The sequence below is a fragment of the Salmo trutta genome, chromosome 7, assembly GCF_901001165.1.
Source record: "Salmo trutta chromosome 7, fSalTru1.1, whole genome shotgun sequence".
Classification (NCBI taxonomy): domain Eukaryota; kingdom Metazoa; phylum Chordata; class Actinopteri; order Salmoniformes; family Salmonidae; genus Salmo; species Salmo trutta.
The window spans coordinates 9,129,958-9,189,063 of NC_042963.1; the positions used below are offsets into that span (position 1 = coordinate 9,129,958).

General features: G+C 43.5%; 1 protein-coding gene across 1 annotated transcript; it reads left to right on the forward strand.

Annotated features, from left to right (window-relative positions):
* Positions 1 to 8,122: 8,122 nt before the first annotated feature.
* On the forward strand, positions 8,123 to 27,224 carry LOC115196670 (thyrotropin-releasing hormone receptor-like). Its single transcript, XM_029757512.1, has 3 exons — positions 8,123 to 8,653; positions 14,739 to 15,162; positions 26,557 to 27,224. The coding sequence occupies exons 1-3, from the start codon at positions 8,268 to 8,270 to the stop codon at positions 27,202 to 27,204; spliced, it is 1,458 nt and encodes a 485-aa protein (XP_029613372.1). The 5' UTR covers positions 8,123 to 8,267; the 3' UTR covers positions 27,205 to 27,224.
* The last annotated feature ends 31,882 nt before the right edge of the window (positions 27,225 to 59,106 follow it).

Genomic DNA, 59,106 nt, shown 5'->3' on the forward strand with positions numbered 1-59,106 from the left:
CCAACATCGCCTCACGTACCTCCCCTCTATTACCATCCCCCGGGGTAGACCTCCTGGGATACCCCCCCCACCCCCTTAGCCCTGACTGGGAGGGAGGCATGCTCAGGGCTAGGTTTGCATCCCTCCTGGATAGGGCGTCCGCATTGCCGTGCTTGGCCCCCGACCTGTTGATGACAGAGAAAGAGAATCGCTGTAAGGACAGGAACCAGCGGGTGACACGGTCATTCGTGTCCTTACGTCTTGCCATCCACGCAAAGGGGGCATGGTCAGTGATTAGGGTGAACTTCCTCCTGAGGAGGTAATACTTGAGGGTGTCCAGTGCCCACTTAACGGCGAGGCACTCCTTCTCGACAATCAAGTATTTAATTTTCCTCGGGAGGAGCTTCCTGCTGACATACATGATGGGGTGTTCCTCACCTTCCTGATCCTGGGACAAAACGGCCCCTACCCCTATGTCAAACGCGTCTGTCTGGACCAGGAGGTTTTTTGAGAAGTCCGGGGTGACGAGTACCGGGTGCGAACATAGCGCATCCTTCAGGGCCTGGAACGCCGCCTCTGTGTCCTCCGTCCATCGCACCGTCTGGGGTAGTCGTGCCTTTGTTAAGTCTGTGAGGGGAGAAGCTATTGCGGCAAAGTGAGGTACACATCTACTGTAGTACCCTGCTAACCCCAGGAATGACTTCACCTGCCTCTTGGTTCGGGGGACCGGCCATCCCCTAATGGCAGCGATTTTTTTCTTGGGGTTTCACATTTCCCCTCCCAATCTGATATCCCAGGTATTCCACCTCAGCGTAGCCCAGCTTGCACTTGTGTGGGTTCGCGGTCAGGCCTGCATCTCTTAGCGCATCAACCACAGCCTGTAACCTACAAAGATGTGACTCCCAACTGTCACTGTGCACAATGATGTCATCCAGATAAGCAGCTGCATACTCACTGTGCGGCTGAAGGACGCGGTCCATGAGTCGCTGAAAGGTCGCTGGTGCCCCGTGGAGCCCAAAAGGCAGAACCCGGTAGTGGTATAGCCCCCTGGGGTGGAGAAGGCAGTCTTTTCATGGGAGGCCGCTGCCAGTGGCACCTGCCAGTACCCCTTCGTCAGGTCCAAGGTGCTGACGTACCTCGCCATCCCCAAGCGGTCGATCAGTTCATCCACCCGGGGCATGGAGTAGGCATCAAACTAACTGACCTCGTTCAGGCCCTGGAAGTCATTACAGAAGCGGACGGTTCCGTCCGGTTTCAAGGACAAGGACTATGGGGCTAGACCACTCACTGTGGGACTCCTCCAGTACCCCCATTTCTAGCATTGTCGTCACTTCCCGCTGGACATCCACCCTCCGGGCTTCTGGTATCCGGAATGGCAGTTTACACACTTTTTCTCCCGGACGGGTGTGGATCTGATGTTCCACGAAATCTGTGCGCCCCAGCACCTCGGAGAACACGGCCGTATTCCGCTGGACCAACTCTCTGAGCTCTTGTCGTTGGGTCGAGATCTTCCCCCATTGCAACTTCAACCGAGGGCGGTCCCTGCTGTGGCCGGGTCCACGTTACACACAGCGCCTCGCGTGTGTGCCATTTCTTCAGTAAGTTCACATGGTAAAGCTGAGGGGTTTTCTCCGCCCCGGTTGGTGGGCCTTATAGTTGACGTCGACTACCCGCTCAACGATGTCGTAGGGCCCATGCCACATAGCCAGGAATTTACTCTCCGTTGTAGGGATCAGCACCAAGACCTTCTCACCGGGTAGGAACTCTCGTGGTTGGGCCCCCCGGTTGTAGACACGCTCCTGGGCACGTTGCGCCTGGGCCATGTGCTCTCTCACCACTGGCCAAATCGCTGTCATCCTCTCCCTCATCTCCTCCACATGTTCTTCTACACTGCGAAGGGGGGGGGGTCGGCTGCTCTTCCCAGACCTCCTTGGCTAGGTCCAGCAGCCTGTGGGGACGACGGCCACACAGGAGCTCAAAGAACCCCGTGGATGCTTGGGGTACCTCGCGCACTAAAAACATCAGGTGGGGCAGCAGCTGGTCCCAGTTCCTCCAGTCTCTCTCGATGACCTTCTTCAGCATCTGTTTTAGGGTCTTATTGAAGCATTCCACCAGCCCATCCGTTTGTGGATGGTACACACTGGTCCTCACCTGTTTGATTCGTAACAGATTGCAGACATCTTTCATCACACGAGACATGAACGCAGTGCCCTGTTCCATCAGGATTTCCCGCGGAATACCCACCTGGCTAAATAAATGGAAGAGATCCTGTGCGATACCTTTTGCTGCCACCATGCGTAGCGGGATTGCCTCAGGATACCGGGTGGCGTAATCCACGATTACCAGGATGTATCTTCACCAACGAACCCACCAGATCCATTGCCACCCGCTCGAATGGCACTCCTATAATGGGCAAGGGAACCAAAGAGTTTCGATAATGCAACCTCAGAGCTGTGATCTGGCACTCCGGGCAACTACGACGCGCTTGATTCCGAGCCAGTGGAACCGGTTCCCGATCCGCTTCCTCATTTTCTCCATCTCCAGGTGTGCCCCAAGCAGGTGGGTGTGGGTAAGCTGCAACACAGTCCTAACATACTGGCTGGGTATGAGTAACAAGTCTTTTGTCTCCCCATAATGCTTTACTACCTGATACAATAAATAATGCTTGATTGCGAAGTGGGGGTAGCGCCAATCACTTACCCCAGGTAACAGTACGCCATCCACCGCAATCACCTGGCCCCTAGCGTTCTAGAGATTGGGGTCTTCTAACTGGGCCGTCTCAAACTGATCTGTGAGGATTCCCATGTCGGGAGGTCTGTCTAGGGCCTCCACCTCCATAAAGGGGAGCCTGAGGTCTTCCTCGCCCGGCGGCTCGCTTGCCGGAGCAGGGTCATCTCCCTCCTCCGGATCCGACTCGGGCCCAGTAGACACCTCTCGTGGTGGGGGTTGGGTTGCACAGGCCACCGTCCATTTTCCTTTTCTTCCTACCTCCCGTGATCGCCTCCCCAGGTCCCTCCTCCACAGTGCCTGGAAGAGAGGGCAGTCTCGACCGAGAAGAATGGACACGGATAGGTTAGGAACAGCTCCCATGCGCATCTGGCACTCCCCCCTTGGGGTGGTTATCCTCACTGGCATCGTTGGGTACCTCTTTGTGTCCCCGTGTACACAGGACACTGTCACCTCCTCGTTCCCCGGTTCCTCCTTCCCCTCTCGGGTGAGCCACTGCGGGTGGGCCAGGGTCACCATGCTGCCGGAGTTCAGCAGAGCGCTGGTGTCGATGCCATCGATTCGCACAGGAACCATCGGAGGGGCCGTCTTGGTGTGCGCCCAACAGGAGGTGATGTAACTCGCCATCAGGGTTACCCCAGAGCTGGGGGATGCGAAGGGCATGGCCTCCTCCCGGCCAGGACAGCTCCACGCAGGGTGCCTCTGGCTCACCGCACTCATAACAGCGTCTCTGATCTGGGTCCAGCAGCCGCCGACATCGGTTTGGGTCCCCCTCCCGCTTCACAGCCTCGGCTGGTTCCGTCCGGGCCCCCTTCAGCTCCTCGCCTCTCTTTGTGTTGTTCGTCCCCCTCGCCACGTCTCCTCTCTCCACTCGGGCCCCTCTCAGCAGGTCCTTGGTGTTCTGGTGAATTGCCACCGCGGTCAGCAATTCCTCCAGGCTCTGCATGCTCACCGTCTTCTTCATCTCGTATGGCAGGGCCCGAAGGTATTTATCCAGAACGAGCTTGTCGAGCATCAGGAGGGACGGTACTTCCGTCAGTAGCCAGCCCTTGGTCAGGCGCACCAGGTCACTCACCTGAGCCCGGGGGGTAATGTTGGGGTCAAAGGCCCAGTTGTGGACCAGTTTTGCACGGCGTGCGAGATTGAACCCATAACGGCTCAGTATCTCCCGTTTGAGTCCCTCAGAATTCGCAGCCTGGTCAGTGTTCAAATCAAAGTAGGCCTTCTGGGCCTTCCCAGAGAGGTAGGATGCCAACAGGCTGGCCCATTTGGGCTTGGGCCATCCTTCCCGCTGTGCCGTCCTCTCGAAGGTGCACAAATACAACTCCACGTCATCTTCCTCCCTTAACTGAACCAGGAACTGATTCGGGCCAGACTCCTGAGCCCTCCCAAACTTCAACTGGGCTACCTCCGCTACCATTTTGCGGTTTTGTTGGTGCTGCTCCTCCAGTGCTTGCTCCTGGAGAGCCTGTTGCTTCTGTGGCTGAGGATGAACTGAGCCACCAGCTCCTCCATGGTAATCTCCGTACGCTTGACCCCACGGCACCCAAAGCTACTGGGATGCCAGCATTCTCCACCATATATGGTAAACCACGGGGTGTTGGGTTGAGCGTGCAGAGATTGACACAGAGACAGGGAGGCTTTAGTCCGCAAAAACAACTTTACTAAGACAGAAAATAAATATAACAAACAAAATCACTTTGGTTTCGCTCTGTCTTTCTTCTCTACCTTTGCTTGGTGTCGGTCTCTCCCCCTTCTCTCCCGCGGTGTGCCACCGTGCTCCTTTTATTTGGCCTCCACGGCTGGTTGGCACTTTCCTCTAATTACCTCCACTTAGAGCTGTCCGTGTCGGGGTGCCCAGCTCCCGTATTCCCAGCAGAGGGAGCCAACTTCGCCTCACGTACCTCCCCTCTATTACCATCTCCCGGGGTCGACCTCCTGGGATACCACAATACCTTAATAGAAAATGATTCAAGTAAAAGTGAAAGTCACCCAGTAAAATACTACTTGAGTAAAAGTCTAAAAGTATTTGGTTTTAAATATACTTAAGTATCAAAGTAAATAAAAAAATATATGCTTAAGTATCAAAAGTAAAAGTATAAATCATTTAAAATTGCTTATATTCAGCAAACCAGACAGCACAATTCTCTTGCTTTATTTATTTATTTACGGATAGCCAGGGGCTTACTACAACATGCAGACATAATCTACAAACTAAGCATTTGTGTTTAGTCAGTCCACCAGATCAGAGGCAGTAGGGATGACCATGGATGATCTCTTGATAGGTGAGTGAATTGGAACATTTCCCTTTCCTGCTAAGCATTCAAAATATAAGGACTATTTTTGGTTGCCAGGGAAAAAGTATGGAGTAAAAGGTACACAATTTTCTTTAGGAATGTAGTGAAGTAAAAGTAAAAGTTGTCAAATATAAATAGTACAGTACATACACACCAAAAAAACGACTTAAGTAGTACTTTAAAGTATTTTTTAATAAGTATTTTACACCACTGGGAAAAAATGAATGGGTTGGAGGGATGAAAGAAAGAGTGATAACACAGAGAAAGCTGCCATTGCTTTACTGCTATGACACATGTTCCAACTCTAGGGACATAGACCTTCAAGAAAATCACTATGAGACATCGTCGGCCCAAACTTGGGGTTCTGGCTCATGGACTACACTCTGCATAGTGATGATATGAAATTGCTTCAGCCAAACAGCCCAACATAATTAAAGGTAACCAAGGTAACCTGCCTAAATGACTATCGCCCTGTAGCACTCATATCTGTAATTATTAAGTGCTTTGAAAGGCTGGTCGTGACATACCTCAACACCATCATCTCATCTACCTGGACCCACTCCAATTCACATACAGCCCCAACAGATCCACAGATGACGCTGTCCCAATTGCACTTCACACTGCCCACTCCCACCTGGACAAGAGGGGAAATAATTATGTGAGAATGCTGTTCATAGATTACAGCTCAGCGTTCAATACCATAGTCCCCTCCAAGCTCATCACCAAGCTGGGGACCCTGGGACTGAACACCTCCCTCTGCAACTGGATCCAGGACTTCCTGACAGGCCGGGCCCAGGTGGTGAGGGTAAACAACACCACCTCCGCCATGCTGACCCTCAACATAAAGGACCCTCAATGGTGTGTGCTTAGTCCTCTCCTGTACTCCGTGTTAACCCACGACTGCGTGGCCATGCAAGACTCAAACACCATCCTTAGGTTTACTGACGACACAACGGTGGTAGGCCTGATAACCGATGGCGTTAAGACAGCCTATAGAAAGGTCAGAGACTTAGCAGTGTGGTGCCAGGCCAACAACCTCTCCCTCAATGTCAGTAAGACCATGGAGCTGATCGTGGTCTACAGGAGAAACAGGGGAGAGCACACCCCCATCCACGTCAACAGGGCTGTAGTGGAGCGGGTCGAGAGCTTCAAGTTCCTTGGCATCCACATCACTAAGGACTTAACATGATCCACACACAACTGCACAGTCATGAAGAGGGCACGACAGCGCCTCTTCCCCCTCAGGAGGCTGAAAAGATTTGGCATGGGCCCTCGGATCCTTAAAAAGTTCTACAGCTGTACAATCGAGAGCATCTTGAATGGCTGCATCACCGCTTGGTATGGCAAATGCACCACCCTCGACCGCAAATCGCTACAGACGGTGATGTGGACAACCCAGTACATCATTGGGACAAAGCTCGCTGCCATCCAGAACCTCTATAGCAGGCTGTGTCAGAGGAAGGCCCCTAGTCTTGCTAAAGACTTAACTCACCCAAGCCATAGTCTGTCCACTCTGCTACCCTCTGGCAAACGATCCTGGAGGACAGGCTTCGCACTATCTGTACTGACCCTATCTTGCACTAACTCTAAGCACACTCACAAAACTATATATACACACAATATACACATACACTCACCCCCCCCCCCACACACACACACATCACACACACTCTTAGAAAAAAAATACCTGAAAGGGTTCTTTAGCTGTCCCCATAGGAGAACCCTTTGATGAAACATTTTTGGTTCCAGGTAGAACCCTTTTGGGTTCAATATAGAACCCATTCCACAGAGAGTTCTACACGGAACCCAAATGGGATCTACCTGTAACCAAAAATGTTTATCCTATTGGGACAGCCTAATATCTCTTTTGGAACCTCTTTTCTAAGAGTGCACAAGCATACCGACACAACACAAACACACACACTTTTACACTCATCATATGCTGCTGCTACTCTGTTCATTATTTTACTTGTATTATTATCTATCCTGATGCCTAGTCAATTTACCCTGCTTTAATGTACATATCTGCCTTTTAACTCTGCATCGTTTTGAAGGGCTCGTAAGAAGGCATTTCACAGTAAAGTCTACACCCATTGTATCCAGCGCATGTGACAAATAACATTTTATTTGACTTTATTTGAAAATGTAGAACTGTGAGACGTGGGGGGGAAGAGATGGTGTCTGATTGATGGTGGGCTTCAGTTAAATTACTTAATTTCCACCTCCATTTATTAGAGAGAGTACTCCGGAGAGAAAGACAGATTTCAATTACAAGTGAAGGAGACTGAAAAGAGCAACAGATGTCTGGATGGCTTTCACTCACTAAATGTGCACTCTGACTAAGCCTAAAGCAGATTTGAAACACTCATTCTCTGGAATGAGAGATGAGGTTTTTGGATTGATATTTGTGTAAATTATATTGATGTTTTTGTTGAATTGGATTGATATTGTGTTGAATATATGAGAATATGATCTATTGTACTTCACCCACTCATTAAGCTTTTAACCTGTTTTTGCTTAAGGTTGTTCATATTCTATTGAATATTGATATGCTTTATGTGGTCTTCAAGTAAACATACTGTATGTTGTTTAGACATGAATCATTTTGGAAATGTGTCTGGAAAGCGCTGGCATGCTTTTTAGGAATTTATTATGCTTAGCTAATACTGGGCAAAACTAAAATGTCTCATTTTAATAATTCTCTGTGGTAGCTTATCATGTTTCCCTGTTAGTAATGTTCAGTGCAGAGAATATACACCTAGCAGGTGTTCTATAAAGATGGTTTATAATGTGTTGTTTAACCACCATATGTTGAGCCGATTGTTTGACTCCTAATGTCGACATTCAAACAAACAGCAAACTACAATGTCCAGCAATGCATGTCTTTCCAAAGGTAGATACCTTAGTAGGAGTATTCTTCCAATTAACTACAATTATTTTTCTATTTTCAGGCGAATCGACGGAATGCTCATTTGTTTAAAAGGACTAAAGGCAGAGGAAAATTAGCTTCAACATGTTAATTTGACTATTGAAGTCGAAGTAGATCCCTACAAGACTTCGAGGCTTTGAAGAGGAAGAACAAACAAAATATATCAACAGGCTGAAAGACAGACGGAACATAGTAAACCATTAAAAGGGATTACTATCATTAGAAACAAGTACACATACAGGGACACTTATTCCTACATTCCCACGCGTATCAGTTCATATGTCCTTCACTCTCTCGGTCTTACTCAAATAGAAACAAACTCCCTATCTGCAATCATGACAGAAAATGTAAGCTCAAGGATGGACACCCCAACCAACATTTCCTTGGTGGGCCCAGGGGACCCCATATCCCAGTCTCTGGAGTACAAGACTGTGGCAGTGTTCCTAGTTCTGCTGGTCTGTGGACTTGGCATTGTGGGTAATATCATGGTGGTTCTGGTGGTCCTCACCACGCGACACATGCGCACGCCCACCAACTGCTACCTGGTCAGCCTGGCCATAGCGGACCTGACCGTGCTGGTGGCCGCTGGTCTGCCTAATGTGTCAGACAGCCTGATGGGTACCTGGGTGTTTGGGCACGCTGGCTGCCTTGGTATCACCTACCTCCAGTATCTTGGCATCAATGTGTCCTCCTGCTCCATCACAGCCTTCACTGTGGAGAGGTAAGTGACACCTCAACTACCGTACCCCATTTGCACATCATTAAGTACCAGCCATATACAGTGCATTCGGAAAGTATTCAGACCCCTTGACTTTTTCCAATTGTTGATACATTACAGCCCTATTCTACAATAGATTAAATAGTTATTTTCCCCTCATCAGTCTACATACAATAACCCATAATGAAAAAAATACGTTTTTAGAAATGTATGCTAATTTATAAAAAAAAAGTCAAAACTGAAATATCACATTTACATAAGAATTCAAACCCTTTACTCAGTACTTTATTGAAGCACCTTTGGCAGCGATTACAGCCTCAAGTCTTCTTGAGTATGACGCTACAAGCTTGGAACACCTGTATTTGTGGAGTTTCTCCCATTCTTCTCTGCAGATCCTTTCAAGCGCTGTCAGGTTGGATGGGGAGTGTCGCTACACCGCTATTTTCAGGTCAATCCAGAGATGTTCAATCGGGTTCAAGCCCGGTCTCTGGCTGGGTCACTCAAGGACATTCAAAGACTTGTCCCGAAGCCACTCCTGCATTGTCTTGGCTCTGTGTTTATGGTTGTTGCCTTGTTGGAAGGTGAACCTTCACCCCAGTCTGAGGTCCTGAGTGCTCTGAAGCAGGTTTTCATCAAGGTTCTCTTTGTACTTTGCTCCGTTCATCTTTCCCACAATCCTGACTAGTCTCTCAGTCCCTGCCACTGAAAAACATCCCCACAGCATGATGCTGCCACCACCATGCTTCACCGTACGGAAGGTGCCAGGTTTCCTCTAGACGTGACGCTTGGCATTCAGGCTAAATACTTCAATCTTGGTTTCATCAGAACAGATAATCTTGTTTCTCATGGTCTGAGAGTCTTTTAGGTGCCTTTTGACAAAGCAGGGTGTCGTGCCTTTTACTGAAGAGTGGCTTCCGTCTGGCCACTCTACGATAAAGGCCTGATTGGTGGAGTGCTGCAGAGATGGTTGTCCTTCTGGAAGGTACTCCCATCTCCACAGAGGAACTCTGGAGCTTTGTCAGAGTGACCATCAGGTTCTTGGTCACCTCCCTGACCAAGGCCCTTGTCCCCTGGTTGCTCAATTTAGCCAGGCGGCCAGCTCTAGGAATAGTCTTGGTGGTTCCAAACTTCTTCCATTTAACAATGATGGAGGCCACTGTCTTCTTGGGGACCTTCAATGATACATACATTTTTTGTTACCCTTCCCTAGACCTGTACCTCAACACAATCCTGTCTTGGAGCTCTACAGAAAATTATTTTGACCTCATGGCTTGGTGTTTGCTCTGACATGCACTGTCAATTGGAGGACCTTATATAGACAGGTGTGTGCCTTTCCAAATCATGTCCAATCAACTGAATTTATCACATGTGGACTCCAATCAAATTGTAGAAACATCTCAAGGATGATCAATGGAAACAGGATACACCTGAGCTCAATTTCGAATGTCATAGTAAAAGGGTCTGTAGCAGTACTAGTCAAACGTTTGGACACACCTACTCATTCAAGGGTTCTTCTTTATTTTTACTATTTTCTACATTGTATGGAATAACACACATGGAATCATGTAGTAACCAAAAAGTGTTATAAACAAATTAAAATCTATTTTAGATTTTTGATTATTCCAAGTAGCCACTCTCTGCCTTGATGACAGCTTTTGCACACTCTCAGCATTCTCTCCACCAGCTTTACCTGGAATGCTTTTCCAACAGTCTTTAAGGAGTACCCACATACAGTGGGGGGGGAAAAGTATTTGATCCCCTGCTGATTTTGTATGTTTGCCCACTTACAAAGACATGATCAGTCTATAATTTTAATGGTAGGTTTATTTGAACAGTGAGAGACAGAATAACAACAAAAAAATCCAGAAAAACGCATGTCAAAAATGTTATAAAAGGATTTGCATTTTAATGAGGGAAATAAGTATTTGACCCCTCTGCAAAACATGACTTGGTACTTGGTGGCAAAACCCTTGTTGGCAATCACAGAGGTCAGACGTTTCTTGTAGTTGGCCACCAGGTTTGCACACATCTCAGGAGGGATTTTGTCCGACTCCTCTTTGCAGATCTTCTCCAAGTCATTAAGGTTTCGAGGCTGACGTTTGGCAACTCGAACCTTCAGCTCCCTCCACAGAATTTCTATGGGATTAAGGTCTGGAGACTGGCTAGGCCACTCCAGGACCTTAATGTCCTTCTTCTTAAGCCACACCTTTGTTGCCTTGGCCGTGTGTTTGGGTCATTGTCATGCTTGAATGCCCATCCACAACCCATTTTCAATGCCCTGGCTGAGGGAAGGAGGTTCTCACCCAAGATTTGACAGTACATGGCCCCGTCAAATGATGCAGTGAAGTTTTCCTGTACCCTTAGCAGAAAAACACCCCCAAAGCATAATGTTTCCACCTCCATGTTTGATGGTGGAGATGGTGTTGTTGGGGTCATAGGCAGCATTCCTTCTCCTCCAAACACGGCGAGTTGAGTTGATGCCAAAGAGCTCCGTTTTGGTCTCATCTGACCACAACACTTTCACCAGTTGTCCTCTGAGTCATTCAGATGTTCATTGGCAAACTTCAGACGGGCATCTCTCTCTGCGGATGACTTCGTCAACCATTTTGAAAAGAAGGCTGATGACATCCGATCCTCGTTTGCTAAGCCAAACGACACCGCTGGTCCTGCTCACACTGCCCTACCCTGTGCTTTGACCTCTTTCTCCCCTCTCTCTCCAGATGAAATCTCGCGTCTCGTGATGGCCGGCCGCCCAACAACCTGCCCACTTGACCCTATCCCCTCCTCTCTTCTCCAGACCATTTCCGGAGACCTTCTCCCCTACCTCACCTCGCTCATCAACTCATCCTTGACCGCTGGCTACGTCCCTTCCGTCTTTAAAAGAGCGAGAGTTGCACCCCTTCTGAAAAAACCTACACTCGATCCCTCCGATATCAACAACTACAGACCAGTATCCCTTCTTTCTTTTCTCTCCAAAACTCTTGAACGTGCCGTCCTTGGCCAGCTCTCCTGCTGACCCTGGACAACACCCTGTCGTTCTCCACTAACATCAAGGCGGTGACCCGATCCTGTAGGTTCATGCTCTACAACATTCGCAGAGTACGACCCTGCCTCACACAGGAAGAGGCGCAGGTCCTAGTCCAGGCACTTGTCATCTCCCGTCTGGATTACTGCAACTCGCTGTTGGCTGGGCTCCCTGCCTGTGCCATTAAACCCCTGCAACTCATCCAGAACGCCACAGCCCGTCTGGTGTTCAACCTTCCCAAGTTCTCTCACGTCACCCCGCTCCTCCGCTCTCTCCACTGGCTTCCAGTTGAAGCTCGCATCCGCTACAAGTCCATGCTGCTTGCCTACGGAGCTGTGAGGGGAACGGCACCTCCGTACCTTCAGGCTCTGATCAGGCCCTACACCCAAACAAGGGCACTGCGTTCATCCACCTCTGGCCTGCTCACCTCCCTACCTCTGAGGAAGCACAGCTCCCGCTCAGCCCAGTCAAAACTGTTCGCTGCTCTGGCACCCCAATGGTTGAACAAGCTCCCTCACAACGCCAGGACAGCGGAGTCAATCACCACCTTCCGGAGACACCTGAAACCCCACCTCTTTAAGGAATACCTGGGATAGGATAAAGTAATCCTTCTACCCCCCCCCCCCCCCGAAAGATTTAGATGCACTATTGTAAAGTGGTTGTTCCACTGGATATCTTAAGGTGAATGCACCAATTTGTAAGTCGCTCTGGATAAGAGCGTCTGCTAAATGACTTAAATGTAAATGTAAATGTAAATATGTGCTTTCTTGAGCAGGGGGACCTTGCGGGCGCTGCAGGATTTAAGTCCTTCACGGCGTAGTGTGTTACCAAATGTTTTCTTGGTGACTATGGTCCCAGCTGCCTTGAGATCATTGACAAGATCCTCCCGTGTAGTTCTGGGCTGATTCCTCACTGTTCCCATGATCATTGCAACTCCACGAGGTGAGATCTTGCATGGAGCCACAGGCCGAGGGATATTGACAGTTCTTTTGTGTTTCTTCCATTTGCGAATAATCGCACCAAATTTTGTCACCTTCTCACCAAGCTGCTTGGCGATGGTCTTGTTGCCCATTCCAGCCTTGTGTAGGTCTACAATCTAGTCCCTGATATCCTTGGAGAACTCTTTGGTCTTGGCCATGGTGGAGAGTTTGGAATCTGATTGATTGATTGCTTTTGTGGACATGTGTCTTTTTTACAGGTAACAAGCTGCGGTTAGGAGCACTCCCTTTAAGAGTGTGCTCCTAATCTCAGCTCGTTACCTGTATAAAAGACACCTGGGAGCCAGAAATCTTTCTGATTGAGAGGGGGTCAAATACTTATTTCCCTCATTAAAATGCAAATCAATTTATAACATTTTTGACATGCGTTTTTCTGGATTTTTGTTGTTATTATTCTGTCTCTCACTGTTCAAATAAACCTACCATTAAAATTACAGACTGATCCTTTCTTTATCAGTGGGCAAACGTACAAAATCAGCAGGGGATCAAATACTTTTTTCCCCCACTGTATGCTGAGCACTTGTTGGCATTTTCCTGTTTCCTGTTGAAAAACAAATGATAGTCCCATTAAGTGCAAACCAGATGGGATGCCGTATTGCTGCAGAATGCTGTGGTAGCCATGCTGCTTAAGTGTGCCTTGAATTCTAAATAAATCACAGACAATGTCACCAGCAAAGCAGCCCCCCACCATCACACCACCTCCTCCATGCTTCATGGTGGGAAACACACATGCGGAGATCATCCGTTCACCTACTCTGCGTCTCACAAAGAGAAGGCGGGTGGAACCAAAAATCTCATATTCGGACTCATCAGACCAAAGGACAGATTTTCAGTGGTCTAATGTCTATTGCTCGTGTTTCTTAGCCCAAGCAACTCTCTTCTTCTTATTGGTGTCTTATTGGCTCAGTTGGTAGAGCATGGTGTTTGCAATGCCAGGGTTGTGGGTTTGATTCCCACGGGGGACCAGGATGGAAAAAAATATATATGTATGAAATGTATGCATTCACTACTGTAAGTCGCTCTGGATAAGAGCATCTGCTAAATGACTAAAATGTAAATAAAGGCCTGATTCTCCTCTGAACAGTTGATGTTGAGATGTGTCTGTTAATTGAACTCTGTGAAGCATTTATTTCGGATGCAATTTCTGAGGCTGGTAACTCCAATGACCTTATCCTCTGCAGGAGAGGTAACTCTGGGTCTTTCTTTCCTGTGGTGGTCCTCACGAGAGCCAGTTTCATCATAGTGCTTGGTGGTTTTTGCAACTGCACTTGAAGAAACTTTCAAAGGTCTTGAAATGTTCCCGATTGACTGATCTTCATGTCTTAAAGTAATGACGAACTGTCATTTCTCTTTGCTTATTTTAGCTGTTCTTGCCATAATATAGACTTGGTCTTTTAACAAATAGTCCTATCTTCTGTATACCACCCCTAACGTGTCACAACACAACTGACTGGCTCAAATGCATTAAGAAGGAATGAAATTCCACAAATTAACTTTTAACAAGGCACACCTGTTAATTTAAATTCATTCCAGGTGTCTGTCTCAACCAGCTTCATGAGTTAATGTCAACAGTGTGTAAAGCTGTCATTAAGGCAAAGAGTGGCTACTTCGATGAATCTCAAATATAAAATATATTTTGATTTGTTTAACACCTTTTTTTGTTACTACATGTTTCCATATGTGTTATTTCATAGTGTTGATGTCTTCACTATTATTCTACAATGGAGAAAATAGTACAAATAAAGAAAAGCCCTTGAATGAGTAGGTGTGTCCAGACTGTATGTAAATAAGGTATTTCTCTTTTCTTATACATTTGCAAACATTTCTAAAAACCTATTGTGGCTTTGTCATTATCGGGTATTGTGTGTAGATTGATGAGGAAACATTTTTATTTAATCAATTTTAGAATAAGACTGTAACATAACAAAATTTGGAAAAAGGGCCAAGGGGTCTGAATGCTTTCCCAATGCACTGTATACAAAAAATATCTGAATAATTTACTGTATAAACGTCTCTGTAGAACAACATGCCAAAGAGTCTATTGTTTGTTCTTCTCCATTTCCAGGTACATTGCTATCTGCCACCCAATGAGGGCCCAGACAGTGTGTACGTTGTCCCGGGCCAAGCGGATCATAGCAGGGGTGTGGGTGTTAACCTGTGTCTACTGCATGCTGTGGTTCTTCCTGGTGGACATCCAGGTAATGAAGGACAGCACCATACAGTGTGGCTACAAGGTGTCCCGTGACCTCTACCTCCCCATTTACCTCCTTGACTTTGCCATCTTCTACGTGATCCCTCTGCTCCTGGCCATAGTCCTGTATGGTCTCATTGCCCGCGTCCTGTACCTCAACCAACTCCCCAACCGGCCCGACGCGGGTACAGTCTCTGCTGGCGCCACCACGCTCCGCAGGAGCTGCAAAGAACCAGCAGACGAAGGAAAAGGGGGTCGTCAGGGCCGCCCGAAGAGTGTGCTCTTCTCCAGGAAACAGGTGTGTGTGTCAACGAATATGGAGCACCCTTTATTTTATGTAACCTTTATTTTGACAGTGAGTCATAGCTTACTGAGACCAAATTATCTTCCACAGAGGAGCCTTGTAATTACAACGAATATACAAATCACACTAAGAAAAGCAAAACAGAGACACAATTCAATCATAGAAAAACACAATCTTCAGTAAAAGGGTCCTCAATCAGCTGTCTGAATGGCCAGCAGTTTCTATTATGTCAGTCACTGACAGTCACTCAATTTGCCATGTCAGCCAACAATTTTTGGATTTGTAGTGTGCCAGTGTCCTCTACTGTCTCCTTTCTCATTATTTTGTTCAAAATAGTAGATCATAAACACTTTGTGTTTCAATTATTCAAAAACAAAGGATTCTTCACCCGGTAGTAGTTCTGAAAAGTTGTCTATAGTCATTTCCATATTGATTACCAGAGTTTTTGCCAATGACCTAGAACAAGAATTCGATCAATTGATTTAAAAGGAAAATGGTGTTGCTAAATTAGTCTAGCCAGCTATCTAAACTTGTAGTAATTATGGCACATGCCCAGGGGCCCTGACCTCCAGGGGGCCCCCATTTATTTTGTCACTCTCACTCAGATATCATATTAACATGGCATAAGTTATGACAAAATGTGTAGAATTGCTGGAATTTAGCATTAAAACGTGTTATGTTCCCCAGCAAGAAAACAAAATACTGTCACTCTAACAGAAGTGGGAACTAACAAAGAGTCACTGACAACAGGCAAAACGAAACAGGTGGGGTTTTAGGAAGGGTTCTAAAAGACACTCATGGAGGTGTCCACTGAAAGTTAACTAGCAACAACAACTGGAATCTAAAAGACACCCACCATGTGCGGCCACACAAAAGAGAAACGCACACCAAACTTGAAGACAGGAAGCAAACCAAAAAGTTGAGCAAAACAAAAACAGGGAGGATCAGATAAAAGGATTGTTTGTCTAGAAATTAAAATAGGGAGCGCCAACTAAAGGTGTTAACCCTCCACATCTCTCAAGACCACTGGAGCACTAGGTCAGCCACTCTTGAATACCATTAGGGCCAGCAAAGGTGAAACACCTTCCCACTAATGAGATGGCAACCAGCACAGGTGTAACACATACTGACTAACAATGTGATGCCAAACGGTGCGCCTAACTCATCAATATGCTTTTTGAAAGATAGCTTTCATCAATCCAGATGCCCAGATATTTATAATTTGGCATAATCAATGTGGGCACCATCCAATGCAAAAATCATCAGATGCATTTTTTTGTGTTTTGGAATATAATATACTTGATTCAGACAGAATACACCACGCATTCATTCAACCATAAGAAAAAGATTACAATACATACAATATGTTAGTCTTGGCATTAGGCTCTGCTCCTTCAGGGTATCTCACTGCCTCATGTTGAAGGCCCAGTGCGGTCAAAAACGTGTATTTATATATACAAAAGTATGTGGACACTCCTTCAAAATTGTATGGATTTGGCTATTTCAGCCAGACCCGTTGCTGACAGGTGTACAAAATTGAGCCCACAGCCATGCAATCTCCATAGACAAACATTGACAGTAGAATGGCCTTACTGAAGAGCTCAGTGACTTTCAACGTGACACCATCATAGGATGCCACCTTTCCAACAAGTCAGTTTGTCACATTTATGCCCTGCTAGATTTCTCTCCACCCCATGACAAAATGCGTAGAATTGCTGGAAATGTGTGTTTTTTTATGTATTATTTCTTATATTGATAGGCCAGAAAGTGTTAAGTGTTATTACATACAGCCGGAAATAACTATTGGATATCAGCGCGACGTCAATTTACCAGCACTATGACCAGGAATACGACTTTCCCGAAGTGGATCCTTTGTCCGCAACACCCAGGGCATTTCAACTGATTCCAGAGGCCGACCCAAAACAACGCCGCCGGAGAAGAGGGAGACAGAGCGGCCTTCTGGTCAGACTTCGGAGTTGTGCACACCAACCCCCGCTTCCGAGTATATTACTCGCTAATGTCCAGTCCTTGGATAACAAGTTTGATGAAATCGGGGCAAGAGTTGCTTTCCAGAGAGACATCAGAGATTGTAACATACTCTGTTTCACAGAAACATGGCTCTCTCGGGATATGCTGTCAGAGTCAATACAGCCACGGGATTCTCAGTGCGTCACGCCGACAGGAATAAACATCTCTCCGGGAAGCAGAATGGCGGGGGGTGTATGTTTCATGATTAACGACTCATGGTGTAATTGTAACAACATACAGGACTCAAGTTATTTTGTCCACCTGACCTAGAATTCCTCACAATCAAATGCAGACCATATTATCACCCACGAGAATTCTCTTAGATTATTGTCACAGCCGTGTATATCCCCCTTCAAGCCGATACCACAACGGCCCTCAAGGAACTTCACTGGACTTTATGCAAACTGGAAACCATATATCCTGAGGCTCCATTTATTGTAGCTGGGGATTTTAACAAAGCAATTTTGAAAACAAGGCTACCTAAATTCTATCAGCATATCGACTGTAGCACTCGTGCTGGAAAAACACTGGACCACTGTTACTCTAACTTCCGCGATGCATACAAGGGCCTCTCTCGCCCTCCTTTCGGCAAATCTGACCACGACTCCATTTTGCTCCTCCCTTCCTACAGACAGATGCTCAAAAAGGAAGCACCCGTGCCAAGGACTATTCAACGCTGGTCTTACCAATTGAAATCCACGCTTAAAGATTGTTTTGATCACGCGGACTGAGATATGTTCCGGGTAGCCTCAGAGAATAATATCAATGTATACGCTGATTCGCTGAGTGAGTTTTTATAAGGAAGTGTATAGGAGATGTTGTACCCACTGTGACTACTAAAACCTGCCCAAACCAGAAACCATTGATAGATGGCGGCATTCGCGCAAAACCACCACATTTAACCAGGGAAAGGTGACTGGGAATATGGCAAATACAAAGAGTGTAGTTATTCCCTCCGCAAGGCAATTAAACAAGCAAAATGTGAGCATAGAGACAAAGTGGAGTCGCAATTCAACAGCTCAGACACGAGATGTAAGTGGCAGGGTCTAGAGACAATCACAAGCTACAAAAGGAAGCCAGCCACGTCACGGACACCGACGTCTTGCTTCCAGACAAACTAAACACCTTCTTTGCCCCCTTTGAGGATAATATAGTGCCACCGACATGGCCCGCTACCAAGGACTGTGAGCTCTCCTTCTCCGTGTTAACACTCGCATGGCTGCAGGCCCAGACGGAATCCCTAGCCGCGTCCTCAGCGCATGGGTAGACCAGCTGGCTGGTATGTTCACGGACATTTTCAATCTCTCCCTATCCCAGTCTGCTGTCCCCACTTGCTTCAAGATGTCCACCATTGTTCCTGTACCCAAGAAAGCAAAGGTAACTGAACTAAATGACTTTCGCCCCGTTGCATTCACTTCTGTTATTATTTATTTTTTATTTAACCTTTATTTAACCAGGTAGGCCAGTTGAGAACAAGTTCTCATTTACAACTGCAACCTGGCCAAGATAAAGCAAAGCAGTGCGACACAAACAGCACAGAGTTACACATGGGATAAACAAACGTACAGTCAATAACACAATAGAAAAATCTATATACAGTGTGTTCAAATGTAGTGAGATTAGGGAGGTAAGGCAATAAATAGGCCATAGTGTCGAAATAATTACAATTTAGTAATTAAACACTGGAGTGATAGTTGTATAGAAGATGAATGTGCAAGTAGAGATACTGGGTGCAAAGGAGCAAAAAATAAATAACAATATGGGGATGAGGTAGTTGGGTGGACTATTTACAGATGGGCTGTGTACAGGTGTAATGATCAGTAAGCTGCTCTGACAGCTGATGCTTAAAGTTAGTGAGGGAGATATAAGGCTCCAGCTTCAGGGATTTTTGCAATTCGTTCCAGTCATTGGCAGCAGAGAACTGTAAGGAAAGGCGGCCAAAGGAGGAGTTGGCTTTGGGGATAACCAGTGAAATATACCTGCTGGAGTGCGTGCTACGGATGGGTGCTGCTATGGTGACCAGTGAGCTAAGATAAGGCGGGGCTTTAACTAGCAAAGACTTATACATGACCTGTTGCCTGTTGATCTCGTCGCTGTACTTCCCTCGCTGCTTCCACCTGTTCCCATGGGAGGCGATCCATTCCGGCCTGGATTTCCTCCCACGTCCAGGATCCTTTTCCCTCCAGTATGTCCTCCCAAGTCCATTTCTCCTGCTGCTCCATTCCACGCTGCTTGGTCCTTTTATGGTGGGTTATTCTGTCATGGCTGTTCGAAGGAGCGGACGTGTTCGTAGTTCCACATATTTATTAAACGTGAAACTGAATGCAATACACTTAAATACTTCAATATACAAAAACAACAAACCGTGACGCAGAGAGGAAAACGCACTACTCAAAACATAATAACCCACAAACAACAATGAGAAAAACCCCTACTTAAATATGATCTCTAATCAGAGGCAATGAGGATCAGCTGTCTCCAATTTTTTTTTTTTTTTTTCACCTTTATTTAACCAGGTAGGCAAGTTGAGAACAAGTTCTCATTTATAATTGCGACCTGGCCAAGATAAAGCAAAGCAGTTCGACAACATACAACAACACAGAGTTACACATGGAGTAAACAACATACAGTCAATAATACAGTAGAAAAAAAAAAATGAGCAATGATGTGAGATAAGGGAGGTAAAAGCAAAAAAATGCCATGGTGGCAAAGTAAATAAAGTATAGCAAGAAAAACACTGGAATGGTAGATTTGTAGTTTGAAGAAAGTTCAAAGTTCAAATATAAATAATATGGTGCAAAGGAGCAAAATAAATAAAATAAATAAATACAGTAGGGGAAGAGGTAGTAGTTTGGGCTAAATTATAGATGGGCTATGTACAGGTGCAGTGATCTGTGAGCTGCTCTGACAGCTGGTGCTTAAAGCTAGTGAGGGAGATAAGTGTTTCCAATTTCAGAGATTTTTGTAGTTCGTTCCAGTCGTTGGCAGCAGAGAACTGGAAGGAGAGACAACCAAAGGAGGAGTTGGCTTTAGGGGTGACCAGAGAGATATACCTGCTGAAGCGCGTGCTACAGGTGGGTGCTGCTATGGTGACCAGTGAGCGGAGATAAGGGGGGACTTTACCTAGCAGGGTCTTGTAGATGACCTGGAGCCAATGTGTTTGGCGACGATTATGAAGTGAAGGCCAGCCAACGAGAGCATACAGATCGCAGTGGTGGGTTGTATATGGGGCTTTGGTGACAAAACGGATGGCACTGTGATAGACTGCATCCAGCTTGTTGAGTAGGGTATTGGAGGCTATTTTGTAAATGACATCGCCGAAGTCGAGGATTGGTAGGATGGTCAGTTTTACGAGGGTATGTTTGGCAGCATGAGTGAAGGATGCTTTGTTGCGAAATAGGAAGCCAATTCTAGATTTCACTTTGGATTGGAGATGATTGATGTGAGTCTGGAAGGAGAGTTTACAGTCTAACCAGACACCTAGGTATTTGTAGTTGTCCACAAATTCTAAGTTAGAACCGTCCAGAGAAGTTATGCTGGATGGGCGGGCAGGTGCAGGCAGCGATCGGTTGAAGAGCATGCATTTAGTTTTACTTGTGTTTAGGAGCAGTTGGAGGCCACGGAAGGAGAGTTGAATGGCATTGAAGCTCGTCTGGAGGGTTGTTAACACAGTGTCCAAAGAAGGGCCAGAAGTATACAGAATGGTGTCGTCTGCGTAGAGGTGGATCAGAGATTCACCAGCAGCAAGAGCGACATCATTTATGTATACAGAGAAAAGAGTTGGCCCAAGAATTGAACCCTGTGGTACCCCCATAGAGACTGCCAGAGGTCCAGACAGTAGGCCCTCCGATTTGACACACTGAACTCTGTCAGAGAAGTAGTTGGTGAACCAGGCGACGCAATCGTTTGAGAAACCAAGGCTACTAAGTCTGCCGATGAGGATGTGGTGATTAACAGAGTCAAAAGCTTTGACCAGGTCAATGAATACGGCAGCACAGTATTGTTTCTTATCGATGGTGGTTACGATGTCGTTTAGGACCTTGAGCGTGGCTGAGGTGCACCCATGACCAGCTCTGAAACCAGATTGCATAGCGGAGAGGGTGCGGTGGGATTCGAAATAGTCGGTAATCTGTTTGTTGACTTGGCTTTCGAAGACCTTAGAAAGGCAAGGTAGGATGGATATAGGTCTGTAGCAATTTGGGTCAAGAGTGTCACCTCCTTTGAAGAGGGGGATGACAGCAGCTGCTTTCCAATCTATGGGAATCTCAGACGACACGAAAGAGAGGTTGAACAGGCTAGTAATAGGGGTTGCAATAATTTCGGCAGATAATTTTAGAAAGAAAGGGTCCAGATTGTCAAGCCCAGCTGATTTGTAGGGGTCCAGATTTTGCAGCTCTTTCAGAACATCAGCTGAATGGATTTGGGAGAAGGAGAAATGGGGGAGGTTTGGGCGAGTAGCTGTGGGGGGTGCAGTGCTGTTGAATGCAGTAGGGGTAGTTAGGTGGAAAGCATGGCCAGCCGTAGAAAAATGCTTATTGAAATTCTCAATTATAGTGGGCTTATCGGTGGTGACAGAGTTTCCTATCCTCAGTGCAGTGGGCAGTTGGGAGGAGGTGTTCTTATTCTCCATGGACTTTACAATGTCCCAGAATTCTTTAGAGTTGGAGTTGCAGGAAGCAAATTTTTTGTTTGAAAAAGCTAGCCTTGGCGTTTCTAACTGCCTGTGTGTATTGGTTTCTAACTTCCCTAAAAAGTTGCATATCGTGGGGGCAGTTCGATGCTAATGCAGAACGCCACAGGATATTTTTGTGTTGGTTAAGGGCAGTCAGGTCTGGGGAGAACCAAGGGCTATATCTGTTCCTGGTTCTAAATTTCTTGAAAGGGGCATGCTTATTTAAGATGGAGAGGAAGGCATTTTTAAAATATAACCAGGCATCCTCTACTGACGGGATGAGGTCAATATCCTTCCAGGATACCAGGGCCAGGTCGATTAGAAAGGCTTGCTCGTTGAAATGTTTCAGGGAGCGTTTGACAGTGATGAGTGGAGGTCGTTTGACCGCTGACCCATTACGGGTGCAGGCAATGAGGCAGTGATCGCTGAGATCTTGGTTGAAAACAGCAGAGGTGTAATTAGAGGGCACATTGGTTAGGATGATATCTATGAGGGTGCCAGAGTTTGCGGCTTTGGGGTTGTACCTGGTGGGTTCATTAATAATTTGTGTGAGATTGAGGGCATCAAGCTTGGATTGTAGAATGGCTGGGGTGTTAAGCATGTCCCAGTTTAGGTCGCCTAGTAGCACGAGCTCTGAAGATAGATGGGGGGCAATCAGTTCACATATGGTGTCCAGAGCACAGCTAGGGGCCGAGGGGGGTCTATAGCAGGCGGCAACGGTGAGAGACTTGTTTTTGGAGAGATGGATTTTTAGAAGTAGAAGTTCAAATTGTTTGGGTACAGACCTGGATAGCAGGACAGAACTCTGCAGGCTATCTCTGCAGTAGATTGCAACACCGCCCCCTTTGGTCGTTCTATCTTGTCTGAAAACGTTGTAGTTAGGGATGATGATTTCACAGTTTTTGGTGGACTTCCTAAGCCAAGATTCAGACACAGCTAGGACATCCGGGTTGGCAGAGTGTGCTAAAGCAGTGAATAGAACAAACTTAGGGAGGAGGCTTCTAATGTTAACATGCATGAAACCAAGGCTATTACGGTTACAGAAGTCATCAAAAGAGAGCGCCTGGGGAGTAGGAGTGGAGCCAGGCACTGCAGGGCCTGGATTCACCTCTACATCCCCAGAGGAGCAGAGAAGAATAAGTATGAGGGTACGGCTAAAAGCTATAAGAATTGGTCGTCTGTGACGTCCAGAATAGAGAGAAAAAGGAGCAGGTTTCTGGGGGCGATAAAATAGCTTCAAGGTATAATGTACAGACAAAGGTATGGTGGGATGTGAGTACAGAGGAGGTAAACCTAGGCATTTAGTGATTATGAGAGAGATATTGTCTCTAGAAACATCATTGAAACCAGAAGATGTCATAGCATGTGTGGGTGGAGGAACTGAGAGGTTGGATAAGGTATAATGAGCAGGGCTAGAGGCTCTACAGTGAAATAAGCCAATAAACACTAACAAGAACAGCAATGGACAAGGGATATTGACATTAAGGAGAGGCATGCTTAGCCGAGTGATCAGAGGGTCCAGTGAGATTCAGACAGCTAGCCGGGCCATAGGTAGCAAGCTGGTGGAAGATGGGAGGGAGGTCTGTTTTTAGCCACCTCGTGCGTTTCCGTCTGTGGGTTAGTGGGGTTCCGTGTGGAAGGGGGGACCTGTCCAAGTTGGCAAAATAGTTAGTTATAGTGGCCCAAGAAAAGTGTCCGATAGACCTATTCAGATCGCAGCCGAAAAGACAACTAACGATTAGCCGGCCGCAGATGGGCGATCAGGTTACGTCGCGACGGAGGGGCCAGTTGGATAACTCCCTCGGGCAGATAACGTCGGTGGTCCAGTCGTGAAGACCCGATGGGGCTCCGCATCGGCAGTAAAACGGGTCAGGATAGGTGAGTTGTAGCCGAGGAGACACTTCAGCTGGCTAGCTCAGGAACAGCCCACGAGTGGCTGACGGAACTCCTCAGCTGGCTAGCTGGCCAGCTCCGCAATAATGTGTGTTAATTCCGTGACCGACGTTGCCAATTGTCACTCAGGTAGCAGCTAGTTAGCTGCAAGATCCAGGTGTAAATGTCCAGAGCCTGCGGTAGAAATCGGGGAAAGGAGAGAGAATAGGTCCGATATGCTCTGGTCTGAGTCGCGCTGTACAAAAACTGGCGATAGCTTTTCGAGCTAATGGACAGCTGAGGACGGCTAACCGTGGCTAGCTGAACTTCAACGTTAGCCAGTGAAAATGGCTAACCTCTGGCTAGCTTCTGTTGTGGAATTCAGATGAGGTAAATAATACTTTTTTTTTGTTTGTTTTTTTAAAATTGGTGAGGCGGGTTGCAGGAGAGTGCTTTGAGGTTGAGTATTTGAATAAAAAAATGTAAAAAGATAAGTGAAGAAAAAAATATGTAAATATATATATACACGAGACACGACAGGACGTCTGAACTGCTACGCCATCTCAAACAATCCCAACATAGAAATAGAAAACTAGAACATAAACATAGAGTTAGGAAAAATAGAACTACCCAAAACACCCCGTCACGCCCTGCCCTACTCTACTATAGAAAATGACATCTTACTAGGGTCAGGACGAGACAGATTTATTTCAGCTTTTATTTATTTCATCACATTCCCAGTGGGGCAGAAGTTTACATACACTCAATTAGTATTTGGTAACATTACCTTTAAATGGTTTAACTTCGGTCAAACGTTTTGGGTAGCCTTCCACAAGCTTCCCACAATAAGTTGGGTGAATTTTGGCCCATTCCTCCTGACAGAGCTGGTGTAACTGAGTCAGGTTTGTAGGCCTCCTTGCTCGCACACGCTTTTTCAGTTCTGCCCACAAATTGCCTATGGGATTGAGGTCAGGGCTTTGTGATGGCCACTCCAATACCTTGACTTTGTTGTCCTTAAGCCATTTTGCCACAACTTCGGAAGTATGCTAGGGGTCATTGTCCACTTGGAAGACCCATTTGCGACCAAGCTTTAACTTCCTGACTGATGTCTTGAGATGTTGCTTCAATATATCCACATCATTTCCCTTCCTCATGCTGCCATCTATTTTGTGAAGTGCACGAGTCCCTCCTGCAGCAAAGCACCCCCACAACATGATGCTGCCACCCCCGTGCTTCACTGTTGGGATGGTGTTCTTCGGCTTGCAAGCGTCCCCCTTTTTCCTCCAAACATAATGATCGTGATTATGGCCAAACAGTTCTATTTTTGTTTCATCAGACCAGAGGACATTTCTCCAAAAAGTACGAACTTTGTCCTCATGTGAGGTTGCAAACCGTAGTCTGGCATTTTTATGGCGGTTTTGGAGCAGTGGCTTCTTCCTTGCTGAGCAGCCTTTCAGGTTATGTCGATATAGGACTCGTTTTACTGTGAATATAGATACTTTTGTACCTGTTTCCTCCAGCATCTTCACAAGGTCCTTTGCTGTTGTTCTGGGATCGATTAGCACTTTTCGCACCAAAGTACGTTCATCTCTAGGAGACAGAACGCGTCTCCTTCCTGAACGGTATGAAGGCTGCGGGGTCCCATGGTGTTTATACTTGCGTACTATTGTTTGTACAGATGAACGTGGTACCTTCAGGCATTTGGAAATTGCTCCCTAGGATAAACCAGACTTGTGGAGGTCTACAATTTCTTTGGCTGATTTCTTCTGATTTTCCCATGATGTCAAGCAAAGAGGCACTGAGTTTGAAGGTAGGCCTTGAAATACATCCACAGGTACACCTCCAATTGACTCAAATGATGTCAATTAGCCAATCAGAAGCTTCTAAAGCCATGACATCATTTTCTGGAATTTTCCAAGCTCTTTAAAGGCACAGTCAACTTAGTGTATGTACATTTCTGACCCACTGGAATTGTGATACAGTGAATTATAAGTGAAGTCTGTAAGCAATTGTTGGAAAGATTACTTGTGTCATGCACAAAGTAGATATCCTAACCGACTTGCCAAAACTATAGTTTGTTAACAAGAAATCTGTGGAGTGGTTGAAAAACAAGTTTTAATGACTCCAACAAAGTCATAAAATCTGATTTTAAACCTATCCCTAACCTTAACCACACTGCTAACCCTAATGCATAACCCTAACCTTAAATTAAGACCAAAAAGCTCATTTTTATTGCCATACATTTTTACAATAATATTCAATTATACTTTGGAGCTGGCCCATCTAGCGGAAATTGCTCAGTTATGACTCAAGGACACGACTCATCCCAATAAATGTCAACCTGCCTCTTTTGTGTTGCCATGATCAAACGTAGGAAGACTAAAAAAGGTGGCCATGCTTCAACGACACAGTTATGTTTAAAATTCATACAGATAGAAAGGTGAGCAGGGGATAAAAGAAAGCCTGTGCCATTGTTTGGGAGTGATAAGGCTAATGAGTGGTGGTTACGGTGGTTCTTTCTATCTGTCTCACCGGGGTTCTGGAATGTCTGCCTGTGTGCTGTCACCATGGTCACAAAGCCAGGGGCTGAGTGATCCTACTGTACTCCCTCTCTGATTTCTTTGAGGATATGCCTAGCTCTCAGATGGGGGCCTGTTCTCCCTAAGTCACTCAGGGCCCCTGGGGCCTCTTAGACCCAATCCACTCTGGCTGAGAGTGGCCAAAGTGTGTCTGTTTGCTTAAACCAAGCCTCACACAGATAAACACCAATTGTGTTAATGATACTGCTGGTCTCACCTCTCCTGTCTCTCCCACAGGTCACTAAGATGCTGTCAGTGGTGGTGATCCTGTTCGCCTTACTGTGGATGCCCTACCGGACCTTGGTCCTTATTAACTCCTTCGTTGACACACCTTACCTGGACGCCTGGTTTGTACTGTTCTGTCGAATTTGTATGTATGCCAACAGTGCCATCAACCCTGTAGTGTACAACCTGATGTCTCAGAAGTTCCGTTCAGCATTCCGCGGTCTCTCCCAGTGCCAGAGGCAGGAGGCCCACTGTACACTCTCCATGAACCAGACCGGCTACAGCGTGGCCAGGGACCCACGCACCTCCCAACAGACTAGCAACGGGACCAAACAGGGGGCAAGGAGAGTGACCTGCACTGACACTGTGACAGAGTGGCAGAGCAAAGACACCTTCTCAGCCCAAGAGAGGAAGGATCTGGATCACCTGAAGGAAGCGAGGAAAGACACAAGCTTTGGTGAGACCAACTCCACACGTGGGCAATCTGAGACCAACTCCACACCTGGGCAATCTGAGACCAACTCCACACCTGGGCAATCTGAGACCAACTCCACATATGGGCAAACTGAGATCAACTCCACATCTGGGCAAACTGAGATCAAAGCCACACCTGGGCAACCTGAGATGAGTGAGGCAGGAATTAATCACACAGTGCTGTAGATAAAACAAGCTTGCTTTAACATGAGGAAGTGAGTATTCTTCATTCGCCAATCCAAACAAATTTTGGTAACATATCAAGCCCTTTAGGGCAAGGTTTCTTAAACTATGGGTCGGGACCCAAAGTGGGTCCTGGGCATTGTACATCTACGTATATACAGTAATTCTTCTTTTAATTTGAGTTGTTGAAGGATGATTTGAATAACATGAAGACGGTCAATTTCTCATTTGGGTTTCAAGCTGAAAAAGTTTAAGAACCCCTGCTTTATGGTATTGCAGGATGTATTAGAATGGAAAAGTAATCCATATCATTACCCTTGAATAAGCACTAACACCTATTGCAGAATGAAAAGATTCAGCCAATTAACAGTATTATAATTTAGGATTCTGGGTTTTTGGCTGATCGTAAAAACCATCATCAACACCTAACTCCTCTGCAGAGTGTTATGGGTCACTCCCAAGGATCACTGCCGTGCTACTCTGCTCTTGTTAGTACATTTCATTAGGTACACTTCTCATTAGGTTGTTACACTCAAAGGGAAAGAGGAATAACATGACTAACTGACTGCCTTTAAAGGGCAATTTCACCACTTTTCAACCTAATTTTCATTATCCCAAGCACAATACCAGTGTCTACATATGTGAAAACAACACATTTCTAAGTTTGATATAAAAAAAAATATAAAGCTAGAAAGTTCTACCCCTTGACCCAGGGACAACACTGTACAGCACCGCCATTTGTTCTGCATAAAAGCCCCAGCTCAGAGCATAGGACATTTTGCTATCATTTTATCTCCACTTTGCCAAGAGATGAATTTGAATGTTTTGGGCCACGTGAGAAAGTTGGAATGGGTGGGGTAACCGGAGTTAGTGATCCATTCATTTGTGGCTGAATGGTATTCAACAAAAGCAACCAGAGTATACAAATGCCCATAGATGTTTAACGTTTGTGTTAATATCTGGATTAACGGATAAAAATGATCCATTAACAATGTTTGGAGAAGTGGGGATATTAGGATGCTGGCCTTTGATTCAAAGTGGTTCACCACGCAGCAAAAATTAGTTCAAGTCGTTGCATTATTGAAAGAGTGGATCATCTTCTACACATTCACACCTCATGATGAGTCATGGTCCCAGCCCAGGCTGAGTCTCTTTCAAATTGCTCCTTAACATTACAGATCCTGAATAAAAGGGGAATGTGTGCAATTAACTAATACTGTAATGAGAATCCCACTTTAGTTTCAATCATTTCTAGCTAGTAGCAATCAAGATATGAGTAAGCTCTGTCAATATGAGTAAGCTTTGCAGCTTTTTACTACGGATAGTTATAGCGCCAGAGAGTTATGGATGATCTGTGCCATTGTATTTTTCCTGACAGAAGTCTACAGGTGGCTGACTGTGGCTCCCTCAATGCCTGAGTGTCTGTATTTACTATAGAGAGTCCAGCCAACTCTGATCGCTCCCTGTAGTGCAGTTGCCCTGGATGGAGATACATGACCTATATGGTTGTAGTCACTGTTGTGAGACGGTTACTGTACTAGATTGGGAACAGGAGCAGATATGTAATATAATGTACATTTAGGAAACTGGAGTAAAATACTGAATAGATGGCTACGTGTTTTATTTGAATGTTTGTACATTATTTTAGGGGTTAGATTAGCTTTAATATTGCAGATAGATTGTGGGTTCCATCAATGTAGTTGTTTGCATTATTTCCAATGCCCCATATATTTCTTTCTTTCTTATTTTTCAATATATTTTCCTTTATTATTATTTCCCCTAACCCTACCTCCCCTCCCCGAATTGGATAAAACTAATGGACAACAATATTTAGGCTTCTACTTCCAGCTTATACATACTATATACATTTTATGGACACGGGACACGATACATGGTACCTTTTACATTAGTTATAAAAAATGTTTTTACCCTTCAGCTACCATCAACCCCTCCCATCTCTCTCTAAAAACTACCCAGCATTACTAAAAGTACTATTATATTATTGATCGACTGATGGCCCAGCAGTGCTATTTGCAAAGATAGCTTCAAGTAAATGTTGTGATTTTTCAGCCATTCCTGAACCTGCGACCAAAAAAAAGCTACATATGGACAGTACCAAAACAAGTGATCTAATGATTCTGTCTCTACGCAGCAAAATCTACAGAGCTGGGATGGTTGTATCCCCCATATACATAACATTCTATTGGTTGCAAGAATTTTGTATAATAATTTTAATTATACAAATAAAATAAAAACTCCAACATTGTTTTGTGTATCATAAACCCTGGCTGGCTACATGTTCCATTGCTGATTTCAACCCTGGAACATATATGTAATCATACGGTAATGTCAGACAGATACAGGTGTCCCGGGTGATCTTACATGTGGTGCTCCAATCCCAGTGGTCGTCAGACTATTACGTTTTATTAAGCAAATATGAACACCTGTAAGAGTAAAAGTAAGCCTAATGGTCTGCATGTACAGATCTGCTATCTTAATTGTATCACTCTGTTTAGTGTAGTGTATTCAAGGTTTACAAAGGCTTCTAATATTTATAATTTCCACTTTAAAAATGTCAGACTTGATTTTTCCTAACGAAAAATGTATCAACCCTGACAAAAATGTCAATTTATTATAATCCTCATAATAATTCACATTTACTGTTGCTGCAGGATTATTTGCCTGCTGTGAGAAGCAGGGTCAAATTAAGATACTGCATCTGTATATCCCTGGATCTCCTGAAAACAAAAGATATAGCATTAATTCATGAGTATAATGGAGGGAGTTGAATGCAGTTTGAGGTATCACTTGTGTGGAGGTGATGTGGGAACACACGTGATTAATTTCAAAGCTCTAACAATGTGCTATTCATTTTTAGGGGGACAAATAAGGCTTAAAGCTAAAATCCTTCATTGAAACAATAACAATGTGTTATCCCTGTGGACATCGGAGAGTTGGAGTTAAGGTCAGAATTAATGGAGGATTGGCCGCTGTGGGTGAAAACCTAGCACTTGAAGAAAGAGGAAATTAGGGATATATGTATAACTATTTATCTACAGGTAGTGTAGATGTGAGCAAAACAATGTATGTAGTAGTAAAAGTATTGTTGTTTGCTAGTTTAATCCAATCAGGGTAGGGATGGTAGGGTTAGGGGGGAAAAAGTATAGAGATTTTTTTTTATGAGGGGATTAGAAATGATACAAACAATTAAATTGATAGAACCTACAATATATCTGCAATATTAAAGGATATATACCCCCCCCCCCAAAAAAAAAGAAAGATAGGCAAATAATAAATTAAGCGCTATCCCTTCCCCTGTTTCGCTAAAAAGTTAAGGGATGGGGCTGGAGAAATGTAACCACTCAAATTCATAGACAGAGCTATGGAAGCAAGGTCTGACCATCCATGATATCAAATGTAGAGTTTGCTATCAATACAGTGTTTGTTTACATTTACGTTATTTACAAACATTGGAGTAAAACAAGGGTATATTTTGTTCTGATGGGGTACGACAGTTGAACTAAGTTCATGAGGCATTTATAAATTATATTCTTCAAGAAGGATTCTAGCTTTAAAGAAAAGCACGTATCCATTCTCCCTACATCATTGAGATTAATCGAGAATACTTCTGTCATTTTGCCAAAAAACTGTTAAAACATAATTAATGTTGATCATGGATTTGAAAAGTAGAACATCATTCTCTTTGTTATGGATAATTATAACATTCTCTAACATAACTGCCAAAGAAACAAATGTGTGCTTTAAAAAAAATGCTCTTTATCTAACTGCTTACTCAGTTTAATGATTTGCTGATATGATTTTGTAGCATTATTTGTACTCTAAAAAGCTGTATATTTTTGGCTGATTTGATTTTGTTACTATTATTGGGAGCTAGAAAACTTGCCACTTTGATATTGCGTCATCAGTGCACTGTAAACTCAAGCTTAGAATTGTATTTGATTTGAAAGTGCTATAAAGAAATGCTAAACTCGTGATTGTAATGATAAATAAGCTATGTACTGGTGTGTGGTGTACAGTATATGCATGTGCAGTAAGTATAGTGTTGTGTTTACAATTTTACGAAAAAATGTAATAAATTAATTTTGTTTGTCAGCTATATCATTATTCCTTAATGCCTTTGTTTCACCATAAGCATCTTGAAGGAAAAATATTCTGGAAAGTACAACACAGTAATAGACTGTTTGCAATGCTCTGGTTCTGAAATTAGACTTGCATTCCAGTCATGTTTTCAGCTGATTTATCACCTGTTTTACTTAAAGGCCCAATGCAGACGTTTTTTTTAATCTCAATATCAAATATTTTCTGGGTGACATTAAGTACCTTTTTTTAATTTTCAATTAAAAATAAACAAAAATAGCTTCTTAGGGACAAGTCAAAATATTTTTTTTTGGGGGGGGCTGGTCCAATCCAACTTTTGTGGCAAAGTCGATGCCACGCTGGGCTACAACCCGGAGGGTAGAGTTTGCCGACCACCACGGATGTGCTCACTCTCCCTGCCTGTTTCATTAGGCCTACACCACGATCAGAGCTGGCTGCAGACAATTATCAGCTAGGGCAGGGGTGTCAAACTCATTTTAGCTCAGGGGCCACATGGAGGAAAATCTATTCCCAAGTGGGCCGGACCGGTAAAATCATGGTATATATAACTTAAAAACAACAACTTCAGATTGTTTTCTTTGTTTTAATACGATCAACATAAAGCTGGAGCCTGAGGACAGTGTGTCCACAATAGTACAAGCACAACATCACTATTAATCATAAAACACCTCAAGTTTATTTGAAAATTCTAAAGAAAAAGAACACACAAACACACAATGCCTCAGTGATTCACAGAAGTATATCACAGATCACAGAACTATATCAGGGTGTCTCATGCAGCACTTTAAGTGGGGTTGCATAGTTTAGTTGACTCCTGATACCTGGCATCTTTTAGCTTTCACCAGCACATCAATATCAGGCGTCACATCCTGAGTGGCAGCCAACTTCAGGATGTGATTCAAGTGCTTGTGCGTGAGCCTTGAGCACAGCTTTGTTTTATTTATGCTCATTACAGAGAACTTGCTCACAAAGATATGTGGTTCCAAACATGCACAACAGTTTTGCAGCGAGGGCTGTCAAGTTGGGGTAACCTGGCAAGAGATTCTGATAAAATGTGTCCAAGCCAGCTGCGGCAAATTTGCCCTTCATATCCGAGTCGCACTGCAAGTCTATTATTTCAAGCTGACGGGCAGATCAGAGGGATTCACGGTGAATGGCAAAAAACGTTGAAGTCTTTCTCCAGTTCACCAAAAATCTGAAAGCGTTGCTCAAACTCCCGTAACAGTCCCGTTATTTTATCTTTGAACCGCTTCATGTCTGCCACATGTTGGGTCACGGACACATTTTTCAGACAGGAGAAGTGAGCTGCATCACCACCGGCGAGTTGCGTCTCCCACAATGTCATAATACTGCGTGACGACTTTGTTGCGCCCTTGCAGCTGTTTGTTCAAGTTATTCAGGTGCTCTGTAACATCCACCATAAATGCAAGGTCCTGCATCCATTCTGCGGAATGAAATTCTAACACTGGTTTGCCCTTTTCTTCCATGAACTGTTCAATTTCTTCTCGTAAATCAAAGAAACGCCTAAGCACAGCACCTCGGCTTAACCATCTTACCTCAGTGTGGTATGGCAGGCCATAGATGAGGTCTTTCTCTCTGAGAAGGCTGTCAAACTGACGGTGATTCAGGCTTCTGGATCGGATGAAATTAACAGTTTGGATGACCACCTTCATGACGTTATCCATCTTTAATGACTTGCAACACAAAGCCTCCTGGTGCAAAATACAGTGAAAAGTCCAAAAATCACGTCCTCCATTTGCAGATTGCACTTTCTCTCTGAACTTTGTCACAACGCCTGCTTTTTTTTCCCGATCATTGAGGGCGCACCATCTGTAGCCAGGCTGACAGCGCGGGACCAGTCCACTCCGACCCTGTCCAGCGCGCCGAAAATATCAGCTGCTGTCGTTGTATCTGTCATCGGCACCAACTCCACGAACTCCTCGGTGACGGTCAATGTGTCATCAACTCCGCGGATGAAAATGGCCAGTTGTGCAACATCTGTAATGTCCGTACTTTCATCAATTGCAACTGAAAACCCAATAAATGACTTTACTTTTTGCTTCAACTGGCTGTCCAAATCCACTGAAAGATCGGAAATCCTGTCTGCAACTGTGTTTCTTGTCAGGCTGATATTTGCAAAAGCCTGGCGCTTTTCAGGGCACACAATCTCCGCTGCCTTCATCATGCATGTTTTTACAAATTCACCCTCACTAAATGGTTTTGAAGCCACTGCGATTTCATTAGCAATGAGATAGCTAGCTTTCACTGCAGCGTCACTGATGTCTCGGCTGTGAGTAAACACAGACTGCTGTTTCTTCAGACCCGCCAGACCCGCGTCCACTTGTATCTTTTTTGACAGAGACATATTGGGGCAATGATGGAGCCAAAGCAAATAATGTTAGAAAGTAGAAGTCGTAATAAATATCGCGGGCAAAACAAAGTAGCTCATCCGGACTGGCTGCACTTGCTTGACCTACTTGCTCTGCTCCGGTATAAACAGTTTGCTTGCTTAACACAATTGCTATTGCGCCATCCAGTGGATGCAATTGGAACAGCAGTTTATTTTGAGAAATTGCAGCTCATTTTTATACTTTACAAAATCATCTCGCGGGCCGGATTAAACCCCTTTGCGGGCCTGATCCGGCCCGCGGGCCGGACGTTTGACACCCCTGAGCTAGGGGGAAAATCAGATTTTCAACATTTTGATGCCATATTTATAATTATAGTGGACAAAAATATAAGCACAACATCTAAAGTGTTGGTCCCATGTTTCATGAGCTGAAATAAAAGATCCCAAAAATGTTCCATACACACAAAAAGCTTATTTCTCTAAAATGTTGTGTACACATTTGTTTTTTGGTTTACATTTTTGGTGTGGCATATCAAGAAGCTGATTAAACAGCATGATCATTAAACAGGTACACCTTGTGCTGGGGACAACAAATTGCCACTGTAAAATCCTCAGTTTTGTCACACAACACAATGTATGGTGTCGTGTGGGCGAGCAGTTTGCTGATGTCAACGTTGTGAACAGAATGCCCCATGGTTGGCGGTGGGTTTATGGTACAGACAACAAACACAATTGCATTTTATGGATGGCAATTTGAAGACACAGTGATACCTTGACAAGATCCTATGGCCCATTGTCGTGCCATTTATCCGCTGTCATTAACTCATGTTTCTGCATGATAATACACGGCCCCATGCCGCAAGGAACTGTTCACAATTCCTGGAAGCTGAAAATGTCTGCATACTTATCAGACATGTCACCCCTTGAGCATGTTTGGGATGCTCTGGATCGACATGTACGACAGCGTGTTTAGATTGACTGGTTTTCTAATCCACGCCCCTACCTTTTTTTTAAATGAAATATCACCAATAGATGCATATATATATTCCCAGTCATGTGAAGTCCATAGATTAGGGCCCAATTTATTTATTTTAACTGACTGAGTTCCTTATATGAACTGTAACTTCGAAATTGTTGAATGTTGCATTTATATTTTTGTTCAGTATATTTAAAATATATGCAACACATTTTCCACCGAAAGGTTTCTGTGCCAATGCACCACACAACCAATATAACAAAGCATACCGACTTTTGGGCTTCAACACAGTCACATACACGTGTTTAGCAGATGTTATTGCAGATGTAGCGAAATGCTTGTGAATTCAAGTTTCCTAAGAGCCAGAAGCATGGCAGCCCTCTCTGTCGGTGCCAGTTTCTCTTCAATATCATGGTTTGCATTTTCAACACCACAATAAATTGACATTGTCGAAATAGACTAACAGAAAATACATTCCTCCCTACCTTGTAGGTCACTATTGAAGGCTTGGCTTTACAATCTCCGAATGTCAATAAACTTTGCTGTTTTGTAACATATGTCTTTTTCCATTAATCAAATGGCTGCTGCACAGTTTGGATTATTTTATAGATTTTATTTGCCAGTTAAAAAAATACACACTTGATAAAAGTGACCGGGATTGCACAATAAAGTTGGGGTCTTAAATCCATTGTGGTCCCCATTTTATACATAAATACATATACGATTACATAGATACAGACACATTACAGAGATACAGACCAAAAAAAGGTTATACTATTCACAAATTAGCCAGCTTCTGACATTCTTTAAAAACATTATCGTTGATATGGCTTTGAGTTTGTGGTAGTTTGTTCCACTCAACATTGCTGGTATATTTTATTTATTTAACCTTTATTTAACTAGGCAAGTCAGTTAAGAACAAATTCTTATTTACAATGACGGCCTACCAAAAAGCAAAAGGTCTCCTGTGGGGACGGGGGCCTGGGATAAAAAAAATAATCAATATAAATATAGGACAAAACACAGGACAAAACACACATCACAACAACAGAGACAACACAACATAAAGAGAGACCTAAGACAACAACATAGCAAGGCAGCAACATGACAACATCAACATGGTAGCAACACAACTTAACATCAACATGGTAGCAACACAACATGGTAGCAGCACAAAACATGGTACAAACATTATTGGGCACAGTCAACAGCACAAAGGTCATGAAGTTAGAGACAACAATACATCACACAAAGCAGCCACAACTGTCAGTAAGAGTGTCCGTGATTGAGTCTTTGAATGAAGAGATTAAGATAAAACTGTCCAGTTTTAGTGTTTGTTGCAGCTCGTTCCAGTCGATAGCTGCAGCGAACTGAAAAGAGGAGCGACCCAGGGATGTGTGTGCTTTGGGGACCTTTAACAGAATGTGACTGACAGAATGGGTGTTGTATGTGGATTATGAGGGCTGCTGTAGATATCTCAGATAGGGGGGAGTGAGGCCTAAGAGGGTTTTATAAATAAGCATCAACCAGTGGGTCTTGCGAAGGGTATACAGAGATGACCAGTTTACAGAGGAGTATAGAGTGCAGTGATGTGTCCTATAAGGAGCATTGGTGGCAAATCTGATGGCCTAATGGTAAAAAATGTCTAGCCCCTTGAGAGCACCCTTACCTGCCAATCTATAAATGATGTCTCCGTAATCTAGCATGGGTAGGATGGTCATCTGAATCAAGGTTAGTTTGGCAGCTGGGGCGAAAGAGGAGCGATTTCGATAGAGGAAATTAAATCTAGATTTAACCTTAGCCTGCAGCTTTGATATGTGCTGAGAGAAGGACAGTGTACTGCCTAGCCATACTCCCAAGTACCTGTATGAGGTAATGACCTCAAGCTCTAAACCCTCAAAAGTTAGTAATCACACAGGTGGGGAGAGGGACATTCTTCTTACCAAACCACATGACCTTTGTTTTTGAGGTGTTCAGAACCAGGTTAAGGGTTCTGAAAGCTTGTTGGACACTAAGACAGCTTTGTTGGAGAGCGTTTAACACAAAATCCGGGGAGGGGCGAGCTGAGTATAAGACTATAATTTGCATATAAATGAATGATAGCTTAGGCAGTAAGAAGTTCTATGTTGCTGATGTAAATTGAGAAGAGTGTGGGGCCTAGGATCGAGCCTTGGGGTACTCCCTTGGTGACAGGCAGTGGCTGAGATAGCAAATGTTCTGACTTTATATACTGCACTCTTTAAGAGAGGTAGTTAGCAAACCAGGCCAAAGACCCTTCAGAAACACCAGTACTCCTTAGCCGGTCCACATGAATGGAATGGTCTACCGTATCAAAAACTTTGGCCAAGTCAATAAAAATAGCAGCACAACATAGCTTAGAATCAAGGGCGATGGCGACATCATTGAGCACCTTTAAGGTTGCAGTGACACATCCATAACCTGAGCGGGAACCAGATTGCATACCAGAGAGATTACTATAGACTTCAAGAAAGCCAGTCAGTCGAGTTCTGACATGTTTTTCCAACACTTTTGATAAACAGGGCAAAATAGAAATTGGCCTATAACAGTTAAGATCAGCTTGATATCCCCGTTTAAATAAAGGACGCAGGTAGCTGCCTTCCAAGCAATGGGAACCTCCCCAGAGAGGAGAGACAGGTTAAAAAGGTCACAGATAGGCTTGGTGATGATCGGGATCACGTTTCAGGAGCGCCTTTAGACTTGCGGTAACTCTCCGTGGTTCTACATCAATAGTTGTTAAATAGTCGAAAATGTCAGAAACATTCACTTGCTTGACCATGCTGTAGGTATCATGACACAAGGCGAGACCCAGATGCAGACACAGGAGGCAGATGGTTGGAGTTTAAGATGTTTAACAATCCAAAAAGGAGTAGGCAAGATTATGGTCGTGGACAGGCAAAAGGTCAAAACCAGTTCAGAGTCCAGGAGGTACAGAGTGGCAGACAGGCTCGAGGTCAAGGCAGGCAGGTACAGAGTCCAGAAAAGGCAAGGGTCAAAACCGGGAGGACTAGAAAAAGGAGAATAGCAAAGGCAGGCGTATGGGGAAAAACTGCTGGTTGACTTGGAACATACAAGACGAACTGGCACAGAGAGACAGGAAACACAGGTATAAATACACCGGGAAAAACAAGCGACATCTGGAAGGGGTGGAGACGATAACAAGGACAGGTGAAACAGATCAGGGTGTGACAGTAGGTCATGTAACTGTTAAATGCAATATACTCCAACTTCACCAGACAGTTGTTGCTCTCTGGTTTTGTGATGAAAGAAAGGTGTGGTTGAATTTCTTGTCTCGGCCTTAGGCCTATACATCACCATTGCAAAGCATATGAATTAACAGGTTATAGAGCAAACAACACAATTATCACAACACAGGTTGTAATATGGCTTTTTTTCTGGCTTGGCTTCCCCAGTAACTTTACCCACGCACTGCTACCGTCACACCCTGATCTGTTTCACCTGGCTTTGTGATTGTGTCCACCCCCCTCCAGGTGTCACCCATCTTCCCCATTATCCCCTGTGTATTTATACCTATGTTCTCTGTCTGTTGCCAGTTTGTTTTGTTTCGTCAAGCCTACCAGCGGTTTCCCCTCTGCTCCTGTCTTTCAATTATTCCTTTTTCCTAGTTTTCCCGGTGTTGACCATTCTGCCTGCCCTGAGCCTGCCTGCCGTCCTGTACCTTTGCCCCACCTTTCTGGATTACTGACCTCTGCCTACCCTTGACCTGCCCCTGTTTGATTAATAAACTGTTGTTACTTCAACGTTGTCTGCATCTGGGCCTTACCTGAAACGTGATCGCTACTGGTCTAGTGAGACAGGATTTGTGCACTACAACATCCTGCCCAGCAAATAAAGAACCATCTCCCAAATGTATTGGTCCTAAGTATATGAGCCAATCATTTAATAATACACAACCCATAGCTTAACTAATGTCATTTTCTATAAAAGAGAAAATAAAAACATTGTTTTAGTGAACATGTTCTGTAACCTAGCGTCAGGCTTCTTGCATTAAGTCAATGAAACAGGATTTGGAAAGCTAGTCACACGATACTACCTGTACCTAACCTCTTCATTAGTCCTAAACATGCCAGACACAGTGTGGGACTAGGAGCCTCTTGAAGAGCTCCTCTCCTGTCACGTCCTTGTCTCACTTTGATGTATCACAGGTGCTCCAGAGAAAAGAATCCGAAAGAGAAAGGTATTAAGGTGAGAGACTGACCTCACATCTCAATGAGAACATTGAATTTTTTCACAGTTGCACTCTAAAACCTGACAAACAGGGTCAATGTAAAAAGAGCCAATCATTTTGGGCCTTTTTCTCCCCAAAATGTGATAGTGATGCCACTTTAAGATCACCCTCATGCCCCTGCAAAAGTCTTACTTTCTGGAGATTACACATATCCCCTGACAAAGCAGCCCTTGGAGTGGGAACAGAGATGTGGCTGTGAAGATTACTACAGGGCCAACCACAGCACAGATGAGAACGATACAATCTGAACATCAGACAGAGAAAGCGCTTTGAAAAGTGTCCTTCGCTCGTTCGTTCCCTGTGATATGTCTCACAGGCTTTGGAGGAGTAAATCCTTGTGCAGAACTATCGTTAGATTTTAAAGTCATTAATATGCTACATTATAGAAATGGCAGCCCTGCTGATTGTATGGACTGTAAGTAGATCAAGGTTCAGGTTATGCTGAGACAAATGTCACATAGAGACACTCATTTTTCAAAATGTTAGCATTATAAATATTACTTGATTGACATCTAAAATGATGACTTGCCTCTCTAGGCTATATAATCAGTATTATATTAGACATGACCGATGGCAACACATTTTTAATCATCGATAGAATTCAATTCACCAACCCTGAGCACTCACTGTCAACTAATCAAGTCAGCCATAAATTAAATTAAATAAGTTAGAAATTATCAAATTTCTTGCTCAATATTTACCCACGTCCGATGTAAATATATAGGACATTGCCCTGGTGTGTAAAGATACATAGACAGTAATGTAAATGTTGCAGCTTGGTTTGGCATTTATACTCTCCGCAGGGCTGCTAGTGAAGGAGCGACTTAATCCTGATATTATTCTAATCAGACCAGCAGCTTTCAGGACCATGTACACACTAAGACTTTTCTGTAATTTCAATAGTAAAACAGTGAATTCACAGTAAAATACCTTAAATGTGTTTTACAGAATTAATGCCTTTGATTGCACTGCATTGCGGGTAAAATGCTGTTATTAACTGTAATTGGAAGCCTCATGTAAAATTACTCTAACATACTGTATTTTTTAACAGTAATAGCTTATTCCTACTGTAGATTCACATTTTCAGTTTCAGGTGTCAGCCTTACGCTGTCAGGTGACACACATGAAGCAAAAAAAAGGAATATAATTTGATTTGTTACATGCTTTGCAAACAACAGGTGTAGACTAATAGTGAAATGCTTACCTTACAGATCCTTTCCAACAGTGCAGAGTTAAAGATAACAAAAGATTAGTGGCACGAAGAATAAATACACAATGAATAACAATAACAAGTAAAAAATAACATCCAATCCTCTGTATGTAATTATTGGCGAAGAGTCACAACATATTTTTAGATATACTCTAGTCTCACTAGTGTTGAGTAATGTGGTGTAGGTCTTATTTATTTAAAGAGCATATTGTAGTTAGAAGCAATAGGATTTGAAGCAATAGCCTACAACTATTTTAGCACCATTTTGCGCTGTTCTGAGACAAGCATGGGGACTGGTCTTGATAAATCAATGAGATTTTTATTTACACGGAATCTCCATTTGGGTATTGGTTAGACTACAATTATACAAATGTTATTTAACTAGGCAAGTCTGTTAAGAACAAATTCAAAATTTACAAGGACAGCCGACTCCTTCCTCCCCGTCGGGGAATTGAACCCCGGTCTCCTGCGTGCCTGCACGACATGGGGATTCTTTAGCTAACTAGCCTAGTACTGTAGCCTACTCCTGACCGTCACGTTGTACAGCGCCATATTTTCCGTTCCATCCTAACGGAAACCCAGAGGGTTTGTTTTTCTTGGAATAGAAACACCATAATAGTAATCAAATTAAGCAACATTTCTTAAAATCAGTCCCATATACAATGTTCTTACAAAAAAGGTTGAACATTATCTAGTACAGACACTATTGAAGGCTATCAAATGCTTCTCAAAGATGCCCTCTGGTGGTCAAACTAGCACTAACTAGCATTAATGGGAGCAGTGGTTGACACTTAAATAACGTGCCATCGAATTCTGCGGCACCTGTCACGTCCTGGCCAGTATAAGGATTAATTGTTATTGTAGTTTGGTCAGGACGTGGCAGAGGGTATTTGGTTTATGTGGTTCGGGGTGGTGTTTTCTAAAAAGGGCATTTGATGTATGTATTCCGTTTTTTTTGGGCACTGTTCCTTGTTTATGTAATTCTATGTTTAGTCTAGGTAATCTGTTTCTATGTTGAGTTAATTGGGGTGGACTTCCAATTGAAGGCAGCTGTTTGGTGTTGCCTTTGATTGGAAGTCCTATATTAGTTGGGTGTGTTTGTCTGTGTATTTGTGGGAGATTGTTTCTTGTTTAGCGTGAGTGAGCCTAACAGGACTGTCTGTAAATCGTGAGTTTATTTTGTTATTTTTGTATGTTCGTTTTGAGTTTATTAAACGTTCAAAATGAACTATCTCAACTCTGCTGCATATTGGTCCTCATTTTCCGACGATGATTTCGCCATATCGTCTGACGACGAAGAAATCCCTGACAGCACCATGCAAGCTGTGCTGCAGTACGCTGCAACTTTTAAAGGATGAACCACTGTATGGACTTGGTCTTTTACCAAATAGGGCTATCTTCTGTGTACCACCCCTACCATGTCACAACAACTGATTGGCTCAAACGTATTAAGGAAAGAAATTCCACAAATACATTTTTAACAAGGCACACCTGTTAATTTAAATGCATTCCAGGTGACTACCTCATGAAGCTGGTTGAGTATGCCAAGAGTGTGCAAAGCTGTCATCAAGGCAAAGGGTGGCTACTTTGAAGAATCTCAAATATAAAACATATGTTGATTTGTTTAACACTTTCTTGGTAACTACATGATTGCATATGTGTTATTTCATAGTTGTAATGTCTTCATTATTATTCTACAATGTAGAAAATAGTAAAAATAAAGAAAAACCCTTGAATGGGTAGGTGTGTCCTAACTTTTGACTGGTACTGTATATACAGTGCATTCGGAAAGTATTCAGACGCCTTGACTATTTCCACATTTTGTTACATTACAGCCTTATTCTACATTGGATTCAATTGTTTTTTTACTTCAATCTACACACAATACTCCATTATGACAAAGAAAAAAACTTTTTTTGTAACATTTTGCAAATGCACATAAAAACTGAAATATCACATTTACATAAGTATTCAAACCCTTTACTCAGTACTTTATTGAAGCACCTTTGACAGCGATTACAGCCTCAAGTCTTCTTGGATATGAAGCTACAAGCTTGGCACACCTGTATTTGGGGAGTTTCTCCCATTCTTCTCTGCAGATCCTCTCAAGCTCTGTCAGGTTGGATGGGGAGCGTTGCTGCACAGCTATTTTCAGGACTCTCCAGAGATGTTTGATCGGGTTCAAGTTCGGTCTCTGACTGGTTCACTCAAGGACAATCAGAGACTTGTCCTGTAGCCAGTCCTGTGTTGTCTTGGATGTGTGCTTAGGGTCATTGACCTGTTGGAAGGTGGACCTTTGCCCCAGTTTGATCTCCTGAACGCTCTGGAGCAGGTTTTCATAAAGGACATCTCTGTACTTCGCTCAATTCATCTTTCCCTCGATCCTGAGTAGTCTCCCAGTCCCTGCCGCTGAAAAACATCCCCACAGCATGATACTGCCACCACAATTCTTCACCGTAGGGACAGCACCAAGGTTTCCTGCAGATGTGACACTTGGCAGTCAGGCCAAAGAGTTCAATCTTGGTTTAATCAGACCAGAGAATCTGGTTTCTCATGGTCCGAGAGTCCTTTAGGTGCCTTTTGGCAAACTCCAAACAGGATGTCATGTGCCTTTTACTGAGGAGTGGCTTCCGTCTGGCCTGATTGGTAGAGTCCTGCAGAGATGGTTATCCTTCTGGAAGGTTCTCCCATCTCCACCGAGGAACTCTGGAGCTCTGTCAGAGTAACAATCTGATTCTTGGTCACCTCCCTGACCAAGGCACTTCTCCCCCGATTGATCAGTTTGGCCAGGCGGCCAGCTCTGGGAAGAATCTTGGTGGTTCCAAATTCCTTCCATTTAAGAATGATGGTGGCCACTGTGTTCTTGTGGACCTTCAATGCTGCAAACATTTTTTGGTACCCTTCCCCAGATCTGTGCCTCAACACAATCCTGTCTCGGAGCTCTATGGACAATTTGTTTGACCTTACCACAGGTGGACTCAAATAAAGTTGTAGAAATATCAAGGATGATCACTGGAAACAGGTTGCACCTGAGCTCAATTTCGAGTTTCATAGCAAAGGATCTGAATACTTTGTTTTTTAAACAGAAAACATTTCTAAAAACCTGTTTATGCTTTGTCGTTATGGGGTATTGTGTGTAGATGGATTCAATTAAAAAAATCATAATCAATTTTAGAATAAGGCTGTAACGCACCAACATGTGGAAAAAGTTGAGGGGTCTGAATACTTTCCAAAGGCACTGCATGTATTAGTAATGTCCCTAGCCGCTCATTTGTGGGGGCTCTTCCGGGATATTATTTTGTTTTCCTTGAATGACACCGGTGTATGTTGCATACTTATTAACCATAATTGCTAAGCTTTTATGCTGAGTCACTGTACTGAATGCAAACTGCTAGTTGTTAGTGCTGTGCTTTTTTTCTCTCACTCTCGCTGTCTAATTAAGTGTACAACATGGAGGTAGATGAGATTGTAGCCTCGAGCACTGAGCAAAAAATAGTTCCACACAATGCTGTTGTACTGAGTAATGTGTGTGTTGAAGTGACAGATGAAAAACTAAACGAAGACCTGAGTCATGTCAAAGCTTTTGGGAAGGTTTTGGTGCCGAAATCGATGCTCATATTCCTCTGGTAAAAAGCAGTAAATCTTGGTTGAGATATCCCATGACCTAAGACAATAGTGTCAGATGTTGTAGGGATACCTGGGGAGGTTGGTCCCTGGCCTGTGCATGTCATTGTTACATCGTCTGCATCTCCTGCTGATTGTGAATATTTCCAGTCTAAGCTGCTGTATTATCTGAGGAATAAAGAGAAGATTGTTGCTGATGTATAAGTCCTGCCCCTGCTGTTGATCTAAACACTGAGCTGGTTAGCGCCATTATCTCATTGGTGGAGAAATGCCACAGTGTGCCTACTGATATGCTACTGCAAGCTACGCATGTTCTCTGGTGTGAAGCCTACTCCCAGTAGAGAAGAGGAGCATGATCCTTGGGCTGAGCAGCTTTCACCCAAGTTGTTGCTGTAACCATATACTGCAAGCTAACAGTGAAATGGAGCTGCTGAGAAAATAACTGAATCATTTGAAAACTGAGATGACTCATCTTAGGTCTGCTGCTGTCACCACAAGTAAGCCTGACACACCCTCTCAGAAGTAAAATTCCGCTGTCAAAGTCAGACAGAAGAATGCTCATCCATCTCAAGGCCCTACCAAGGGTGAAGGTAGACTTGATATCTTCTGCTATAAATGTGGAGAGGATGGACACTTCAAACGAGACAGGGCAAAGAAAATCTGAAGAAATTCAACAAGAGCCTCATCAGCCAGAAACAGTCAATGGGAAACTACAAGGGACCCAGTAAAGGAGCGACCTGACATCCTGGTGAAGATACATTCCACCAAGTGCAGCAAGAAACATACAGAAATTAAAGTCGTACTACCTACTGGCTTAGTGGGCCCTAGCGCTGTTGTTCCCGTACAGATTTAAGGCATCTATACTAAAACTTTACTAGTTAGTGGATCTCAGATTACTTTACTTGACGCATCTGCCATTAAAGCCCATTGAACACTTGAAGATTAGCTCAGAGAAATACCCCTACGATGGCTATTTGTCACTGAAGTTGAAGTTCTTAAGATCAGTAGTAGATGTTGCGGAGACTATTGATGTACTTGTGTTGGTATTTTCCAGACTCGGCCATGAAAGGTGAAGTCTCTATGCTGGTTGGTATGAACATTTTTGTGGTGATATGGCTGATGACAGCCTGCAAAGAGAAAGGAGGTGAAGACTTCCTGAGCACACTACGAGTTCATCCTGAGAAACCCCAACTGATGTTGATGATGAGAAAAGAGGAACAGTATGGTTCTCACAAACAAAACCAGTAACATTGCCACCTGGTGGAATAACAAGACTCACCGGAATTCCAACGTTTCCTGGATCACCTTGTACCCAGACCATCCTGGTGGGTAGGCCTGATGAATTCCAATTTCCATAAGATTCCCAGTTTCCATAAGAACTTATTGTGAGACCTGAAATTCAGACATGCGTAACAGTTGCAGTCAGCAATGTGTCATTGCAGGAAATCACCTTAAAAACGTGGCATGCCCATTGCTTACCCGTTTCCTGTAGATATAGCTCCTGATCCTGATGCCCCTGAGGGGATAAGCTCAACTTACCTGAGAAGCTGACTACTTCTTCATTCGACTTTGGTGATATACCTGTATCTGAAGAATGGAAGAGGTTTTAACTGACAAGATGGAGCAAAAATAAGTTCTCAACTCATGAGTTTGATGTTGGTTGTTCAAAGAGAACCATCAGAGTCACTGATGACACATCATTTAGGGAGAGGTCTCGGCGGCTTGCCCCAGCTGACATGGAAGAATTGAGAAAACATCTGAAGCACCTGAGAAATTATTTCAGCATTTTTCAGTCGAGAAGACCCTGTTGATTGTGGTGATGAGGAAGAAGAACGGAACCACATGGATGTGTGTGGAATATAGAACACTCAGACGAACAGTTCCTGACCAATACCAATTTCCACTGATTGAAGACACCCTGACCAATTTCAATGGAAGCAAATGGTTCAGCATGTTGGATCAAATAAGTGGATATTATCAAATTCCGATGACTGAAGGTGTCAAAGAGAAGAATGATTTCATACACTGAGTATACCAATCATTAGGAACACCTTCCTAATATTCAGTTTAAAATGTAATGATATTGAATTGTATTTGGTTGTCAAATCAACCAAATATCAACATTTGAAGGAGATCTTCCGATTAGATAGTTCCATCTGTACCACTGACTTACTGCATGTTAGATTCAAGTCTCCATCTCAACTAAAAATCAAATAGGACTAAATCAAACTTTTAAAGTGCATTTTAAATTTGATTTAGTCCTCTTATTTCATTTTTGTTTGACATTCTGACGTGAATTCAACATATCAATTATTAATTTGTAGACAACCTCGCATTAAAGCCAGAGTCAGTGGCACAGAGGGAACTATCAAAGCAGAAGATACATTTGTTTTCCTTGACAACCAAACACAATTCAATATTAATTTTGTAATACAGTAAATATCCTAAAGTTAAGGGTATCTTACAAACTAATCTAACATTCAAGCTTAAAATGAGTAGCACATCCATGTCCACATTGAGGTTACTGTAACTATACCGTTCTTCTTATGTAATCATATAAAGTGTGCATGTCAAGACAGAGAAGATGAAGAAATGTCAGAACCTTTCAGTTTGGACTCGGACATTGCTTGGAATGGAATGACTGCAGAACCTGAGGCAAGATCAGGAGAAGAAAATTAAAGTCCAATGTAGAAAGACATGAAGCTGAAAAAGCAACAGAAACAAATAAAGCTGAGGAAGTAAATGGAACAAACGGATGTCACGGCTGTTTAAATAATCGGACCAAAATGCAGTGTCTGTTTCGTTCCACATATTTATTTGACTGTGAAACTTAATGCAATACCAAAATAAACTGAAGGACAAAACAACAAACCGTGACGCAGGAGGAACAAACACTACTCACAAAATATAATCACCCACAAAAAACAAGTGGGACAAACATCAACTTAAATATGACCTCCAATTAGAGACAACAACAACCGGCTGCGTCTAATTGGAGGTCATGCCAAACAAAAACCAACCTGGAAATACAAAACTAGAAACTAAACATAGAAATACAAAAACGGACAAACACCCCGTCACGCCCTGACCTACTCTACCATAGAAAATAACAACTTACTATGGTCAGGACGTGACAGTACCGCCCCCAAAGGTGCGGACTCCAACCGCACCTACAAAAACCAACAACAACCCCCCCCCAAACAACAAACCCCCCCCCAAAAAAACACAAAGGGAGGGTAGGGTGGGTGCCTAATGTCTATGGTGGCGGCTCTGGTTCTGGGCGTAGTACCCCCACTGCCCGCTGATCCCCCTGCTTCTGTATGTCCAGAGGAACCAGACCACGGATCGCCAACCGCCACTGAAGACTCTGGGCTAAAGGCTGCCGCTGGAGGCTATGGAGCGCCGCTGGAGGCTCCGGGCTGAGGAGTGCCGCTGGAGGCTCCGGGCTGGGGAGCGTCGCTGGAGGCTCCGGGCTGGGGAGCGTCGCTGGAGGCTCCGGGCTGGGGAGCGTCGCTGGAGGCTCCGGGCTGGGGAGCGTCGCTGGAGGCTCCGGGCTGGGGAGCGTCGCTGGAGGCCTGATGCGTGGAGCTGGCATAGGAGGCGCCAGACTAGTAACACGCACCTCAGGGCGAATGCGAGGAGGAGGCACAGGACGTACTGGGCTCGAGAGGCGCACCGAAGGTCTGGAGCTTAGAGCTGGCACACCCCGTCCTGGATGGATGGTTATTTGAGCCAAGCAAGGGCGGCGCGCCGGCACAGGACGAACTGTGCTGTGCTGGTGAAAGGGGGGTACCATGCGTAGAGCAGGCGCAGGATAACCTGGACCAAAGAGACGCACTGAAGACCAGATACGCTGAGCCGGCGCACTTCTTCCTGGCTGACGGCCAACTCTAGCACGGCAACGGTGAGGAGCTTGCACCGAGCGCACCGGGCTGTGAGTGCGCACTGGCAACACAGTGCGCATCATCGCATAACACGGTGCTTGCTCAGTCACTTGCTCCCCACGGTAAGCACGGGGAGTTGGCTCAGGTCTTAAAACCGCCTTAGCCAATCTGCCCGTGTGTCCCCCCCCCAAACATTTTTGGGGTGCTGCCTCTCAGTGGATATAGTGCCTCATAGTATCGCCGCTCCGCTCTTGCTGCCTCGATCTCCTCATTCGGACGGCGATACTCCCCAGCCTGCCTCCAGGGTCCTTTCCCGTCCAATATCTCCTCCCAAGTCCATTTGTCCCGCTGCTCCATTCCATGCTGCTTGGTCCTTTGGCGGTGGGTGATTCTGTCACGGCTGTTTAAATGATCGGACCAAAATGCAGCGTCTGTTTCGTTCCACATATTTATTTGACTGTGAAACTTAATGCAATACCAAAATAAACTGAAGGACAAAACAACAAACCGTGACACAGGAGGAACAAACACTACTCACAAAATATAATCACCCACAAAAAACAAGTGGGACAAACATCAACTTAAATATGACCTCCAATTAGAGACAACGACAACCGGCTGCCTCTAATTGGAGGTCATGCCAAACAAAAACCAACCTAGAAATACAAAACTAGAAACTAAACATAGAAAAAAAAACGTCAAACACCCCCTGTCACGCCCTGACCTATTCTACCATAGAAAACAACTACTTACTATGGTCAGGACGTGACAACGGAGATTAAACAAATGAGGTTGAGGAATCTGACCCAGTTAAAGACAACCCAGAAGAAAGGGAGAAAGCAGAAATAGAGATAAGAATATCTCAAAGAACAAAGAAAGCTCCTACACTACTGACCTATGACACACCTATAGTTCCTAGTATGGTGTCACGTCCTGACCATAGAAAGCTTTTATTTTCTATGGTAGAGTAGGTCAGGGCGTGACTGAGGGGTTCATCTCGTTTATATTTTCTATGTGGGGTTCTAGTTTAGTTTTTCTATGTTTGGGTGATTTGTATGATTCCCAATTAGAGGCAGCTGGTAATCGTTGTCTCTAATTGGGGATCATACTTAAGTAGCATGTTTTCCACCTGTGGGTTATGGGATATTATTTTGAGTTAGTGCACATAGCATTCTCTGTAGTCACGGTTTGTTGTTAGTTTATTGTTTATTTGTTTTTGCGTAGTTTCACTTTCTAATAAAAGATGTGGAACGCTACTCACGCTGCGCCTTGGTTCGATTATTCCAACGAACGTGACATGTGGTGTATGCTCCTATACATGTAGTGAGATACCCTTGATAAAGATGAACAATAATGACTGTATAAAAATAATTCAAATACTGAGCTATGTATATTGTATGCTTTAAAAAAATTGGGAAATTGTTATTTTATACCAATACAACTGCTCAGAGAAATACACTTTGTTTAACAAGTAATACTTTTTTTCTCAAAAAAGTAGGGGTCAAAATGATTGACTCCCCTAAAGATTCTTATGTATAAAGTAGTCAAAAGTTTAGTATTTAGTCCATATTCCTAGCAGCATCAAGCTAGTGACTCTAGAAACTTGTTGGATGCATTTGCAGTTTGTTTTGGTAGTATTTCAGATGATTTTGTGCCAATAGAAATGAATGATAATGTATTGTGTCCTTTTGGAATCACTTTTAGTGTAAATAAGAATATAGTATGTTTCTAAACACTTCTATATTAATGAGGATGCTACCATGATTACGGATAATCCTGAATGAATCCTGAATAATGATGAGTAAGACAGTTACAGAGGGTCAAAGATCATACCCCCCAAGACATGCTAACCTCTCACCATTACCACTAACAGCAGAGGTTAACACGTCTTGGGGGTATGATATTTGATCCTCTAACTTTCTTACTCATTATTCAGGATTAAAGACTAATATTTATTTAGTAAACTATAGACTACTTTAGTAAACTATAGCCTAACCTAATCATATAAGTTATTTTCCTTTATGATCACATGATTCTCTGCCCATGCATAGGCATCATACTCCATTTCATTGAGACCACACATATACTGTAGAAAGGCTGGTTGTTTAGCCACAAAACTGATGCATGCCCAACTATGGGGGAAACAGGCGGGGTGGGCTTAGATTGTTGACATGTAAACAATATTTCAGATCCAATGTTTATTGAAGACATACATTTGCACAATGAGCACGTGTTCTCTCTCAAATACATGGTTACAGTTGTTGGTTAGCTAGCTAGCGAATTTTTTGCCATATCAGTATAGACCTGACATCAGTCAAAACACCTAAAAACAAGACATGGTATAAAGAACAAGATAAAACTAGCTGAAACAAGCCACATATGATTCCCCACTTGGCAGCTTCTTGTCATTGTTGCTAGCTATCTGGCCATCCAGAATCACAACACACGGACTTCTGCCCCATTGAATCGGGCGCATCGTTTTCGTGACGATGTCAGCTAACTCATCTATAGGCGCACTTGGTCTTGCACGCCCAACTAGGAGATGAGAAGTAGGCTACTGGACTTGAAGCAGCGAATGCTGAGTGTGTGAATAATGCGACAAAGAGGGGATTTTAATACAATAGGTAGGCTAATGCATACAAAGGAGATTATCTGTGTGACAAAACAAATATTTTCATCCAAAAATTGTCTGTGACATCCCGCTCTCCCCGCAGCATGAAAAATGCAGACCGCGCTGCAATGATTTCTGTTGGGACCTGCCCTCTATTTCAAAGGAGTTTGCTGGTACCGTGAATAACATTGTGTTTAGTAAAAATAAAAAACATTTTGCTGAATCATTCGTCATACCTTGAGCTCCAGTTCAAGCTTGCTAGATTGAACAGTGTGAATTAGTTTTATAAGGGGGGGATCTTTACTTCTGTACAGTGTGATTGTCATGTGTAACTTAATTTTTATTCGTAATACATCCAAATCAAATTCTATTAAGTGTGGTTTTATTAAGTTTAGTCATACTGCATGTATTCTTTTTGCATAGGAGAACATTCTGAAAACAAGGAATCTAAGCTTTAAATATCTAGTAGTAATATCTCTAGCCTCTCGTTTCTCCCCTAGCGAGTCATTATCAAACAAGTTAATTTACTGAGATGTCCTTTTCACAATTGTTCCAATGCTGATCTAAACAAGTCTGGTGAGGGGATTACACAGAAATGACAGCTTGTTTTATCATAGGGAATTAGGGAAAACGATGGATACAAAAATCACAATATTTGAGGCTGACATGCCGGAACGTTGCGATGCAAAACCTTCGCAGTGGTTTTAGTGAAGGTAGTTGATGCAAACTAGCCACTTGTGAAATGTACTCATTAAGTTTAACCTCTATGATCTCCATCTTGCTAGCTAATATTCTGTGTTTGGTGGATGTTTACGCTAGGGCAACACGCGGATAAAGTAGTGGCATAGAAAAGCCTGATTTTCCCAATTCCACCCTTTCTGTGTGCCAAACTGTCATAATTGCATACAGACGTGTCAGACTGAACATTGGTACATTGTGGGAGGCAACCCATCTGTAGATAGACTATAGACTTGTGTGTTGTTTTGCAGACTGGGTTGGCTTAGAATCATATGATTATTGACAACATGTCAACTTTAGTCTCCAAACGTTTATTGAAAACAAATACATTTGCACAATAAGCACTTCTCTCAAATACGTCATTACAGTTGTTAGTTAGCGAATTTAAGCCATATTATCATAGGTGTGTTATAACCCAAATCACCTCCAAACAAGACATGGTAACAACTAGCTGAAACAAACCACCTACAATTTCCCACATGGCAGCTTCTTGTCATTGTTGCTAGCCATCTGACCGTTCAGAATCATAACACACTGCATTCTACCCCTGCGATGCGCACGCATCATTTTCCAGACTTGTGTCAGGCAACCGTCTATGTAACTTATAACTCAATAACCTGAATCTGTACCTAAACTTTGCTCTCAGGTCCATTTCTCTAACTACAGTTGTGCACTTGAATGAGAACACAACACAAGGATATTGCTTTCAGTATTGACCTGCCACAGAGCTCCTTGTGCTTTCATTTGATCTCCATAATTACAGTATATCGTCTAGTGTTCATTACCATGGAGATTTTACTGAAGTGACTGTCATTCCCCATTGTTAGCCATGAGAAGATGGCCCTGATGAGGTCCGTGGCAATTAAACTGTGGGTGGAAAATTTGGATTAAGGGAGATGTTAAGGACCTTATTTATAACATCAGGGACTCCACTCCAAAATAATTCCAGCATCCAAATAGTGCACTTGCGCCATTTGATGAATGGAAAGAGACGTCTGTTACAAAAACACCAAAAAGTGCAATGACATCCAATGACAATCGCTGAGTCTAAATTCTTGTAGCTTGAATTAATTGATGCTTCTTGCTGACAAAATGACCTTTTTGTCTCGTTGTATAATGATCGGAGACAGGCGCAGGAATACGAAAATATTTTTATTTTATTTCTCTACCCAAAATAGCGTACGACATGAACAAGACGGGGACGAACCCCAAACCAAACACGCATATATATAAAACACAGGGCTGTAACCCAACAAAGAGTGAGGTGTAATCCTCTAATAAATACACAGGACGAGACCCGTAATGAAAATACACGGGATGAGACAAACACAGTAACACGCAAGCCGAAAAAAAAAATGTTGGGACACCTGAAAAGGGGCTGAGATACAGGACGTATTTATTTTTTAACCATGACACAGTGGTGGGGGTGTTCGTTTAATTTGGAATAATCTTTTATTGTAATATTCACCACTGTAGCAGTACAAATTGCATTTTAAACAAATAGGAAAATGGTTAAATTAGCATTATTTAGAGACCCTTCCAAAGTTTGACTTTGCTGCATTTAGGACTCATGCCTTATTCAGGGGGTCTGTGACCCCCTGGGCCCCCAGTAATTCCTACTCTGGCTAAGGGGCTCTCTTGATGCTGTTATTTATATGTCTCAATAAAGAGAAAATCACTTCACATGGGTACAAATACACACATTCACACTTCAGTATGTGTATTAGAGCATCTCCTAATTATCTCGTTGTCACTTCAAAACCACTATGCACACATGCACGCACACACAAATCTGCTACTCCTACTCATATCCATTGAACCACACTGAAAATAATATTTTAGAGAACAGGCTTTCTATTTGAAAAGTCAGTGTAGGCTAGTTTATGTTGGACAACCAAATTCAATAATCTATACCTCTTTAGAATTCACAGGTTTTAGCAATAAATAGTATAGGGCAAAAATATGAAAACCTTGACCATGAGTGTTTAACAAAAGTCAATCAAACAGTTATACTAAACATACTTTACATATTTCTGAGCATCACCTAGACCTATGATAACTACTAACGGTCTAGTTACTTTAGACAGAAACAAAAGTAGGGAGGTTGGTCGGAGAGGATGGATGACAACTGTAGCATTTTAGCTAACCCTGCCCGTAACCCTTATTCTATTATTGACCTAACCTGCTACATACATTCACCTAACCATTGTCGTTTTAGTTCTCCTAACCTTTTACATAAATTATCCTAACCTTTGTCGTTAGTTCCCCAAACCGCCAACGTAAATTCTCCCCGTAATTCTTCTTTGTTGTTAAGCTGCAATAAGCAACCTGGTCTCAGAGAAAGACATATAATACTATACTTCCACCAAGATGTATGATAAGTTATGTTTTCCAGTTTGTATGATATTGTACATCTGGGTAAGACGTAAGATACTATACAGTGCCTTCAGAAAGTATTCATACCCCTTGAGTAATTCCACATTTTGTTACAGCCTGAATTCAAAATGGATTGAATATATTTTTTTCTAATTGATTGAAAATGAAATACAGAAAATGAAATACAGAAATATCTCATTTGCATAAGCATTCACACCCCTGAGTAAATACTTTGTAGAAGCACCTTTGACAGCGATTACAGCTGTGAGTCTTTCTGGGAATGTCTCTAAGAGCTTTCCACACCTGGATTGTGCAAAATTATTCAAGCTCTGACAAATTGGTTGTTGATCATTGCCAGACAACCATTTTCCGGTCTTGCTATAGATTTTCAACTATATTTAAGTCAAAACTGTAACTTGGCCACTTTCACTGTCTTCTTGGCAAGCAACTCCAGTGTATATTTGGCCTTGTGTTTTCAGTTATTGTCCTGCTGAAAGGTGAATTCAACTCCCAGTGTCTGGTGGAAAGCAGACTTAACCAGGTTTTCCTCTAGGATTTTGCCTGTGCTTAACTCACCAGTCCTTAACAATTACAAGCATACCCATAACATGATGCAGCCACCACAATGCTTGAAAATATGTAGAGTGGTACTCAGTAATGTGTTGCATTGAATTTGCCCTGAACATAACACTTTGTATTCAGGACAAAAAGTTAATTGCTTTGCCACATTTTTTTCAGTTGTATTTTAGTGCCTTAAACAGGATGGATGTTTTAGAAAAAATGTATTCTGTACAGGCTTCCTTCTTTTCACTCTGTCAATTAGGTTCGTCTTTTTTTGTAAATTTAACTAGGCAAGTCAGTTAAAGAACAAATTCTTATTTATAATGACAGCTGAGGAACAGTGGGTTAACTGCCTTGTTCAGGGGCAGAACGACAGATGCTTTACCTTGTCAGCTCGGGGATTCGATCTAGCAACCTTTCGGTTACTGGCCCAACACTCTAGGCTACCTGCCACCCCATTGTGGAGTAAGCACATTGTTGACCCATCTTCAGTTTTCTACTATCACAGCCATTAAACACTGTACATTAACTGTTTTAAAGTCACCAAAGTCACCATTTGCCTCATGGTGAAATCCTTGAACTGTTTCCTTCCTCTCTGGCAACTAAGTTAGGAAGGCTACCTGTATCTTTGTAGTGACTGGTTGTATTGATACACTATCCAAAGTGTAATTAATAACTTCACCAAGCTCAAACGAATATTCAATGCCTGCTTTATTTTTTACCCATCTACCAGTAGGTGCCCTTCATTGCGAAGCATTGGAAATCCTCCATGGTCTTTGTGGTTGAATCTGTGTTTGAAATTCACTGCTCGACTGAGAGACCTTACAGATAATTGTATGTATGGGTTACAGAGATGAGTTAGTAATTCAAAATGTATGTTAAACACTTTTATTGAACACAAGAGTGAGTCCATGCAACTTATTATGTGACTTGCCAATGGGGTTGAATATTTATTGACTCAAGACATTTCAGCTTTTCATTTTTTATTCATTTGTAAAAAAAAAAATCTACAAACATAATTCCACTTTGACACTATGTTGTATTGTGTGTAGGCCAGTTAAAACTAAATCGAAATGTAATATATTTCAAATTCAAGCTTTAACACAACAACATTTGTAAAAAATCAAGTGGTGTGAATACTTTCTGAAGGCACTGTGCGTCCTATAATTCATATTATATTGTACGACCTCTATTCCATTCATAACCGGAATATATCATACTAAATGTATTGTCACAGATTTACTTACAGAATAATATAAATTGCCTTGAGACCACATTTGTATCTTTTAAGGGATGATGATGCGTTCCTATGCTGATGTGAGTGTTCAGAAAAGGAAACATCAGTCTCCTCTTTTCCTCTCGCATCAATATTTCAGAGAGGCTGAAACCATGTTGACTAGGCGAGAAAAGGTGTCTGTTTCTCTAAAACCAGGCCACTCTGCATTTCTAAAGAGGGAAGTGTATAAACGTAATTACTAATGTGCAAAATTCAGCACACTGTTAAATTAACATCAGTTTACATTCTATTTGCAGAGGGATATTCTGAAACCCTTTGATTAATAACGTACAGTAATCCTAATCCAAACGGTGCTCTGAGATGTAAGAATTATAATTCCTCTCTCAGAACAGTGGGACTAAAGGAGCTAGAGGAGCTAGCCTACTGTTTTTTTTTCATGATTAATTCATTAGATTGTTTTCAGCAGTTTAGTCGCTGCTGGCTGCTGCCCACCACAAATCACAGCACTGAAGCAATGGATAGAGACAGAGACAGAGACAGCAGCTGTCTAAGCAGAGGAGATGTATTTACAGACACGCTGACTGACGTTGCCGCTTGTGTCATGGAAACCACAGTCACCTCCACGTCAGCCACTGACCTGGCTGGTTTTAATGGCCAGTGGACAATAAATAATCTAAAATGTTCAGTGCACAACTCAACGCTGGACAAATGACTTAATCACATTCTGGTTAGGGTTGAGATAATGAGGGAAAGGTGGGTTCATAAGCCACACAGTATGTTTAATATCTGGGTTTTTGAAATGCCCTTTTTCAGGTTTCCTTTACTTCCTCCGACATCCTTCTCCTTCTCTTCTTAACCAAAAGTCCAGCTGTCTACAGTCTAATTAGCAGACTACAGCCTACAGGAGTGATCAAATATAACAAACAGTGAAGAACCCATTGCACCACTAATATGTAACATTGACATGTAGCAGACTTGTGTTTCTTGAGAACATGCAAGGTGCTATTTGTGGCATAGCTCAACATGTACTCAACACAAACAAGGGCAAAGAATCAAACACGTTTGCCATACAACACTGTCAGCCTTGATGGTAATAACCATGGAAACAGTTCATCATCTTGCATACATCCACCTCTTATATCACAATTTGAATCAACATACCATATCTGGATTGCCATATGAGATTGGATCTGAACTGAATAACTGGAATTACATGAATAAATGGACTGGGCACCAGAATGTAAATAAACTCAGCAAAAAAAGAAATGTCCCTTTTTCAGGACCCTGTCTTTCAAAGATCATTCGTAAAAATCCAAATAACTTCACAGATCATCATTGTAAAGGGTTTAAACACTGTTTCCCATGTTTGTTTAATGAACCATAAACAATTAATGAACATGCACCTGTGGAACGGTCATTAAGACACGAACAGCTTACAGATGGTAGGCAATTCATGTCACCGTTATGAAAACTTAGGACACTAAAGAGGCTTTTTTACTGATTCTGAAAAACACCAAAAGAAAGATGTTTAGGGTCCCTGCTCATCTGCGTGAACGTGCCTTAGGCATGCTGCAAGGAGGCATGAGGACTGCAGATGTGGCCAGGGCAATAAATTGCAATGTTCATACTGTGAGACGCCTAAGACAGCGCTACAGGGAGACAGGACGGACAGCTGATCGTCCTCGCAGTGGCAGACCACGTGTAACAACACCTGCACAGGATCAGTACATCCGAACATCACACCTGGGGGACAGGTACAGGATGGCAACAACAATTGCCCGAGTTACACCAGGAATGCACAATCCCTCCATCAGTGCTCAGACTGTCCGCAATAGGTTGAGAGAGGCTGGACTGAAGGCTTGTAGGCCTGTTGTAAGGCAGGTCCTTACCAGACATCACCGGCAACATCGTCGCCTATGGGCACAAACCCACCGTTGCTGGACCAGACAGGACTGGCAAAAAGTGCTCTTCACTGACGAGACATGGTTTTGTCTCACCAGGGGTGATGGTCAGATTTGCGTTTATCGTCGAAGGAATGAGCGTTACACCGAGGGCTGTGCTCTGGAGCGGGATTAATTTGGAGGTGGAGAGTCCGTCATGGTCTGGGGCGGTGTGTCACAGTATCATCGGACTGAGCTTGTTGTCATTGCAGGCAATCTCAACGCTGTGCATTACAGGGAAGACATCCTCCTCCCTCATGTGGTACCCTTCCTGCAGGCTCATCCTGACATAACCCTCTAGCATGACAATGCCACCAGCCATACTGCTCGTTCTGTGCGGGATTTCCTGCAAGACAGGAATGTCAGTGTTCTGCCATGGCCAGCGAAGAGTCCGGATCTCAATCCCATTGAGTACGTCTGGGACCTGTTGGATCGGAGGGTGAGGGCTAGGGCCATTCCCCCCAGAAATGTCTGGGAACTTGCAGGTGCCTTGGTGGAAGAGTGGGGTAACATCTCACAGCAAGAAGTGGTAAATCTGGTGCAGTCCATGAGGAGGAGTACTTATTGCAGCTGGTGGCCACACCAGATACTGACTGTTACTTTTGATTTTGACCCCCCTTTGTTCAGGGACACATTATTCAATTTCTGTTAGTCACATGTCTGTGGAACTTGTTCAGTTTATGTCTCAGTTGTTGAATCTTGTTATGTTCATACAAATATTTACACATGTTAAGTTTGCTGAAAATAAACGCAGTTGACAGTGAGAGGACGTTTCTTTTTTTGCTGAGTTTACAATCGAAGTAAACACTGGGTTTCGACAGTGACATTGAATGGAGTGTAGTCCTCCAGAGCTCTGGGCATATAAAGTAGGCCACTGTTGCGTGCAACAATGGTAATGGGCAGGCATACCATGGCACCTCCATGAATAATACACAGGTGCCGTATCTGCACAAAGAGAGCTTCACACCCGCTGTGAGGAGATAGATAACCGCCCTACGGCCTGGGGTAGAGGGAGACCCTGTGACTCTACCTTTATGGCCACACTGGAGACACAGAGCCATCTATCAATCTGTCCTCTGGAAACACAATAGGGCCGCCCACCCCAGAAACGTACGGCACATCAAGGCAAATCCCGGCCCCACACACAATTGCATAGCTCCAATAGCCAGAGGCCTGTCATCAAACAAGAGTCAAAGATACACAGAGACATGACTAAGGTAATCATAGGCTAAAACCACAGCCTATTCACCAGTCTGAACCATGACTGTCTGAGTGTGCTTAAGATTAATGGCTTGACCAATTCTACTTTCAACTTCTTGGATTCGGTTGCTTTAAATTGAATGTAGCTATTCAGGTTTATTTTGAGAGGCGAGTAGTGGGAGCAATAGGATCATTCTCCTTAAGTGTTATTAGGCTGTAACTTGAAATCACAAGAACAGGGGCTTTTGTGCTGTTTGGACAAACTAAGGTGAATTGTTCCAAATCTGAAGTGGTGTTGAATTTGTGGAATTAATGGTTACACAAGGGGGGTAGGGATCTGCCTGTCACCCATTTCCATTTTGGTTGAGTGGGTAATGCTTTTCTGGCTCCGAAAATGCTGCTTTAAAATATGAGACTGACTGAAAGCGTGCCTTTAGGCCAAAGAGACGACCAAAGTAACTCATTGCTAATCATGGAACAATGATCACCTGTCATTTTCTTTCATTATATTCAGTAGGCTTAGTGTGTGTGTGTGTGTGTCTGTGTGTGAGTCCTTCAGTCCACCTGAGAACTGCTTCCTGGTGAGCATTTTTCTATTCCGTGGGACAATGATAAGTGATTGAACTCAAAGGGTAACTTGGTACTGTACCACTTTCTCAAAAAAAAACACAACTCAGTGTAATGATAAGGTTGGCACACCACCAACCAGGCACATGCCAGGCAGCAGCCAGATTGCAGGGGGAGGTCGTCTGCGCTGCGGAGGGTCAAAACTCACGCTGACTCACAGATTAATGTTTAATTGGCCTGTAATT

Coding starts and splice junctions, on each gene's coding strand:
- LOC115196670 (XM_029757512.1), top strand. CDS start 8,268: ATGACAGAAAATGTAAGCTCAAGGATGGACACCCCAACCAACATTTCC. Junction 8,654..14,738: donor ACAGCCTTCACTGTGGAGAG/GTAAGTGACACC, acceptor CTCCATTTCCAG/GTACATTGCTATCTGCCACC. Junction 15,163..26,556: donor TGCTCTTCTCCAGGAAACAG/GTGTGTGTGTCA, acceptor TCTCTCCCACAG/GTCACTAAGATGCTGTCAGT.